Source organism: Vanellus vanellus, assembly GCF_965231255.1.
Source record: "Vanellus vanellus genome assembly, chromosome: 10".
In the NCBI taxonomy this organism is placed as follows: Eukaryota; Metazoa; Chordata; class Aves; order Charadriiformes; family Charadriidae; genus Vanellus; species Vanellus vanellus.
In genome coordinates, this window is record NC_138915.1 from 4,565,452 (window position 1) to 4,626,399 (window position 60,948).

General features: G+C 40.7%; 2 protein-coding genes and 1 long non-coding RNA gene across 5 annotated transcripts; 2 read left to right on the plus strand and 1 right to left on the minus strand.

The window, feature by feature from the left end:
- Window positions 1–10,899: 10,899 nt before the first annotated feature.
- On the plus strand, window positions 10,900–52,822 carry ACSL4 (acyl-CoA synthetase long chain family member 4). Of its 3 annotated transcripts, XM_082488498.1 has the most exons (17): window positions 10,901–11,383; window positions 22,984–23,044; window positions 32,956–33,003; window positions 36,488–36,727; window positions 37,028–37,205; window positions 38,980–39,089; window positions 39,181–39,319; window positions 40,760–40,910; window positions 42,084–42,207; window positions 42,998–43,069; window positions 46,225–46,364; window positions 46,839–47,011; window positions 47,211–47,285; window positions 47,501–47,692; window positions 48,240–48,354; window positions 49,084–49,241; window positions 51,125–52,822. In XM_082488498.1, the coding sequence occupies exons 4-17, from the start codon at window positions 36,500–36,502 to the stop codon at window positions 51,280–51,282; spliced, it is 2,013 nt and encodes a 670-aa protein (XP_082344624.1). In that variant the 5' UTR covers window positions 10,901–11,383; window positions 22,984–23,044; window positions 32,956–33,003; window positions 36,488–36,499; the 3' UTR covers window positions 51,283–52,822. The 3 variants fall into 3 exon arrangements, with proteins under 3 accessions (XP_082344625.1, XP_082344624.1, XP_082344623.1); XM_082488499.1 differs by lacking the exon at window positions 42,998–43,069 and having other exon boundaries at window positions 10,900–11,383; XM_082488497.1 differs by lacking the exons at window positions 10,901–11,383; window positions 22,984–23,044; window positions 32,956–33,003 and having other exon boundaries at window positions 36,485–36,727.
- LOC309676048 lies at window positions 26,982–51,317 on the minus strand. The gene is made up of 3 exons (XR_014269559.1): window positions 51,247–51,317; window positions 45,824–45,900; window positions 26,982–27,011 (listed from the first exon to the last, which is right to left on the minus strand). It is a non-coding gene; the product is annotated as an uncharacterized lncRNA (long non-coding RNA).
- A 6,157-nt stretch (window positions 52,823–58,979) lies between the features above and the next one.
- Window positions 58,980–59,344, plus strand: KCNE5 (potassium voltage-gated channel subfamily E regulatory subunit 5; the record flags this gene model as incomplete). Its single annotated transcript, XM_082488443.1, has 1 exon — window positions 58,980–59,344. Exon 1 carries the CDS (start codon window positions 58,988–58,990, stop codon window positions 59,342–59,344), a length of 357 nt encoding a protein of 118 aa, XP_082344569.1. The 5' UTR covers window positions 58,980–58,987.
- Window positions 59,345–60,948: the final 1,604 nt, after the last annotated feature.

Here is a 60,948-nt window from a genome sequence, read left to right on the forward strand (position 1 = left end):
GGCATTACACAAAGCTTCTTTCACAAGATAACTAGAACTGACCCAAGACTTCCCTGTAAAAGCTTTATGAGGAAAAGGTATCCCGCCTTATAGCTTTTGGTTGTTTTTAACCCTGTGCATGGGCTGAAGTTCATCAGATAACTTCTGTACAACAGTATAAACAGCTACATATGACTTAGCTCGTTAAAGGCCTGAGAGTGGTTTTAAACTTGAGATCAGTTTGCTTTTCTGAAAAGAATTTGATATTGGGTCAAAATTTCAGGTATACAGGATTTGCATGTGCAGAGTCACATGGGAACCTGGTTTATCGTGGAAATGTTGAATAATGTTGAACGATCTTTTATAGTAGCTGCGCAAGTTGTGCAATGAGAGGTCAGCCATTATTAAACAAGGAATTCATGGAAGAAAGAGAGATAAGAATTAAAATCTATTTAAAAAAACAGTTAGGCTTCAGTAGATCTGCTGTTCAGAGGAGTAATTGTTTATTCTGCACATTTCAGCAATATTTCAGTCTATGGGCTTTCTCTCCTGTGGTCAGCCATTTCTGGGAAAGGAAGTGAATGTCAGTGTAACATTGAATAAGGATGTAGCTTTTAATTCTCTACTCTTCAGCAGCATTATGTCAAATGCTCAAGCTGAAGTTTCACACTTCCTAATTGTGGTACAAAAGTCAGAGATGTTTCAATATCTCTACATTCTCTGTACCTCATGGGCTAATACTAAGAAGCATATCGATAAAAAAGATGGTACCTGGAATTACAAGGTATTGCAGGCACTGTTGTGAAAATATACAGTTAAACGCTTGGCTGCCATCAGTACTGCTGTGGATAGACTGAACGAAGACATTAAGAGAAGAGCAAAACTCAGTAGCTCAGTTTATTCTAGTATTGTTCAGACTTGTACTGGCATGGTATGTAATTACTATCAAATCAAATGAGATAAAACCAAGTTGAAAACAGAATAGGTAACTACTGCAGTTCCATAGTGTTCAGCCATGTCAGCGATGTCACTCTGCTTTCAGTCATCAAAAATATTTCAAAGTTACCCTTCAAAATATTAGAAGCAAAGTACAATGGGAGAATTTTGGCAGTCCAGTTTATCTCATTGTATTTGTTGATTTGTTTCTACATCATACTGGGCATGATGATATTTGAATTCTTGTCTTCCTGAGTGTCTAAGGAGAAAGGCTACCTGGTCGGTCAGTTCTCCTCAGTCCACATTGTAATAAACACATTATGCATCTTTAAATTGTATTATTAACATTACCTACTTAATTTTCACATCATCTTTGAGCTACCAGTACCCCTAAATTGAAAGGATAAGCAGTTTATTTTAGTGGCAGACCTTGGAGGTGACTGATGCCAATCACTACACTCGCAGCTCATTGAAGCGTGGTGTTATTGTTGCCCGCATTCCTTTTCTCCCCCTTAATGGATAACATAACAGGGATCAAAATCTGAAAGCAATCTAGATTTGCAGTCTGTGATGAGAGGAAGTTCCATGTGGAAGTTCTCTGCTCTTTCATTTCTTTGATATTGCTTCCCAGGGGAACACGACTTGCATGATTTAACTTTTGGGAATAACCCCCCCACTTGGCTACATTAATGGGTAATTTTGAAAGTAAGGCAGCTTATCCAACACAAAGGTTCTGTGTCCCAAAGAATTAATCATTGAGTGAAAGTTTCTTCGGAGTCAAATGTGACGCCAAAATTCCAGATGAATAAAGATTGGTTTATACTAGGAAAGATAAATGAAATGTAGGTTGCAAAGTCTATCCATCATCCATACATACTACCTAAAAACTATGTCTGTATCTCACAGATCCTCCAGGTAATTTTTTCTAAAATATTTTCCATTAACATACCTGAAAATAGACTCTAGTGATTTGACATTCACATTTACTCAGCGGTAGGAGTCCAAATGCAAGTCCTTCCAGAGTATGGATGTGCTGTGTACGGTGGTGGGCTTAGACCTGTTTCCGGTGGTGCTTTCATGGGGTGAAAGCCACAAACACCTGTTCCGTTCCTTTACTTATATTTCAAGGTTTCTAATCTGAAATGACATTGCTGGACTTCCTTCTTCCCCTCTACCCATGATTGGACTCGATCTTAAAGGTCCCTTCCAACCTAGACGATTCTATTCCATGATCTCTAGCTAATGCTTGCTTTTTCTGGAGTTCATTGGAAAATAAACAAATAAACAAACAAACCCAGGGATGCTGGAATTGTGTCAGTATAAACACGTAGTTTCTTCTGTCATTGGACAATGTGACATCTTTTGTTCTGCACAGGAAGATCCCTGGGGTGGAGCTGACTAATCATGGTCTTTTCTGGTTAATTGCCGTGACAAGCTTTCTGCTTAAGGTGTTTTAACACTTCTGTAACATTTAAAATCAACTAGTTTGTGCTCCAACTGCACAAAAAGGATTGCAAAGCCTGTGGGATGTCTGGGGAGGGATAGTCTGTCCCCTCCTACCAGCCAGCGAGGTCTGCCTTGGTGAACATGGACATAAAGTACGTTCCCTGTGCCAGTACTGGAAGTTTGCAGTTAAGTTCAATGGAAGCAGATTGCAGGCTGGGTTCATAAAGAAAAAGAAATAGAGCAAATTACTTTGTAAGGGAGTGTGTTCAGATATAAAACACACTATGATAGAAGAGATAAAAAGGGGAAAGAGTGAAATTATGTTCTATTGTATGCTTTGGAAGTCTCGAAATTATAGCATTTACTCTTTAATATGAGAAATTTGCTACTAAGAAGGAATGAATTTACTACACCAGCCCAAGACAGATGTAGCTGGTATTTTGGGAGTTCAAAGCTCACCATAACATACAAAAATCCAGTGTGAAAACATGTCTTAGAAATAGATCTGCTTTGTTTTAAGCAACCCTTTAAATTCTGAGAACTAGCGCATAGTCCTCTGCTTCATACTGTGCACTTGCGATTTTCAGAGCTTGCTGAACAACCTCTGCAGGGAGAACTAACCAACACTTAAACTGTGAAGAGAGGAAAGGTGCTACCACTGCTGTGCTCCGTTGTCCTAAACTACGACTTTTGCTACTCTGGACTTTTCTCCTGAAGAGTTACTGTAAGTACTGATCAATAATGCTTAAAGAAAAAATAGCCATAGTGCTGTTTGTAGCTTTTATAATCAGGAGATAAGCAAGGCAAAGCTTGCGAAGAGTAACATCTTGTTAGGCCCAGTGATATAGTTGGAAGAAGTAATGAAAATAATATTCTAAGACTTCTAAGAGATGGAATTGCTCAGGCTGTTTGTCTAGGGAATATAATGTACCTTTTGTAACCCTGCCTGTTTTTGCACTACCTTCTAAATTTCTCAAGCTGCTACAAGTCTTTTATTTGAAGATGCTTCTATTGTATATTAATGAAGTTAAATTATCTAGGCAACATAAGCTAAAGCTGAAACTCCCCCCAGGCATCATCTTTCTTAACTATCATTGTCCTGTAAGAAAATAGGTCTGTAAGTGATACTATTCATCTGAACAAAAAAGAAACTGTTATTGTGGTATTTGTCAGCTGTGTGTAATACTGATACCTGAGCTGTGGAGCCAGATATCAGTACAGATAATGTGATGGTGTCTACTTTCAGGCAGTTTTGAATTCTGAGTACAAGACCAGCAAGAGCAGAGAACACCTCAGAGTGCAGCCATTCCCAACCCAATTCCAGTGTCTGCCAATATTTGGAACTAGGTTTTACCCACAAGCATTTACTTCTTCTGTGACTACTACAACAATAACAATTATTTTTGCAAACAATTTGCATACATAGTGTCACATGAATAAACTAAATAATTGTCTCCAGGAATCAACTTGTGATAGAACTACTGACAGAAATGAAAGCATAGTCATTAGAAGTATTGTGTAAATGAAGCATATTCTAGTAATATTTCTTGCATATATGATGTTAATAGTAAACCCAAGAAACAACATGTAGAATTAGATAGCAGCTACTGATAGGACAAACTGATTGGGTAAGTACAATTCTCTTTTAACAGCAAAAGGGAAGTCAGTGTCACAAGTGAGCATACTTTAAGCAGTCACGGTGTTGTTAACTTCACAGTGTTAAAGATTGAAGTTCATCTGCACTCTTCATTAAAAGTGCTTTTACTCTACAGATCTGAGTGCTGAGTCAAATCCTTGATCTCATGGGAAGTGCTTTTTAAGGTAAGAATTCAGATATCTTTTTGAAAGGCACTGTGTTAAGGTGTTCTTCTCATCTTTCTATGTCATTTCTGTTTTTTTTCATGGATAGACATTTTGTGTACCACAAATGTTTATGAATGGAAACAGATCAATGTAGACTCAAAGATTTTGACAATTAAGTTACTATGCAAAGGAAATATTAACTTATTGACTGAAAAATGTTACTAAGAAGGTAGGAACTTGTTACTCTGGCATCTTTGTCCATGTAAGCAAGAGCCTGTATAGACATATCTGGATGGGAGACATAAAAGTGTATGTGGAGAGTGTTTTGTGGGTGACTTCCAAAGGGTTGAGAAAGGTGACCAAGAAAAAAAGATCATACCCATTTATTACATTGTTCAGTGTAATATGCGAAATTGCTGAGGAGGGTCTCTACCATTACTGCAAACTGTCCATAAATAACATTTTAAAAGGCTCTTCTCCTGGAATCTGTGTTCTTTTTTCAATGGTCCACAGTGCTATGGAGGCGATTCTGTTGGACTGATGGGAAACAGTGCAGTGATCAATCAGCCTCTGAAAAAGAGGCTGTGCTAGAAAAAAACAAGATACGACTGAAAGTTTTGCTGCAAAGACAGAATGAAAATATTATCATTTAAATTCCAGCAAAATCCTGACATTCTGACAAGCTGGGTAAATGAGATTCGTATAGGTACTCCATCTTGTAAATCGTGACAGAAAGACTGTCTTGAAGCACTCCCTTACAAGTTCAGGAACAAGCTGAAGCAGAACTGCTGGAGCATGTCAGGGCAGACTGGCAGCTTGTAATTTAGACAGGATGTGTAGAATATTTTAAGACTGGAAGGCTACCTACTTGCTTTAAAGCATATATAATACTTCTGTCCTTGGGCTGGAGTTTTGTGTTGTGACGCCATAATTTCACCTTCTGGGCACAGCGATCTCTGAAAGAAAAGGAAAGTATATCTGATGAAAGCGAGATCAGTTTGTACTGATTCTTATAGGGACAATCATAAAAACAGATACTCCAAAAGTTGTTTACAGTTTGTTTAAAAAAACTACACAAGGGAGTCCACAATAACAAGACGACTTTGGAAGACTTGCATAAGTAGATTGCCAGTTTATCACCAAATAATTTTCAGAAATTTCTCTTAGATGTGATTTTACATTAATAAGTACAGAAAAGAGCTCATAGTCTGTCAGTGTTAAGGACTACGAGTTGATTTATGATCTTTGCTTTAAGGAATGAAACATCAATAAACAAAGAAACATGCCATTTAATCATTGTGTAATAGTTACATTGATACATACGAAGCCAGTTATTCTAAAATAAGTAAGTATTTCTTCGTGTACCAAAACATGTTTTGAACATAAGATTATGTCTGTCCTTCATGCAAATCTACTGATGTATATTTGCCCCCAAAACTTAGAGGAATGACTACAAACAGATAAGTAATAAGTTGAGTCATTCTAATCTTACCAACATTACAAATTTCGAGGAGTACATGAGAACTATTTGTATGGGAGTACAACAGAGGATATTGTTTGTACTTGCCTGTTACTTATTCCTCGGAAATGCACTTGAAGTCACAGCCAGCCCACAGGCGTACATGACTAGGACTTGTGTTATTTTTTTAACTGAGTATCATATTTTTACAAAAATTGAGCTCAGATGACAAATTGGAACAAAGTTATGGTGAACAAGTAAATTTTTTTGCTATCCAGGTTCTAAATAAAAAACATTATTGTGGAAAGAAATATTGACGAGGTTGGCCTTGCTGTTTCTGTCAAGACACACTTCTGCCATGGCCTATGTAAATAGAAAAACTATTGAGGTCAAGGTCCTCACTGAATTTTAGTCTTTGCTCTAATGAATTCCCCAAATGGTTTCGTACTAAATTAGGGCACCATAGTGTTTAAAATGTTATGATCTAATGGGCTCTTCATAGTAAGCCTGGCCTGTTATTGCTGTGATTGTGCACTTTAGACTGGATCTTGTGAAAAATTAAGAAAACATTCATTTTTATGGCATTTTATTTTCTTTCTTTTGAATGTCTCTAGGCAGCACTAGAACATATTTCACTACGTGAGAACTACTCAAAGTTCTCCGTGTAATGGCTGTTCAAAGTTCCCTCTAAAGTCCAGAAAATAATTTTTAGGTACTTTGTTTTGTACAGTGATCTAATGATGGTACAGTTGCATATGTTCTACTAATAAGACACATAACTGTTTGCACCAACAAAATTAAATTTGGAGTGGCAAATCTTTCCCTAGGTTTATTGTGGTATACATCAAAAATATCTCTGTCAATACTGCTTTCCGTTCTTAAAATGTATATTCTTCAGTCAGAAAAACCATGTCCATAGACCATCCTATTTAGGATCTTATACTCCAAAGCTCTGCTGCTGATGGGGCTTTTCAGTTTTGTCACAGAATGTACAGAAAGACAACACTGAAACTGCATTCTCCTCTGACTTTATGTAGTGTGCCAACCTACCGTGTCAATGGTAGTGTCTATGAAGGGCTGATTTGACCCAAGATCATAAAAGAAGTAGGTGCCCACTTGCATGAAATAATCAAAATCCAAGCCCAAAAATGTGACTATCTGTGCTATCATAGCTATGGTATTTTGAAGCCTACCGGGCTGTACATAATGACATGTAGGGCAGCCCCCTAGGTCTGATGAATTAATTGAGTATATCACAGTCTCTGAAATGCTGCAGATATTTAGGTGTTACGGGGTATAATAGGTGTCTGGGTAATGCTACCGTAGGTCGTCTCTCTTGCTGCCTAAGCAGGCAGAAAGTTACTGTCAGGCATTACCTCTGGAAAAGAAAGTCGTTCTAAACCCTGCACAGATCTGAGCAGGTAATGAGTGTGATGTTTTTACAGAATACAAATGTTATGTCTGCAAGCAGGTACACGTTTCTGATTCATGCATGGAATATAGTTTAAAACAAAGATTTAATCACATAATGCAAGTATATGTTCAACACTTGCACACTGCTATACATAATGACTCAAAATAAGAAGTCATATCTATGTAGATCAGGGTACCAAAACTGATTAAAGGTTTTTAGTTCAGAAGACCTATCAAACTTTCTCTCTACCTTCCCCCTGCTCCTTCCCCAAAAGGCCCAGTATGTTGGCTGTAGATATTAGATGTGGTAGAGATTTATTCTTTGTCTAAAATACAGAAATTGGTAATTTTATGGCAACATTATGAACAGATTTGCAGATAATTTTCCAATCAGGTTTCATGTATAAGAGTAAGAAGGGAATGGAACTAGCTTGAACAAAAAGCATCAAAGCACAAAACAATTCCCCATTTGGAAGTGGGCCCCTTCTCTTACAACACTGCCTTTTAGTCAATGGGCCATCCCTCAATTCCCCCCTGCTTGAAATTCCTCCTTAAAATGCACTTCTTTGGAGAGATCAATAATCCTTTGTGTCACCAAACGTGTATGACTGACCGCTATGTTGGTTTTGTTGTGCTTTCTTTTAAAACCTTCCAGTCGGTTTAAAAAGATCTAGAGGGAACAAAAGTATGTTACTCCTGATGAGCAGAGTTACTGTGGAGCTCTAACGTGCTTCAGCTTTTTTGTTTTTTGATGTGCTCTAAGTTTATTGAGAACTAGCAGAAATACAATTTAAAAAAGGGAACGTATTAAAATTTTACCAGCCTGAGACCAAAACTGAGGCAACTTTTTTTTTTGGAGAGGGTTTGCTACAAAATGGCGAAGTTTGTGTAGGGCTGTTTTCTATTGTTTTGATTCTAACTGTACACTTTGTGAAGAAACAGGATTGCATCAAAGAAATAGTTGATTTCACCAGTTACTGCTCCTAATATAAATAAACAACCCACAAGGCTCCAAATATTGACTGACTTAGATCGAAAGTGCTAACATTATGCAATCCCTTCGCTGATACCAGGAATGAGGTGAGAAGCTGTTGACTATTAGCCAAGCTTGCCCTGAGTCACGGGTGAAAAACGGAGCCCTTCGAGATTGGCTTTGGTCTCACCTCAACATACCTTTCTCTTGCTTCTTTTTGACCTGCGTGATCAGGATGAAACTTAGTGTTGGTACAGAACAACTGCAGTGTCTGGGAAGTTCTGTTATACTGATCACATTCCACAGGGATCACTGCTGGGTTTTTTCTTACTGGAAAGATACAAAGCAGTTGCAACACGAGAGAAAACGAGAATCCTTTCAGTCAGATTTGGTTTTAACGATAGTGTGACACTGTTATATAAAGGCAGATTTAATTTTTGTTTGTGGACTCCTAAAATGTTTGCAAAGGCGTTTCTGAGCTCTTGTAGTGAATATAAGCTTCCTGACAATAGCCTTGCTTTTCTTATCTACCTGTTTGAAGCCTTAGAAAGTATTCCAGTTATCCTCAGGGTATTGCTAGTTAACCGTAGCTTTATTTATAGAGAGCAAATAAATCTGTTTCTTCTTTGCTTTCAAAAAAGAATGTTTGAAGGTTTTCAAAGAACTAGTTTAAACAGAACTATTTATTATGAAAAATAAAAGAGCAGTTGCTACATCAGTAAATCCTGTGTAATTCAGTTAGGCATTTACATACCTGGAGCTACAGGAAAGGTTTTCCATAGTGCTGTTTCTAAAGCCTCCACAGAACAAGGTACATTTGACTCTTCTCTTGGATACCCTCTCTGTTAGCAAGTTTAATTTGAGGACTCATTATTGTAAGTACAACCTGACAGTTTTTTTTTTTTCCTTAGATTGTAATTAACCAAAATCTGTTTCCAGTTTTGCTGAAATGGTTAATTTGACTTAGATATTCATCCTTCTGAAACAAACAAAGCATTTTGTCGAGCAACCCCGACATCACCACTGACCCTGGATGCCATTCCATGGTGCCTGGCTTGGGGACATGAGTGGACAAGCCCTGCAGGCACCAGGATTCTCCACTGAGCTTCTTGCTACGGCACGCAAGGCCAGCTTGTCCAGGGCAATGAAGAGGTTGAGGAGGAGGTCCCATGGCTTGGTGAGGGCTCCAGTAGGGAAGGCATTAAGGAAGAGGTGAGGGAAGAGTTGCACTCAGCAGGATTACACAACTTGGAGCACTTCAAATCTGTGTGGGAGCAAGAACACGCAGTCTGAGGTCGAGAGATGGAAGCTCCAACTTAAATTTGTTTGAGGTACTATGAAACTGCACCTGGAAAACATTAGACTCGTCAGCCTAGAGGAGAGATGAATGAGGTAGTGGTGCAAGGAATCTGTGATACAAATCTATAAAACGAGGAGTGGCATTAACAAGGAGTGAAGAGAGAATGATAATTCAAGGTTAATTAACACAAAAGTCAAGGGACATCGAATGGAAATACCAGACAGAAGGCTCAAAGCATACAGAAGTGATTTTCACACAGCAAGCAGTTAAACTGTGGAACTACATCAAACTGGAGATGCCAGAAGCTTATATGGATTAAGAAAGCAATTGGATTTTTCTTCCATTAATTTGTCTATCAAGAGCAGAAATAGACTACTTTTAGCTAAAAGTCTCTGAGCTGCAGTATTTGTTATCTTCCCAGGAGATGACCAGCCGCTGTTGGAAACAGCATACTGTGCTAACTCGGTCTCTGTTCGGACCCGCTGTGGCCATTCCAGTGCTCCAGCGGGCTTCTACGCAAGACATACTTCCTTACTCAGTAGCAGGACACACTGCACTAAATCCCAGCTCAGTTAATTCAAAACTTAAGACTACAGGAAGTATAAAGTAGTTGGAACAAATTACAAATAAATTCTCTTACACATTTACTGTTTATGAGAAAGATTTAGAAAATAGGCTAATGTGTCAGTGTTTTAGTTGGAAGAAAGATTTGTAGCAAATTTGTTTGCTCAACCTCTCCTGAATAAAGGGAGGTTGGATCAAAAAAATATTCGGTCTGCATAAAACAGATGTGCCTTTGGGCATCTTGCACAATCCAGGCCCTCTCATTAGTGGTGATTTGACATTAAGCAAAACAATGGGGTCTGAAGCAAATTAGAACAAAGTGAGAGTAATATGGGACCGTGCTAGAATTCATATAGCCCAAGCAAAGGAAAAACCACACAGTGATTCAGTTCGGCCTCCATCCGAGGAACTGATGTGCTTTTTGGTTCTCCAAGGATGAGAACTATTAAATATAACATCCACATTGCATATTCAGTTGTTGCCAGGAAATTGTTGCTGCCTCCAAGGTGTTGTCTTCTATAGGAACAAACTCTTGTTACCAAACATAGCCATGGCTTGTTTTCTAATTTTGCTTTTTTTTCACACACTGTCCCACTCCATATGGGGCGGGGGAGGATTGTGCTGGACTTCTGCTCAGCATAGACGGAGCATGAAATATTTCCTCTCCTTTTACACGTTGTTAAGTGGCGATGTGCCTCGCTAGAAGTTAAGTTATTTTGTGCTAGCTCTCTTCGGAAGAAGCCTCAGACTCCAAACCACGTAAAACCATCTGCCGAACTCTTGCATGAATCATCGGGATATTTGTGGCCTCTGGCTTTTTGAGCCGCGCTGTGAGTAATCCCGGTCGCTCTCGTCAGTGCTGCTGATGAAACCCCATCTCCCGTGTTCTGAGTAAAGCGCGGGGGGGGGGGGGGGTCTCCCACCGGCCCTGGTGGGCTCGGGGGCGGTCAGGAGCCACGGCTGGGCGACAAACCTCCGCGCTGCCTCGCCCAGCCGGAGCGGTTGGCACCGGCGGCACCGTAGCTTCCCCGTCGGGCCTGCGAGGAGCGGCTGGGCCGGGGCTGGCGGTGGTTCCCGCCGTGTGCCCGTAGGGTCCGACCGTCCCACGGAAAACGAACTGTACCCGGCGGAAAACGACCCACAGGGGCGGTGTAGCGGTGCGGGGTGGCGGCGCGGCACAGCTCTGCCCGGAGCAGACCGGCAGCCCGCCTCCCTCGGACCGAGGGGACACCCCCTGACCGCCGAGCACCAGCCAAGGGCCGCCGCCGCCGCCCGTCCCCGCCTCCCCCCGCCCAGGGACCCCCGCCCGCCCCGCCGCGAGCCCGCCCCTGCCCCTTCCTCCGCGGCGGCGCGTCACGGCGGCGGCGGCGGGAGGATTGGACGGCGGAGCCGGCGCCCTCCCCCTCCCTTCACCCCCCGCTCCGCGCTCTCAGCCATTTTAGCAGCCGGTGGAGCCGCCGGCCCCGTTCTCCGCCGGCAGCGCCGGGACGAGACGGTGGGGCGAGGAGAGGTGAGTGCGGCCTGGGGAGGGTCCCCTCAGGCAGCGTCTGGGACGAGGTGAGGGGCGGGAGGGTCGCCGCCGGGGATGGGACGGCGGCTGCTGTCCCGCCGGGTCAGCTGAGGGAAGGAGCGAGGGGTTACGCGGGGTGAGGTTCCTCCCAGCTTCCCCGAAGCGGCGGGCATGGCTCCTGGGAGGGCTGGGCTCGGCACCCCGGGGGCGGGAGGGGAGCGCGGTAGGCCCCGGGCAGGAGATGGCCCCGGCCCCGGCCCGGGAGCAGGTGGGGGGCGGCGGGAAGGCTGAGGTGGCGGGCGGCGGGAAGGCTGCCTGAAGCGCGGAGCGGGCCGGCTATCGGCAATAAACCCGCCCAGGAGCGTCCTGCCGGGGCTCCCTCTGTCAGCGGCCCCCCCGGGGCGCCGCTGCCGTCCCCCGTCCTCTCCTCGGCCGCCCCGCGCCCCTGCTGTCGGCCGGCAGCGGGCTCCTCGCCGGCCCAGCTCGCCCATCGCGGCGGAGGCAGCCGGCTCCGCTCCTCGCTGGTGCCTCAGCGGCATCCCTGCCCCGCTCCTCCCGCCTTCCCGGGCAGCCCGGCGGCGTTGGCGGGCCCGCCCGGTACGGCGACAGCGCCGTCTCCTCCCTCGGAGCCCCCCCCCCGCCCCCCGGCGGAGATGCGGCGGAGGAGGTTGGGCTCAGGGTATGGGCTGATGCTGATGTAGCACACGCAGAAGCGTGGGGAAGTGTGATTCATCGCCCGGCGCCACGCACAGGGCATGTTTTTCTGTTTCACGTCAGGAGAGCACCTGTTCAGGCAAAGCAAGAAACCGGTTGAATGTTTTTGTTGTCCTCTTGAGATAAGTTTCACCGTGCGGCGTTTTAAAGTACGCTTCGTGGATTTGTAAAGCTTATTTGCAAAGCCAGTGTGTGTGCAGGGCACGGCTCCCCAGGCCAGGAGCGCGGCCGGCGTGGGCCGAGGACAGGGGCTCTACTGACCACCGCTCATCCAGCGCGGCCGCTCTGCCTCCCGCCTTAATGGAATAATTATAGCGACTTTTGAACTATTCTGTACCATAACCCCTTTTTTCCTAACGTAATTGTTTCATATTTGATTCTGTTTTTCAGTGCTCAGTAAATACAGGTGGGGGTTATGGAGAAATTTGGTGTAAATTAAGGATTGTTTCATGTAAAGTAAATGGACAGCTGTAGTCCCTGATGGCTGTAAAAGATGATTGTCAGGTTAAAGATAGTATCTGTCCTTACTCGATTGCTCTTTTCATCTTGGGCTGCTGTAGCATAAAAATGCGAATATGACATGCTATTATAGACAAACTTGTATTTATAGCCTTGTCAATTTAAAGTGCAAAAGTTAGCAAATAAAGCTGCAAATAGCAAGTAGAAACATATGATCTTTTTTCTTTTAATTAAGTTCTGCTTTTTGAGTCTTTGGGATTTGTCATCTCAGAATAACTGCAATAATTAAAGACATGGATTTTTTTTCCCTAAGATGTGAATATCTTAGATTTTAAACAAATAAATCCCCAAACCAATCTTTTCTTCCAAACCAGAGACAGAATTAGCAATGTTCCACAGTTTCAGAAAGATTATTTGGCTTCATTTTTTTTCTTCTGCTCTTCATGCATTACAAAGTTCGTGGTTTAATACAGTTCTGCAGAAGCCTTGAATATTTCCACATAAAAGTTATTTTAAAAAATATTTAATGTACTTTTAACTTGCCTCTCATTTCTTTGTATTTGCCAGTTCCCCTTCGTTGTTGTCTTAAACTACAGAACTGTATAAACTTGAAACAGAAAAGACAATTTCCTCCCACAAGAATCCCACTGTGGTAAGGTTTTCATGATGTGTTAATTATTTGGGTATTTCCATCTCATGAAACTTTACTCATGTATTACCTGTAACACTATCTGTAACCTATACTGTGCAAACAAGTGACAGTGTTGCCTGGTGTCTGCCGATTGAATAATCTAACATTTATCATCAGCTGTAAATTTTCAGCATAATAAATGACCTGTGTTCAGTGGATGACACCTCCTTCTAACATGAGGATTATGCTTCAGCCCTTTTATAAGACTAGAGAAACCAGCCTTGAACAAATCACTAAGGCAAGACATTAGATAAAAATATATTTCAAGTGACGTTAAGATACGTATCTAGTAAAATAGATGCAGCCTATTACACTGTTTTAGATGAAGTTAATACCCAAATATTGAACAGTAGCCTGAGTCAAGTAAACATGCAAAATCTATTGAAGTTAATGATTAATAAATAGACTTAGGTAGTTAACATGACAAATGAATGAGTGCTTGTTTGTAATAAAACTGTTCTTAATAAGGACCTACCTAAGCCAAAAAAGAGTTGGAGTTAATTATTAAGGGAAATCTTCATTGTATGTGCAACTAAGCATGTGGTCACTGTGCTTCAGGACATTTATTTTGCCAGGAAAGAACGAAGTTTATGGAAGGAGGGAAGCAATTTTGTGAGAAACAAGAAATTAATTTACAGTTTTGTTCCATTTATTCATATGTTGGAACCTTGTTTAGATGGTGCGATGTCTTCCACCCTTTTTGTGGATGGCACATCTCAAAAATTGGCTGTGCTGTTTCATTTTTCTGGCATTCTATGGCAGCTGGAGGGCGACTGCTTTGGTGTTCATCACTTCAAAGTTCTCTCCTCTTCTCCCTGTAACTGGGATTAAATGATAACTGGGATAGCCGATTGCTGTCACATTTCTATTTGGAAGGTGCTTAGTGGGATAGGCTAGCTGTACGGAAGGGCCCAAGGGAAATGTCAAGAGAGTATTTCTCCTCTGCTAGTAGAGCTATGCTTTACAGCGCATAGGAATTATTAGTACTTTGCTACTGCTTTTCTTTTGTTTCCTTGTTTTTTCTGGTTGGGGGTAGGGAAGGGAAATCAGGATTGTCCATAATCTGCTGACACTTAGTAACTGTATGTTTCTTCAAAATCTTGAACTCGGTAGATAGGCACATAAAAACAAAAGATGAACACAGCACTAGTTATTTCTTCTGTGGCTGCTCACTCAGAGTAACTTGTATCTCGCTGAAAGTAAAGCACACGCTGGAAGTGGTGTGACAGGTTTCTGCAATGATCTGTGGTGGATGTGAAGCCTGCCAGGGCCCTCTCTCACAGGTTGCTCTTTGTGGTCCGAGTGGTGGATGGGGAGAACATTGCCTTAATCCTGGATATGCTGGAGCTGCGAAAAGTCTTTGCTTGTTTTATATGAACGTGAACTAAAAGACGCTGTATGGAATCTGGCTTGTGCTTGCAAAGACGAAGACGTCTGGCCAGTTGCCAGAATTGTTTGGGAGATGTGGTTTCAGTTTGCTTTTCTGCAGGAGGTACCTAGTGCAGTCCCCATCGAGCTGCTTGGCTGAGATCAACAAAAATAATTGAACAGAACTGAATAAACTACAGTAGATCTGCTTTCCCTGCCCCACTTCTTAGGGCTATCAGTTCCTACCTAATACTTCATATAAAGTGTACTTGTAATCAAGATACGGCTTTAATCATGCGCCAGATGTGCATAACATTATTTACTTGACCGAGTGCATGATACAGAGGTTAGGAATGAGTGGTGGGGGTGGAAATTCCTTACGCTGCTGCTGTTGCCCTACATAGGATGCCTTTCTACTATTCAGGCTACCGTGCTACTTTTGACTTGTGCTGCCATAGCTTGTGGTACCTTTTGAGTCAGGACTAAGCATGGTGTTGGCTTGAACTTGATCTTCTGCAGAGCTTAAGTATGAGGAGCATGTGTGAGCAAGGCATGTTGGTACAATTGGCTGTAGAGTTATTTTACATTTTAAGATGATCCCAAATATAGTAGAAAACTCAGAAGGCACATTGAACCATTTTTCAGTAAGGAAATAAATAGCACAGGCAGTCTTGGGAAACAGAGGAGCAGAACAAGTAAGGAAAGGTGATTGTGGGCATGGGGCTGGGAGGGGTGGGAAATGTTTTCCTTTAGCCAACATGTTGCCAGAATGTGAATTTGTATAATGGGTGATTTTTAAAGTTTGTGTATGTGAGTTGCTTATGATAGAAGTGAGGTTGGAGATGATGCTACCACATCAAAAAGTCAGCATGCATTTTTATTTGCTTTGCTTTTGGCTTAATAGCTGTGTAACCTGAAGGACATGAGGAATTGTTTCCCTTTCTTTGCTTCAGATAGAGCTAAGCACTTGGACTTTCCATTGAAATCAAGGAGTACTTTTCACCTCAGTTAAGTGTTTTGTAAGGAACCCTAGAGATTGAGAAAATGCCTTTTTTTTACCCCCTGTATTTAAATTTTGCATGGTTTTTGTGGTACAGTTAGCGCCAAATAGATGGATATTGTGCAGCTGGGAGTTCACTGGGATTCAAGGTGAGGTATCTTTATCTCCAAGGTAGAGATAAAGTGATCCACCAATTATCACAGATTTAAGAGTCTTGGATTTAAAGTGATCCAAGGTGGATCTTTGGTTATAACTTTAAATCCGAGACTCTTATATCTATTATACTTGAATACCATAGTTGTTCAGTAAGGACAAAACTAATGAACTGGAATTTCCTTCAATGTATATTGATGTGACTATTGATCCCTAGAGTACATTACTGCTTCATCAGTCGAGCATCTTTTCCTAAAAAGCATACTTGTAACTTGCCTATTAGGCAACAGATTGATATTTCTTTTTTAATTCTTTATTATAAATTCATGGCTCTGTCAATAGCAGCTGTTAAGTGTCAAAAACCAGAGCAGAGTACCTTCATGCACATCTGTTTTACGTTAAACTGTGTGATGATGCTGTGGCTCATCTCATAATTTTTGCTCATCACTTTTGTTAGAGTGCAGGGAAAATGCTCGTATTTCCATACCTTGGTAATCGGGAATTTTTCATAGCATAGGTGCATAATGGCAGTTACAATATTAATGTATATATCAACTAAAAGAAAATCTAGGTATGCTTGAAAGCCTGTGAAATTAGAAACAAGCTGACATGGCAAGGACAGATTTAAAGTAGCACATTACATTCCCATACTTGTACTCTTAAAATTTGCACTAATTAAAGAGACTTTTAAATTACTATTTTAATAACTCTGAAGTGGTATTGTTTTAGCTCTCCTTACTATAGACAATATTGTAATACCATGACAGTTACAGAAATGCTTGTGTTCAGAGGATTTCTTTACATTTATTATAAATTTAAACAATTCTTTATAATTTATTTTTTAAATGTTAATGGCATGTTTAGCCTACCTCATTGTACTTTTGTTCTACTATAAGCATGGCCAACAAGTAAAAATTTTTTCTTAACATCTTGCTAATGGTTGTGTTTTGCAAGTTACTTGTTAGATCTCTACAGCAGACCTGTTTAGGTTTTTTTAGCTATTTTATGATACTGTGCAACCCATTTTAAAGTGAAATTAGTATTAGTACAGTGTACTCTGATCCTTGCTCTACTTAGCTAGGTGCTTTACCTAACTGTGTAGCATTTTAAATTTAAATAACGCTTAATAAACCTGACTTACATTCTAGGGGACAGAACAGAAGATTCATGTAACAATAAAGGATGGATATTTTTTTTTCTAAACCACTGTTCTAGACATCATAAGATACAGGACGCATTCTGAACCGCACCTTCACTGAGGTTTTCCTCTGTGTGTGCAGTTACTCAGTTTCAACTATAGTTACTACAGTTAGATGTCTAGTTTGTAAAACTGCTTGTTTGTGTGTTTGCTTGTCTAACTTTAGAAAAGTAACTTGAGCAGTAACAGCCCCTTTAGCTAAGATTCTTACTGAGTATTGTTCTTCCACGGCAGTCCACGAGCACGCTGCGTGTGCAAGGCTGGGCTCTCTGTGAGCAGTGATGCCCCTTTACACACCAGTGTGGGGTTTCACATCTCTGGGCTGCTGCGGTTGGGGTTATCGGGGACTGAGCACTCAAAAACACCTTCAATTCCATGCGGAAATTTTTGACTCTTAAACAACACAACTCAAAAGAAGTGTCAAGCATGCATATGCTGCTGCTTATTTCTTAACATATTTCCTCCGGTTCCCAAGTAGTTGTATTTTTGGCCATGCCTCTGCCCACCAGACCTTTGGACTTCTGTAACTGTTGCATCCCTTTTACACTTTCTACTTGGCTCCATTGTCAGAAATGGAGAGTAGCCCATAAAATAATTGAATAACTGTCCTCCTTGGTAAGTGATCCTTAAGGCTTTTTAAGGCCCTTGTTTGCACAAATCCTGCTCATAGGAATAGCAAAATATTAGCATAGAGAGGAAATGAATAAATTATAATATTAAATATGTGATACTGCAAAGAGAAATTTTGTTCAGTGTCGGAAGTTGTTAAAGCGTGTTTGGTTTGTATTTCCCAATTCAGTGTCTTGGAAAAGAAATATAAAACAAATAAATGGTTTCTGCAGAGCACACGTGTGCCCTAAGGCACTTCTTTCGTGGCTGTCAGAACATCTTTGTTACACAGTAAGAACGGACTTAACACTTGTGTTTGGTTTTCTTTATCAGCCTGCTAGTGCAAGTGAATTTTTCTTACTATCCTCAGTAGCACAAATGCTTCTACAGATAGAAACACTGCAGTACTGATAGATCCAATAGCTCAACATGAGCCAGCAGTGTGCGATCGCAGCCCAGAAGGCCAACCGTATTCTGGGCTGCATCAGAAGTGTGGCCAGCAGGTCAAAGGAGGTGATTCTGCCCCTCTACTCCACTCTCATGAGACCCCACCTGGAGTACTGCATCCAGCTCTGGAGTCCCCAACATAAGAAGGACGTGGACCTGCTGGAGTGTGTCCAGAGGAGAGCCACGAGGATGATCCGAGGGCTGGAGCACCTCTCCTATGAGGAGAGGCTGAAAGAGTTGGGGCTGTTCAGCCTGGAGAAGAGAAGGCTCTGGGGAGATCTTATTGCGGCCTTCCAGTACCTAAAGGGGGCCTTACAGGAGAGCTGGGGAAGGGGTTTTTACTAGGGCATGTAGCAATAGGATGAGGGGGAATAGCTTTAAACTAGAAGAGGGCAGGTTCAGATTGAATATTAGGAAGAAGTTTTTCATTTTAAGGGTGGTAAGGCACTGGAACAGGTTGCCCAGAGAGGTTGTTGAGGCCCCATCCCTGGAGGTGTTCAAGGCCAGGCTGGACGTGGCCTTGGGCAACCTGGTCTAGTGGGAGGTGTCCCTGCCTATGGCAGGGGGGTTGGAACTCGATGATCTTCAGGGTCCTTTCCAACCTAAACTATTCTATGATGATTCTATGATTATTTTCCAGCATGCCCATTTCTTGCGGTGGAACCCGAAGGCCCCTGGCTGTAGACAGCCGTGTGGCCGAGGGGCTGACTGTACGATGAGTGCGGGCAGCTCCTAGCAAGAGCCTGCCTTCAGCAGCAGAGAGAGCCTGCTAGTCTGCATCAGTCATATCTCTACTCTCCACAGCATCAAGTGGATGTGCCTATTGATTCCTGTCCTCAAATTTTTATATTTGCCACTCTGCTATAACGTATGAACTACAATTCTTGGTTCAGGATAACATGTACTGATGAGCCTGAAACTAAAGTCAACCTCTTGCTGGTCTGTGAAAGAGAAAATTAAAGGTATGCTGTGTTTCTGGAAACTGAGCAACTTAGTGGCTCATACTACATCCCGCTTACTGGGGTCAATAGCAAACTTCATAGATAACAGTATGTGCTAAAATAAGAACTTTCCCAAAATAAAAGATTGTTTATTTTTGTGTTTATGTAATGATTGCTCATCTGGTTAAAAGTCCGATATATTTTAAATAAGTTACTGTTTTGTACGTTTTATTATGTGCGTTTCTGTACACTAGGAGCCACCCATACGACTTGAACCAAAAAGTCTACTAAGAAAGTTGTGTTTAGAGAAACATTAGGCTGCAACTAGTGAGTATTCATCTAATGCTCTGCACTGTGGGGTTCTCGCACTCGGTGAAATACGAAGAGCGCTCGCTATCTGTCAAGTTAGGCTACAGATAAGCAGGTACTACAAAATGTTCCATTAACTTCACACAATGTTGCAGTTCACAATTCTGCACCTATTCGTGGCAGATTATGTGGCACATTCAGCTGCCACACAGCTTTCCACGTTGCAACTTTCACATTTAAACGAGTGCTGCCATCAGTGTCCTGTTGAGTTTGCAGGGCCAGGTGAAGCTAGTGGTAAGAGTACAAGGAGCCTGTGCTTGATACTTGCTGGTAAGAGAATGCAAGTATCTTGTTGGGGAAGAAAAATAAAATAGCAAATTGATGTAACTGGTCAGATTTACTGAAACACTTCACATTACCTAAGCGATCTGTCAGGTACTTTGTTTCTTCTCTAGTAGTTATACGTGCAGTCATCTTTGAAAAGATCTTACTATGTTCAGTTTACCTAAAGTACATGATAAGTAGAATACACAGCGAGTCATTCTCAACAAATATTTTGTCCTGGAAGCTAGAGGAGTTGAGCAGCCTGTAAAACATCACTACTTCAAATATGCCAGTGAAGTTTGAGGAGCTGGAAACTGCATATTGCTGCATGCTGAATGTTGGCTAGGAGCAAAAGCCCAAAAATTTATGAATGAGAGCATTGGTTTCATAGCTTAAACTGTCAACTCAGTAGTCAGCTGCTGTTTCCTGTACTATACAGCCACTTTGGATTAGGAAGATTACTGGCTCCTGACCTTCAATAAATATCAAATTATGCATATTAAAGTATTTTGGAATATATAAAATTAATCTGTAATAAAATTTTTAAAAGACATTTCAGTGTTTGGGAATGAGGTTTGGGGGTGTTTGGCTTTCAACAAAGATAAAAGTAGGTTAGTTGTCATGCTACAGCTTCTGGTTGTTTTTTTTGTTGTTGTTGGGTTTTGTTCCCCCTCCCCCTTCCCCTAATCCTGTACTTCCATGAACACACTAAGCTTGCGAAAGCTGCAGTCAGCACTCACTCACTCTGGCTCTTGGCAAAAAGGAGGGGACAGACTGGGACAGCAAAAAAATGGGTGGAGGCTGCTTCTTCCAGCAATAGCTCCATTTTATGCTTGTAGGTCTGTTTTATGTTAAAGTTCTTGCAAAGCTGCAGCGTAAAGGTGCAAGTAATTCTGTGTCATCTGACCTGAAAACCAAGGTTACTGCTTCCTCCCTTGTGCTGGCACTTGTGTGCTGAATAGGGAGTGGCGTCAGGCAACTGGCTCGACTTAAAGGTTATGTAGAATTGGCTGCCCACAAAATTTGCAGCCCAAGGGAACAGTCAGAAAGGGATCATCACAGTCCAGACTTAGATTGAGTTAGCTGCCATGAACTTGAACAGTCAGATAGCCAGCAGGCTTGTTGCACTGGTCTCATTTCTCTGTTGAAGTCTCTACTACACTGAGGTTATGGTTATGTCAATTCAATAAAGTAATTTGCTCAAGTTGTGTTATATTTGCTTTAAGTACTAACCTCTCTTCTGTTGTTAGTATGGCACTTTTTGTTTTTGTGGGTTTTTTTGTGCAATGAAAACATACATGCTGAAAGGATCTCAATGCTATATAGGGAAGGTGTAGTTTCACAACGATATTTTCTATAGCTGTGAATGTTAGAGAAGAGTTGAGGCAGTAAATCTGCAGCTAGTGGTAATGTCAAATAACAGCAAAGGGATCTAGCAATAGAAAAGAAAAATGAGAAAGCAGTGAGAGATGAGAGGTCCTGGTTTGTGGTGCCTGTGGGTTTTTTGCACCAGACGCAGAAGTAGGAAGCAAGGATGGAGTAGTTTCTATCTGTCCATAGTAGCCCATTAGTTTGCCATTTTGCACATTGCTTTCCATGAAGACACCTGTATGTACAGTTGATTCATACTGTATATTTACACGGTATAATTTAATAATGAATTTAAGATAGCCTTGGTTTTGTGCCCTTGTTAGAGAGATGTGTTTAATTTTCATTATGAAAATGGATTCTCTGTTTATTTCATAAGCATGCAAATAGTTTTGCATTTCTATGAGCACCTCTGAATAACTTGGTCAAAAGTGCTTTCATTTTGAAACGTATCACCACAGGGAAGAGGAACAACTGGAAGGTGAAACTAAGCTTGCTGTTCTTCAATAAAAAGCAGGGTGAGAACGTGGGAGATGGAACAGGGATCAGAGCAAGATTATGCCTTAGAAAACGGTGGAGAGATCCTGCTTGTATGAGTATGCTACTTTTTGCCATTCTGGGGTTGTCAGTACTCAGTCTGGCTTGTTTGTATACCTTATCCTTGCTGTTCAAGGTCATGTAAGAGAAGCTGTATTGGTATTTCACTGAAACGTGGTCTTTTAGGCCTTTAAATAGTGGTAATTATGCAGCGTATGTTACAGTTCCGGAAAACTGGACTGAAAATAGTGAGCAGTCTGGCAATTTTAGTCTAACATAACTGAAGATAAAAAGTTGTTCTAGCCTTGAACTGAGTTCAGGTTATTTAAATGCTCAGAGGTGGCTTGATGAATGATAATTACATACACAGAATGGTCAGCAGTAAGTGTAAGGTTCTTTCCAGATCACATTACCTAATGAAAAAGAGCAGATGGTGCCCAGGCTTGTAGTCTTTCTCGCCCCCATTCCCCAATGTAAAAATACTGCGGTTATTCAGGTATAACCTACACCCAATTAAAAAGTTATCGTTTGGAAAATAATCCTTGTTTAACCTGGGGCAAATGAGTCTGATGTGCAGTGGGGAGAGAGATGAGCAAGCAGTGGCAATCAGCAGAGGCAGAAGGGTTCATGGAGGAGGAGCAGGGCTTTGGGGAGACCTTCTCTGTGTTACCTGACTATGCAGGTCGCTGTCATTGCAGCTGGATCGTAATTGCTGGAGCATATGCATGAAAATAAGATATAAATGTAGCTTGTGTGTATGGTAATACTACTTTATACCTAAAGTATGAGATTTTTGGACCACACCAACTGCTTTAACACTTGCTTTCCTGCCTTTCTGAATTGCAGTCTGTGCCCAGACATTGGATGCAAGTGTAAAGGGGTTGTGCGATCTTATCTGAAAGGTCAGAGCGGATAAGGTTTCTGTTGGCTGTTTCTCTTCATCGGTGTTCCTCAGACAGACAAAACAGTTTATTACATGTTACCTCTTAGTTTATAAGTTTACCTTTCCTTAAAAAGCTGAAAATGAAAAATGTTTCCATAACTGGGATAGCATTAAGTAGATTTATCTTTAGGAAAGGTAAGCTTTGAAGTTGAGGCTATTAAAAGCAGTCTAATGTCATAATGCTGGTTTTAACCAAGAGTAAATTTTAAAACTTTGTCAGGCACAGAGGTTGGCAGTGTGTTACATCATTCAAACACCTGAAGACACTCAGATGAGGTGAAAATATAGCACTTGAAACTCATTACATTATCATCCTTAAGTGGTATCCCCTGACCTAAAGTAAAGTTCATGATGAACCTGTTCCACGTTTTCAAATAGCAGGTAGTATTTTGCAATTGTACAAATGGTATTGACAACAAACAGCTGACAAAGCTCATATTACAAATCTAGGAAAATGTTGGATTGAATGGTTTGTTTCGATATATTTATAACCTAAGAGCTGCCTAGAATTTTCACTATTTATTTTTTTTCTTTTTTAGATTTTTCGTGAATTTATTGACCTGCTTACCTAGAACCATTTGAATTGCAGTTGCATTAAAGGTAAAGAGTGACTTGGGTTTTTTGTGTGCTAGTAAGCAATAAGATTGACAATAACGAGGGAGTGGGCACTTCAGTAACCCGTACTAAAACCTTCCAACAGGGAGCTTTGTCCTACCATCACTATAATGATCTGTACAAATACTGATAGACTTGGTGTGCAGACCGTGTATTTTTAAGTTGAAAATGGAAACATTTGCTGATAATGGTAGCTTTTTAAGTATCACTGCATTTGTCAACCAGTTAAATTGTATCTTTTTTATTACTAACTACAAATTCCCGTTGTCATACACAGTGTCATACGAAGGATTTTTCTGTGCCTTTTTCAGAGCAAAAAAGTTCCTAAAAATAGGTTGAAAGAATGGTCAACAGCGTCAGTTTCCTCTTCGTGCTTCCTGCAAAATTTGTTAAGTCGAAGACCACTTTACTCTCTGTTTAGTCTAGTGCTGTGCAAACAGTTTCTTACTTCTGCTGTTGCTGCTGTGGCTCCTGCTTTCTTCATATCAAAGGTGATCTAGTCACCTAGATGTCAAGTCATGCCATCAGGCCACTTGAGTTTTAGCTGTGTGGTTTGCTGCAAACGGTCACGCACGCCTTTTTTATGTCTTGTGAGCCAGCAGGGCTTGAACAAATTCCTTTCAGGAAGCTCTGTGGCTGCGCTGGTGCCCGGCTGTCCTGTGCTTGTACATTTTGCCGAGGGGTAGGATGTTTTAGCACAGGCACAATCATGGGATAATGACGATATCGCTACACACCTCCTTGGCCAGAGCTGCCTGGCTCTGTGCTGCCTCTGCTTCCAGCTCAGGCTCTGAGCATGTGATATTGTGACCCAATCCTCTAAGCATGTCCTCTGCTGTTTTGCAAAAGCTACTTGGATATTTTGGACTAAGAACATCAAAAGCTGCCTGCCTCTGAAATTGTACACCTTAAACAAGCATGTTGGTGTCTGTAAAATAAGAAGTGTGATAAGTGTGCATGCACATGTACTGGGGGTTGGTAAAATTCAAAACCTCACTGCTTAGAGCTGAGTCTTTTTTTTTTTTTTTGGTCATTTTTTCAACTGCCTTTCTGTAAGAATTGTGCTAGTTTCTACCTTGTTCTCCTGTCTTAGTATGAACATTTATGTTTGGACTACTTTTGCATTGTTTTCCATTTTTGGTGGTGGTACACTACTCAAGAGACTGAACTAAATAGTGTTCAGAGCTGTTAAATCTAACTTGTATCTGCATTTTACCTTGTAGGAGAAAATGTACTGAAATTTGCTTGGTCATCTCACTTCCTCTTTGAAGTGCAGATAAAATTAAAGAACAGTTACGGTATAATCAGTCAGTAAGATTGCCTTCCCTTGGTAGAAAAGCCATCACCAGTATTATCTCCCTTGCGGATGGGTAAAATCCCCAACTTCTCTGACTAAATTGGTATACGCTGCATTAAGTTTTATTATCCATGTACAACTCATTCCCAGTCTATACCTCCAGATCTTCCTTATAAAAATTAGTACTTGAGTTGCCAAATAATGTTACTAAAAGATATGTACACGAAAGATATCTGTCTATCATAAAGTGCCATGAAAGTAGCAGAAAGCAAGTTTGCTCACAAAAAGTTTTGAGTAAAGTGAGCAAAATGTTGCAGTGTGAAGTCCTGTCTTAGGTAAATCTTTGTCTGGGATTTCCAGGTATGCATCTAGAGATGACAGGGATCCAGAAGTGAATCTAGATACCTTTGCCTAGCAAGTGATAGGATAGGTTCACCATGAACTAAGCAAGAGACTGCGCTAAAATTTTGCATTAAGACTACAATAAAATTCAGTTGCTTAAAAATACACAAGACATCATCACTTTTTCAGTGGAAAATACTGTGATTGTACAAAAGATTAAAATACGCTTGCTCCTAATGCTCCTAATTTTTATTGACTCTCAAACCATTTTCCTCTGCAGTTTAACTAGTTACTCAATGAAAAATACAGATGATTCATGCTTGAAATCTCAGGGGCCAGCATCTCAAGTGACCGTGGGTGGGAACAGTTTTCTTAATCTTGTATTTTTTAAGTGCGCACCGAGTCATCTGTATATTGGAACATCTGCGAGGATGGAATTTCTTCAAATTGCAAACAAGAAAGCCTAATTCTTTTGCTTAGTCACAAAAAAGGGAGAAATTTGCATTTGGATGTGAGCTCCCAAGAGAAAAGGGAAAGTGTATTTCCCAACTCCTTTGAAAAACCCATTAAAATTTTGGAAAAATCCCTCCCTGGCCCCCAGTACACTTTTTGGTAGGCAAAAGTCTGCTAATGCAGTATACCAGGAGGAACATTTACTTCTCTCCTCCTGTGCCAGCCCCCCCCCCCCCCCTTTTTTTTTTAGGTATGTAATTAATTTCACTACTTAAATTATGACCAGTGTCAGAAGAAAGCAACCTAACACCACTGATGAGAGATGCCAGAGTTTTTGAAAAGCAATAATGGTAAATATAAAATTGGTGGCAGAGTTTCTTGTCAAAATGAAATCTTTTGTCAGGTTTTTTTCAAGTAATACAGCATTATATTTAGAACTTTAGTCTGTTAAATTACAGAACAGTTGCTGTTGGGAAGATGTTTAAAAAGCAGTGGGCAATTTGTCAGGGTAACTACAGTAAAAGGGGAGAAGCTGTTGTAGTCCATTGTTGTGTCTGGGTTTGGATAGAAGGCAGGAGGTTAATATTACCGGACTCTCAGTAGAGCATTAGGCAGGATTATGATGATCTCTGGCATTACATCGCATGTTTGGCTTCCAGACTGGACTTGTGTTTGTGCACTTTAACATTTTACTGTTTGAGTTGCTCCTTTCACAAAAAGGTTATTACAGAGCAATGCCGCTAGATTTCAGGAAATTTATAAATAAAGGAAGTAGCTTTTAATGACTGGCTCGCCTGTGCTTGTGTTACTAAGCTTTGGTCAGATGAATCTATTAGCTGAATCCTATTTAAAAAAGAATGGTTCCATGTTTACCTTCTTCTAACTTTTGTTTTAATGTAGTAATAGACTCATGTTACTATTTTATTTTGTATTGGGAAATGCCATTTTACTTTTAAGTATTTCGAATGCGTCATCACAAGAGTACATACAATTCCTCCGAGGTCATGCTGTACAGATGTTTGGTAAGATGCCAGATTTGAGGCCAGGAAAGAAGTGTTAATATTTAATCTATGCAGGTAGGGTAATGTCATTAATGATTTTTTTTGCCTTGTTGAGTAAAACATCATTAACAGTTGCCCAGCCCTAATACCATAACTCGATCAGCATCTGAACTTGAATGCATGCGCTCCAGCAATCGGTGAAGCAGTTGTACCCAACAGGCATAAGCGTAACTATATTGTCTCTGGGTAAATTTTAAAAAACTTTTACCCAGGGAGATTCTTTTCTGTAGTCCTTCATCTTTACTTGCAGAACAAAAAGCACCTGATGTCCTAATTTCCTTACATTGTGAAAGGATGTTGTTGAAATGATTATGATAAGCCAAGGATAATAACATAAGAGGGGAGATGAGCCCCGTAATACTTAAACAATCTGTTATCCATGCATATGTTCCAAATACTGACAATAAGTTGAGAACAGATAAAAATGAATGCTCAATACAGCCAGGGAAGCACCTAGCAATTAGAAGCAAAGTATTAGTTAGAAAGTAGGAATGTAAGTTGTATATCTGCAGTACCCACCAGCACACATTCATTAATATTACAAAAATGGGAATATTACATCTGACTTTGAAGACTGCAAAACACTGTACATCAGTTATTTACTTTCCGTTTTTCCTGTGTTTTCAGGGCACAATAAGTTCTTAAATTTTCTTTTAAGAAAATGGCTTCTCTTAAGACACCCCACTTTGAGTGAATTCCTGCTGTGTCAGGCGTGCTCCAGTTAGGAGGCAGAAGCAAAATCCAGATCATCCACTCCCTGCTGAGTGAGGTGAAATGGTGGCATAGTTTAAGAAGTTACCTGAAAGAAATAACTTGTGTGAGTGTTACTAGTCCCTTTCAATGCAAAGTAAAACTGCTCGACTTCAAACACCACAGAACATTATGCCAGCTTTCAGATGTCGTTATTCCACCCAGAAAAAAATGGAGGGAACAGCTTCAAGTTCAGTGTGGTCTCACTTGTGCTTTTGCAATGTTTTACTTCTCCCTTTTCTAGCTGAAATGTCCTTTTTTTGGCCTGTAATCAGTATCTTTAATCACATTTTCAAGTTAGAATCGCCCTTAAAAATGAAAATTTTAAATGTAATCTGCTTATAAAAATTAGGTTTAAATGCTTCTTTGTAGTTATGTATTATGCTAGAGACTGCACAAATGATACAGACCTATACAGAATAGTCTGGATGTTCAGTACTCTTATTATTATTATTTTACTTTATTTTTGTTTAATCTGCTTCATTTGTAATGCTTAAAAATACAACAAAGATAAAGAGGGGAATCTCCAGTCTGTAGTTTCAAACATGTAGTACAGGTAAATGCAAAGATCTTGTCTTGTAATATGCTCCAAAACAATAGGTGTGATAACAGGCTTTGGAGTTTATCTGAAGTTGCTTAAAATAAGAGAATGTTTTTAGAAAGCTTGAACTTATCAAGTCTGTACTCAAAGGAAGCATGATTTTCATGGGGGGAAACATGCACCAAAACCTGTATGAAATCAATGAAATGTATGAAACTGGTTTTAGTATAAATTGTATTTATTAGGGGATTATGTGATTTGGGGTATCAAGTTTCTCAAGGACAGTGTTTGCGGGCACAAAAAATGTTGTGGAAGATGTGGCAAATTGGGCTTTATATTTATAGGGCTTAAACTGATTTGATCTTCTAGACTGTATAATTCAGCAACCTTAGGAGAGGCCACTACTTTGGTATTTTTGCAAAGCAGTTTAATACTGAGTAAGAAACAGAAGATTAAAAGATGGGGATAACTTAAATCTCACTAGTTGGATCATCAGAGCCCTGCAAGTCACAGCCTTTCCGTTGCAAAATGGTTGCGTAGCCGAACACAGAACTAGTCAGTCTATCCATTTTGCATTACATACGGGAAGAAAGAGATTATCAGGTCTTATTGGACTGTTTACATAGCTTTTGCTGGAGAACTTCCACGGCCACATATCCTCTAAAATTTGTCCTCGATCATGCTGCTTGCCTTTGCGTGTGCTTGTTTTTACAAGTGGGGTGGAAACAGTACAATTGCTTATCTCCACTGTTGACACGTTGGAGCAAGAGTAACATTTGCCATAAGGCCTGATGAGATGGGGGGGGTATATGCGGAGGGGATCAGGCTGAAGTAAATACTTCCCTATTAGTATAGAATAGGCATTTTCCTTTTTAATTTTTGTGCCCTCTAGTCCAAGTATATTTTGTAGGTGTTTGAGGAGTTTTGAGGCAATATCGGTATTTTTCAGTTGCAGATTTTCTCCTTTTCCATCCTCTTCTGAAATCTTGTCTGTCCGAGCCACCAGTCCTTACTATGTTCGTTAACTAAAATGCCAGTGAGACAAAAGGATGCCTCTCACTTACTTCCTTCACCACAAAAAAAGCATTGAAACAACTGGATTTGCTGTTAGAGCGACTGCGAGCATTCCTACTACCGTAGGATAAATTGGAGTGACTCGAAACCTTGTGTGCCACAGGCTTTTGATGGGCTCACAGCAAAACCAGCACAGAGTGAGTACGGGCTTGTGAGAGAGCAAGCGCTGGAGTCAATGAGCTTCAGGTATTTCCAGTGCAGACTCTGGATAGAATTTAATGAGGCAAGAGTTAACAGAGGTGGACCTAGAGGAAATACTTTCCCAATTCATCGTGTTCTCAATGGGCAGTTTTGAGCTGTGGAATGCTGTGGCCTTTTATGCTTTCTGCCTTTGGGGCACACAAACAGCTCTTACCCTTTCACCAAATATTTGCTTGCCCTTATGGTACAAGATTAGGAGAGAGAGTTTCACACCAGCCTGTTAGATAATTGAGAAATACTGGGTAAGCCTGCCTGGTCTGGCTTCCATTACAATAGTTGTTGCAGCAATAGATGTATGACACTTGACACTTACAAACTGATTTATTTTTTCCTGATGGACATTAAGTTCTGAGGTAGTAAAACAGAAGTAGTGACTATAAAGGACAACAATATTTTTCTTGAAACCAAATATAAATCTCATATTTGCTTAGTAGCTAAGTAAAACATTGTATTAACTACTTTGTTTTTTTAAGCAGCAGTAAGAGAAACAAGATTTCCTAATACTACTTGTGGTTTTGCTATTTCAAACAGAATGTATATATTTAAACAGGGACCCTCGACTTACATCAGGATCCACTATACCTGACTTCCCCTCTCCCTGTTTGTGGGTACTAATATTTATGCTGCACAGACGTAGTAAGAGCTCTCGAAAGTTCTCAGGCTTTGAGCTGCTATTGCATTGGTAGAGCACAGAAGTATGTCTGAAACCTGCTGGCGTTTGATTAGATTACCTCTGGAGTGTTCATTGCTTTGACATACAAAATTGTGTAAGAGGAAAATATATAGAAATCTGCCTGTGAGAAAGGAACTTTTTTTTCTACCATGAGTAACTTGCTTAATATGGGCAGAGTTTGTTTTCATAAAACACTGACATCATGTAAAAACTGAATAATTTCCCTTAGTTTTTCTTCTTTCAACCTTTCTAACCCCCAAAAAAGTTGTAATTACCCACAAGATTCTTCTAACTTTTATTGCTATTTAATCACAGTCTTCTCATCTGTAGAAATGTTCTCTCGTTCTTGTGTGTGACAGGTATAAATTTGGAAAAAGCAAAATTTGTAGAGAGAGCGCCTTGTAGTATGCACTCATTTGTTTATTGCATTTAAGCTTGCTGCATTTTCCTGGCAATGTGATATTTCTCAGTCTTTCAGTAATTTCGTTTTGAAATCCTAGGCTTTTTCAGTTCTAGTACTGGAACAAATCCAGGACTACTAGATAATGATTAAATTCCTTTCCAAAAACTGACTGTAACTAATAACCCATGTACTTATTCAGGTCAACTCACATTTTTTTCACTGTGCAGAACCACCTTTCCACTTAACAAATTATGAATGCTTACGTGTTTTCCAGAATGTTTAAATCTGCCTGAACGCTAGAGAAATTCTGGAAATAGTTGTTACTTATTCATGCTGGATTGTTTTGGAAGACTTCAGAACTTCCTGAAAGGAGTCAGTGCTGAGTATTTACGCTAAAGCCAAAATTGTGTCTCCATTTGAAGCTGGCGAGAGCTCGGTTGCAGGGGAACCAGGGCTTCCTCCGGTGTTGGTTTTAAACTAAACAGGTTGTCTTCACAAACTAGAATTCTATCCTTTTCCTGTCTAATGTCACCTTTTGTACTAGAAGACCTTCCTTCAATGAGAAAAGGTTTTAAAAGTTGCAATTAATGTTTGAAGTAGATTGGAAAAAGAAATGTGTTACCTACTAATCACGCTATTATTACATAGTAAATTGGATCCCTGGAAGCTTTTTAACACAAGAGGAAGTACAATGAACACTGGTATTCATATACTTTCAATATTAAACCGTTACAGTATTTTGGACTTGGGCTAATTAAGGCCTTTCCTAGCGAAGATAATGATTTGCTGCCTTATTAAAATTAAACTGCATAGGATAAAATTTCTAGCCACAGATACTTCTTTAGGTTTTGAGTTCCACCTAGAAATTCTAGTTGTGTGTGCAAATGCTGGATAAGTTGATTCTGTTCTGCTCTAGTAGTTAAATGCAGAGAAGATTAAGGCACTTCCTCCTCTGCAAATAGTCGCTTCCAGAAGTATAAACCCTCTCCATGTTCTCCCCACACGCACACTCTTGCTCTTATTTGGTCTCATAAGCTTTTCCACACACACACTCTTGCTCTTATTTAGTCTCATAAGCTTTTGTGATTATTTAAAAGTTATTTTTCTATGTAAAAAAAAAAAAAAAAAAAGTTGCTACTTGTTTCTTAGATTTTCAGTTAAATTAATGAACAATTGCAAAGAGAGGAGTTTCTCTTCTGTGCCAAAACCTGTGCTCTGATTTCAGACTTTGTTCTGTGGCCCTGGCTGCAGGATGAGACTAGAGCGTTGGCTATTATCTGTCTCTGGAGCTTTTAATTGAGGATATTAAAGTCCGATTATACTCAAAGAACATCTCTTCCATCTGTGGCAGTCTGTAAAATACAGTGCCAGTGCTTGTATGAGCATTCGCATCGGTTATTTATTTTCTATAGTGAGCTTGAACTATGGGATTTTTGTAAACACCCAGCATATAAGAGTAATAAGGAAAATATTACCTCACGAGTGATGTTTCCAATACAAACACTGTAACATATCATTGCAAACGATAAATGAACTCTAGTCTAGCGAGTTACCGTTTCAAAATTGCTAGACGCTTATTCACCTGAGGGAAATCCCTGGGAGATGCTGAAAACGCAGCTGTCTAGGAGAGAAACTACATCTAGGTTGGGTTGGGCTTTTTCTTAGACTGCAGGCATGCCTGGTACACACGGATTGCTGTCGCTGGGAACGCGCGTTTCCTGCACCAAGAACTGGAAGCTCTGCTGTCTCCAAAACAGATAGATAAGCGTCTAAATAGGCTAGTTACTTTGCACAATTAAGAGAAATAATGAACTTTGTAAGTCAACATAAAATATTGCAGAATCTAAATATGCTAGTGTTAACATAAGTTTTACTTTGATACAATGAAATTTTTCATGTGAGTGCTATGTTTTCTTTTATTTGTGAGGAAAGAGGAAGTTTATAGAGAACATAACTGTTATACGTTACTAATATGTAGTTGTCTTGCCTTGAAGGTATCCTTGATCGTGCAGTGATGAGAACATTGCATCTCCTCTCTCTTAAAGTCTAATTGAACTTAAATAGGGGAATGAAGGCATAAGGTGTAATTTGAATAGCTAAGTTTGGCTTCTAACCAAATGGAATTGGTATGGATGTACTTTCGCAAGTTTAGTATGTCGCTTTGTAATGCATTATATGGAAAATATGATAAATCCTTATTTGGCATGAGTTTGGGATGGTCCTGTTATGGATCAAAATCTTATACAGCCACAAGCAAGTGCCAGTAACACTAAGGGCATTATTATGCCTCTTATTTATTTCATATTTCAAGAGAAAATGTTTGTAGGAGAATGTTGTAAGGGATGTTTAACACAATTTCAGTCTGTAAAAACTGGTACCTTGTTTGAAATCTTAGACTTATGGGAAAGGCTAATAAAATGTAAGCAGCTTAAACATCAGTTAAAAGCTTTCTGTATATAAAACCAAGTAGTCCAGGAGACCGATTATGCAGTAGACTTTTTGAAGGGATATCTGTATAGTTGCATATAGGCATCATTTTTTCCGCTGGTCATGGAACCAGTGAAGCCTCGCTGCCCACATAACTGTGCTTTTGTTCCGTATGCTCTTCTCTTACCTCAGTACCCAAACTCTATTTCATGTTCCTTATGACTCTTTTGGGCATTGTATGCTACGGATAGTCCTGAGTTACTGTTTCTAGTGATACTCATCCATCAGGAATGATAAAGGTCTTGTTGCTTCTGCCCTGAGACAGAAGAACGGACTGTATGGAATCTGAAAGTCTGTTTCTTGCCTTTTTTAAAAAAATTACTTTAAGCTTTTGTTCATAGCTTTATTCAGAACATGTTTAAACAGGAGGGGTTCCCACAAAAATTAAACTACTTTTGGGTATCTTCATCTTTATCCGTACTCTGTAAGTTTACAAGCTTAGTCTTTTCCAACACTGCTCCCCTCTTGTAATGGATAGCTTGTGCCACCTTTGTCTAAATTCATAGGCTGTTCTTCTTCAGAAGCATTAGGGCAGAAATTCTAAAGATTCCTCCTTCCTGCAAGGCAAAAAAACTCCCAACCTCTAATATTATTTTTTTTCTGTTTTAATATAGATCTAATCAACACTAAAAAAAACCTCAGTCATCGCTGTGAGAACCCTTGTAAGTATACCTCTGTGTGTGTCAGTTTGTATATGAGTATGTTCAAAGGAAAAAGCCAAGTTTGTCTTTTTGGGACTTACTAAGTCTGATTTCTGTTAAGAATTACACCTCATTTTTTGTCAAGATAGAAACACTTTAAAATACCACAATTGTGTACAAGTTAGTTGTTACCTGTTTTTATAAACACTTTTTAAAGTATTTCAAACATCTGAAATTTCAGAATTAAAGAAATGCAACCTTTAACTTTTGCTAATGTGTACAGTAACACAACTGGCAGCGAGTTAAAAGTGTTTTCAACAGGGTGCCAGTTTTAGGACAAAACAATCATTCTTTCCCATTAAGGCCTTTTTATCATTACTTGATTATTTCAGGCAGTATTTTAAACATTTTAATGAGGTTTTTAGCATGTTAGAAAGTTGTTCCAGTAAACCGCAAAGGTTCTTAAGTTAGTGTTTAACACTGAGTTGGGTTTTGTTGCTTAGCTTGAAGATCGTCTCGCGTTCCGTGCATGTACAAAGATTTATTAGATGACATTAGTAGGATGTAAGTTTTCAAACACAGTCCTCTTTTCACAGTCTTACATTCATTCTGCAACCCAGTTCAGTTTTAAAGACCTCGTATTGATAATCAGTAATAAAGTGTGAATTGGATATTGTGAAATACCCATTTAAATCATGAGGGTACTGTTATGACTCATTGTGTTGTTTGCACCTCATCAGTGCTTAGATGACAAGAGGAGCAGGTGCCCATCATTCTACATATGGTAAAACCAGGGGCAGCTCTTACCCTAAAGATTTCAGTTCAATTCACTGTTGCTCAGATGCAATAAGAAAGAGTGGAATATAGCAGTGGAAAGATGAGATAATTGCAATAAGTATATATTAATAGATACCATTAGTCAATATAGATTTAATTAGAAAGTAGTGAGCAAATCAATGTGTGAAAATACAATATTCAGTTCTTTGTTGTAGTAACATGTACACAGAAAATACTCTGAAAATTTTGTGGTTGTTCAGTGTTGTACAAGCTGCTAAATAGCTTAAATATAATTTATAAAATTAATGTACAGGAGATTAAATTGAATGGAAAAGTTAGTAAATGTCTTTTTATAGCATCGGCCAGTCTGGAACACTGGCTAAAGAATTTAAGTAAATATGAGCCCATTCCTCTCCTCCCATTTTAAATTAGTTCGTTCTTGATTATTAGCGAGTAGGTTTTTACCGGTAGGACTACTTATGAAAAAGCTACTACTCAGCCAGAATAAAAGCTATGGTACTGTCTCATCGTATTACGTTGTCTGCATTAGTCCAACAAGTCTGACTTTTATCCAAGTCATTGTGTCTGGTCATAGGCTTTTTGCTGGAAGGTGAAGAGCAGTGAGAGTTCTCCATGGGGTTTATTTTAATGTGTAGCATTGTGTCTAATCATGGGCATGCACTGAGGTTTTCTGACTGCAGTCTTAGCGCTATGGCTGGCTTTTGTTTTAAATACAAGCTCAACTCTTGCTTTCGGAGCACTGAATTAACTGGAATGAAAATATCATACAAGATTTGTAATATAAACCAGTAAACCTTCATTTTCGAGAACTGGAGCTTAGGGAAGTAGAACGATACCTCTTCTGGTGAGGTTTCGCTGTATGCTGAGCAGTTGATGATGATGTTAACTAAAGCAGAATAAGCGGAAGCATTTTGAAAAGAATGTAGCATTCACTTTTTATAAAAAGAAATATGCAGAATACTCTTTTTTCTGAACACGTTTGAGCTCAGTACATTTTACTGTCACTCAATCGTAATATATTCTATAGGTTTAATTTAAAAAATTAATGGGGTGTTAAATTAAATTAACTAAAACGTTAGTTTAAGTATCTGCAGATCTCTTAATCTTACATTACATTAAATGCTGTTGATATTGGCTACAACGCAACTGCAGATATTGAAATTCTTATTAAAATCCCCAACAACCTGTTAATAGATTTTTTCTTATGTTGGTAGTAACAGTTGTCTCGTTTAACCTGAAATGTTAATTGTAGCCTCCCTCATCGCCTGAGGGTGGCAAAGATGTTAATAAAGGTACACTTTGAGGTGTGCCCACGTTCTTTTAATTCTCAATAGAGCCCTGAAAGTTTCCCTATTCTCATCAGTTCTGTTGAGCAGCTTCTGTCCACGAAAGACCGGGCTTTGCAATAAGCTGCTCCGCACCACTCGCTCCCCTGTGTGTCCGAGGTACTGCTCTTTTGTTGGTGCACCTTTTGTTTTTCCTGCTGTGTGCACCGTTCATGCCGTGTTTGCATGCTGTGTTTGCGTGCCATCCAGGTGAAGATAAGAACCCGTACCTTTTGCCTGCCAGTGCGGGCCGGTTACAGACCACTGGGCTAGCCGCAGCTGTGGTTTGCTATGATGCCTTTGTTTTTCTCCCTCTCACCTGCGGTCTTTATTCAGGCCCAGTTCTCGTGCAGACAAAATCTTGCCAAACTGTGCTTTATTTTAAATTGGATTAAATTGGTCAAATTGGATTCCATTTTCCATACCTGGAATGCATTGAAGTAGTTTTTGGAGGAGGAAAAGCAAATCTATGTAAACCCTTTCCAAGAGTCTGACGTTCACAGTTAAAAAGTAATAGATTAAAACTTCAGTTGCTGGGGCAAAGTTAATAAAGCAGTTTTGGAATATATAGTGTTTAGATTACAACATGTAGACTTTTGAGGACTCTATATCAAGATACACTTTAATCTGAATATAAATTGATAATATTCTGAAAAGCAGTAAAGAAATCTACTGTATCTTTTCTCTGTAGTACAAATATTTAGGGGGAAAACAACTGTTGACCTTTCCTATTATTATGCAACTGTAGCATTACTCAAGTAGTTTAAACACAATATTATGATGTGAAGGACACACTGCATCTCAACAGCCCTGAACTATTCAAACAGAGATAGTGGGGAAAAGCCTTTGAAAAGTAAATATTTGTGGATGCAACAAACAAGTATGGAAAAGATTGATCCTCTTTCGTCTTCAGAGCAGTAGGCTGCTGTATTGTGCAGTGTACATGCCTCTTAAATCAGTTACTTCAGTCTCCTTTGTCTTGATGCGTTTGAAGTAAACTCTTAGAAGGACTAAAACTAATGGATTGACTGTAATATTACTAATTTGATTCTTTTTTCTTTTTTTTTTCCTGCTCTCTGCTTGGCTCTGGTCTTCACCCACAGGTGTCCACTGTTGGCTCTCAAAGGTTACTAAAATTCTAGCAGCTGCTCTGAAACAGAACTACCTAAGCTTGACTTACTGTTGCTTCTTCCTACACCATACTGCACTGCTGCTTTGCTCTTGCCTGCTTCGGAACACAATAAGAGAGTTTGCTTTTTTAAATACCTGCAATGAAACTTAGGCTAGAAGGATATGCCATTCTCTTGCTGCCTGTGTACTTGTTAATATCTGTGTACAGTATGCTTGTATTTATTCCATGGTATTTTCTTACCAATGCTAAGAAGAAAAAGGCTATGGCAAAACGTTTAAAAGCTAAACCCATCTCGGACAAACCTGGAAGCCCCTACCGGTCTGTCACTCATCTTGACTCACTAGCAAACATAAACATTCCTGGAGCAGACACATTGGACAAGCTGTTTGACCATGCTTTAGCAAAGTTTGGGAAGAAGGACTGTCTTGGGACCAGAGAAATACTGAGTGAAGAAAATGAAATGCAACCAAATGGAAAAGTGTTCAAAAAGGTAAAACTTACAATTTTTTACTTAATTCTGATTTGGGTTTGACCTGCTTTGCATCTTGCCTCAACAGTGCAGGTCTCCTTAGAGGTCTTCCTTAGTCATCCTCTTATGGTATAAAACATCTATTTTATAGTAGTTAAAGAATAACAGAATACAAGATGCACTATTTATTCTACTTCAAGAAACATGAAAACGATTTTTTGTTTCTTTTAATGAATGGCAGTGTGTGTGCTTACAGTGTTATGGCGGTAGAGCTGTACCAACACCTTCTTGTTATCACAATTATTTTTTTTCCCTCACCAGTTAATTTTAGGAACTTACAGATGGTTATCCTATGAAGAAGTAAATGAGAAAGTGAATCGCTTGGGGAGTGGATTGACTGCCCTGGGATTAACCCCAAAGAGCACCGTTGTCATATTCTGTGAGACCCGAGCAGAATGGATGATTGCAGCTCTCACCTGCTTCAAGTACAACTTCCCTCGTGAGTGCTGAACTTGTTTACATGTACTTTAGAACCATTTCTCAGCACTGGTTTGGCTGTTAAGTGTTTTGAATCCGCCAATCCTGTCATTGATGGTGTAAGAATTTCATAAACTTTCTCTGCCTACGGTCTTACTCCTAGAAGTTTCCAGTCTATTCTGTGCATTGCAGAGATCCCTAAAATTAACTTGCTCGTACTTATGAGACTGTTTTTTCTGATTTTATTGTAGTAATGTTCTAGATGTTAGAATGACAGAACAGTATGGTGGTTATTCAGTTTTTTTTTTTTAAAATACTCTGAAGATGTCAGTAGTTGCGTTTCTCCCCCCAAAATGTGGAATGTGTTTATAGTATTTTCTGTCTGTATCCTGACTTATGCATGTGAAACAAGAAATGGTTATTGGAAGAGAGAGGAATGATACAGTAATCAAAATCATACGCTAGTCTGAGGGGGGGGTTGGTGACATTTTCAGCTGTTTGAGTTCATTACAATTATGTATATGGGTTTTTTCTTTTTTTTTTTAATTTTTATTTAAGCTGTCAAAAATCTGTAATCTGACGTAATGAATCCAAACTTCTGGGTGAAGTGGCAAAGGTTACTATGCGCTCACATGCCCAGCCTGCATACAACACACGATGACCCATTATTTTCACTGCCGCCTTACACTCTTGCTTGCACTAGGCTGCCTCTTTCTTGCAGTATTCATAATAGCTGACTGTGCGAGGAGAAGGTTGCACACTAGAGTATGCAGAGAGGCTGTTAAAGGGTAATAATGGAAGAGCTGATGTTGCTATTGAAGTAGGAGAGGATGGTTAATTTGGTCTTGATGTTCACGCTTTGAGAGGCAGGAAGAATCAGCTATATAACATTACTCTCTTTTTGTCCCTTCCACTTCAACCCTATTTCACAGGAATATTAAATTCCTTTAATGGCCTTTGGAGGTTAGAGTTTGAGATAGCAGACAATACTACAGGAAGGTATTTTTTTCCAATAGAGAGGTGATAGAAAGAGTGAACTCCTCGGTGCCTGTGAGGTAGCCAGTCAGGGTTAAAAATAATCTAGCAATGTGAAAAACAGTCTGATTTTCTGCCTTGCCCCCATCAATAATTTCATGGGAGCAAGCAAAGTAGCTGACGCTGCTGGAAAAGCTGCCTGTAGAAGTGCATAGCTTTAAGCTGTGACTGGTGCCCTGTGACGTTTAGAGCGTCACCTCTCCCCCCGCGTTCTGGCTGCAGAGAGGTCAGGGGCAGGACGCATGTTCTCAGTTGCTTACTGCGTGATTGCTTAGGGCATTAGTGCTGGGTTTTAGTGGATCTCTTTCTTTTGATGATTTCTCTTCTCCTGTAGAACAGACAATTTCAGTTGGAAAGGACCTACAACAATCATCTAGTCCAACTGCCTGACCAATTCAGGGCTCAGCAAAAGTTAAGGCATGTTGTTAAGGGCATTGTCCAAACGCCTCTCAAACACTGACAGGCCTGGGGCATCGACCACCTCTCTAGGAAGCCTGTTCCAGTGTTTGACCACCCTGTCAGTAAAGAAATGCTTCCTATACAACTGTCCTCCTCGTTTGAGGCGTCTCTTGTGGCATAAAATTCTGATGTGGAAAGATTCAAAGCTGGTTTGTTTCCAAATTAGAAAATTCCCCATTGAGCTAATTTTATGCCCCCACCGGCTCCTCCCACAGTGCTTTCCAGTGAGCTACAACAAGAGTTTCTGTATTTAGTATTACTTTAACGTTTCTTTCCTGTTCTCCCTCCCCTCGCTGTATCAGTTGTTACGTTGTATGCCACCCTGGGTGAAGAGGCAGTAACCTATGGTCTCAATGAGTGTGGAGCATCATATCTGGTCACCAGCGTAGAACTTCTCGAGAGCAAGCTTAAGGTAATTTGGTACTAGCTTCACCTGCTTACAAGCAACCCTGTAATAATTTTACAGTGCAGTCAGCGCTAAAAATGTCATTTCTCTTTTATAGACTGCATTGCCACAGGTCTCCTGTCTTAAACATATAATTTATGTGGACAAGAAGACTATCAATAAATCGGAATACCCTGAAAATGTGGAGATTCATAGCATGCAGACAGTAGAAGAGCTGGGAGCCAAACCAGAAAACTGTAAGTGAATCACTTCACAGAGAATTAAGCAAGCAATGTTAACAGTGAAATCAGACCCAGGTTAAGAGGGACGCGTAGCAGAAAAAACCCCACCCATGCAGGTCTCTAACACAAAGGCAGTGGCAGATTGCCAGTTCATCCTCTGGCTTCTTTAATAAACAGAATATTTGTTTGATCTCTATTTATTGTCCTGCACCTTTGTTCAAGTGTCAGGTATTTCAGGATAAAACTTGTATTTTTAACTTCTAAACCATAACCAGAATAATTTAATTTTAAGACTCCACCTTTGTTTTAGGAAGTGAAATAGAATCCAGTGCAGCGTTCCATTTTCTGCTACTTTTACCTTTTATTCATCTTACGTTCACTATTTTTCCTAAGAAAAGAGGATAAAGCACTTGAGGGTTTTTTGTTTGTTTGTTTTTTTAACCAGTCTGTAGCTGAAAAGCACACTGGGCTAGAGGAATGGACGTTAACATCCCTTGCTGCATTCAGCAGCCAGGAGTGACTGTAAACATCTCCTGTAAGGAAGGAAAAACCAACCCTGATCATCTCTTTTCCTTAACTCAGCAGTCTGTGCTTTGCCAGATCTCCTTTGTCTCGGATAAAAGAGGAGATAAACTAGCAAAGGAGCTTTTTGCAGGGGAAGCACATGTTAATTACAACTGCTTATCTTTGATCAGTTTAAGGTACAGATACAAACCAGCAGTTATCTTGAGGGGTGGTGTTCTGTGGCTTTTTTTCCATAAAAACCCTGCTTCCCTTGCAGGCACTTTGGCTCCATCTATAGCTGTGAAAGCCATGAAAGCTAATAACTTTCATCGTAAGAATAAATGCCAAGGAATTAAAACAAAAATCAAAAGTCAAGCAGTGTAAGCTTACTGCTTCTCAAAAAAAAAAAAAAAAAAAAAAAACCAAACAAAAAAAAAAACCAACACCACACCAAAACAGGAAAAAAAAATAGTCGTCAGCTCTACAACCCTACAACCTTGGCTTTGGAAGAGCCACTGACAGAAACGCTGACTTGCAGCTTTTTAGGGTGTTGGGTTTTTTGTGCTTTTGTGTTCGTTTCTTTTTTGTCCTCAACCTGTTGTTTCTCTCCAGTACTGTATTTCTCCCCTTCGCTGCCCTTGGCAGGTTTACTTGGTCTTCCAAAGGCTTTTTCTATGAAGCTTTCAGTCACCTATAAGACATAATGGCAAAAGTATCACCCCAATTGCGTAGATGCCCAAATACTTGTCTTTCCTTTCAAAATCTGCCTTCCCTCACTTCCCCTCTCCATCACTGACTTCTGCATCCACCACTGAGCAGCACGTTGTGCTTACCTTTGCTGGAGCACCTGTTTCACACTGGCTACAGACGTTTTCACGTTGATTAATTACAGAAATAACAATTTAGAAAGCAGGTAAGAATCAATAACGATTTTCCTCCTGTATTTTGTAGCAAGCATTCTGCCAAGCAGACCTGTTCCTACAGACTTGGCTTTAGTAATGTACACCAGTGGCTCTACCGGGAGACCTAAAGGAGTGATGATGATGCATAAAAACTTAATAGCTGGAATGACAGGACAGTGCGAGAGAATACCTGGACTGGGGTAAGAAACACTGAGTTGTCATGTGCATGGAGAGCTAGAACCTCCAAAAGTACACAAGTTTATAGAAAGTCTGTTGTTGGCATCGGGTGTTAGCAAGTTTCTTCATTTTATTGTGAGTCCACTAATCTTTAATTTATAAGAAATACCTTGTGTTTGTGAACTTACCCTGTCGTTTGAAAAGGACGCCCTTCTAGCTCGTCTCACATGCTGTTCCTACTTTTTTTTTTATTATTACCCTTACCTTTAGGTCTGTGATGAATTTTTGTGCTCTTGTGCATCAGAAGATGCCACCAGATAAGGAGACTTCTCATCTAGTCACACTTGAGAAAAATTTTTTAGATGTTTTCAGACAGCTAGAATGACTTTAGGAAGTCTGTCGGAGCCTACCGCTTCCATTGATCTAGAGACACCACTGCTGGATAGATAACGCACATGCTGCAGAATCTGCTCAAGTATACTTTACTAAATGAGCAGAGAAGTAATAAATTGTGCATTGATGATAGTAAAACCAACTGCAAATTCTCTGACATTAATATTTTGAGGATGTCTTTCATGAATGTGGGTGTGTTTTCATGAATATGTGTTCATGAAGTGTTTAATAGCTGAAATAAGATACCTTGCTGAACTCCTTTTGTGATAGGATATAAAACCAGTTCTGACATGATGCTGAAAGCTTCTGGTAAGTTACAGCTCTGAGTTTCTTGCTGAGAACTCTCTTAAGAAATTATTTCCTGAAATAAGCCTCAGTGCTTCAGTGATCAGCTCGCTCTCTGCTAAACTGTTTTAGAAGGAGATGCTACGATGACTGTCAAGAACTTGTAAATCATTAGTAATTATTTTAAAATACAGTGATTTCATCCTTAATTTCATACCTGGGACGACAACTCCCACAAAGAGAGGCAATAGCAGTGCAGCACTAAGGAATCTTTGAGTTTTCTAGAAAACAAGGCAAATCCTGTAATTGATACTGATTTCAGTAAGGCAGGATTTTCCTCGTTTCGTTTATAAACTGTGGTTTGAAACCACACCCTTCTTGCATGCAGAAGAATAAGCCTCACTTGTGTGATCCAAGTCTTTCAAAAAGTAATATCTAAGCACACAATGAAACTGTCATACAGTATTTTCAGGCCACTTGTGCATCATTGTTAATTAGATAACCCTCTCCTTTCCTAGGCCCAAGGATACTTACATCGGTTATTTGCCTCTGGCCCATGTATTAGAATTGACAGCAGAAATTTCTTGCATCACGTACGGCTGCAGGATTGGCTATTCCTCTCCGCTCACACTGTCGGATCAGGTGAGGAGCATGGGGAAAGCAAAACCAAACTTCAGCTTTGGCAGTCTGCATTCTCCTGGCTTAGTGACCCTCTTTCATTAAAGAAATGCTGATGTATATGGCACGCTTCAGAAATGTAATTTTTTTTCTCAGAAAATGATGCAAATTAACAATGAACTATAGCAGCAGGTCATACCATATAAATTTTATTAAAACCTTTACTTATATGATACTTAGGAAGTCTAAAAGAAAACCTAATAAACATGTATAGCATTATCCAGTGGATATCAGGATAAGAACAGCTATTAATGGATTAGCTGAACATAAGACTGTTTGAAGTGATTTAAAGTTTTTGGTCTCACTTTATCAGTTCTTTATCCAGTTATTGTAGATCTATTTAGCCCTTTGCTTTCTTCCATTTAACAATGAAGATAAATAAGAGCAAATTAAGCTGGGAAAGAACGCTTCCTTAGGTTTTGCTAGTATAGAAATTGCATTAGGCAAAAGAAAATCCTGGAGGAAGATGGAGGAGAAAGCAAGTGCTGGAGGGAGGAATTAAGAGAAAGATATACAAGGTGGATTTAACCAGGTTGGGCTTGTAAAACATCTAGTATTTTGGTTGGAATTGTTGTTAATAGTTGCTTTTTCCATCACAATGGGAAAACAAATTTACGCAGGAAACGTTTTTCAGAGGGACAGGGGAAGAGATTTAAAGAAATTACATGCTGATATATCTCCCTATTTTTTAGTCCTTTTCTACAGAGCTGCTTAGTTTTCAGCTTCATAAATTGACATTTTTTCCTTATTACAGTCAAGTAAAATTAAGAAGGGAAGCAAAGGAGACTGTACTGTACTTAAGCCTACACTGATGGCAGCTGTGCCTGTAAGTATGCAGAAGCAGATATGTTTAGCAAAAAAATGATGCTTTCTATCTTGTTCGTGCTAGAAAAATCCATTTACTAACATTCTTTCTCTTCATGTGTGAGTAACTGTCACTAATAGGGAAAAAAGCAGAATATAGAAATTCCAGTTGTCACTGCTTGAACCGAGTACTGATGCTGCAGAATATATGTGCATTACAGCCAAGACCCTTTTTGATCCAAAACTGTAGATGTGTCGTAACAGTTACAAGTGATGTTTTACTGGGCTACTGATACAACAGTAGAATACAGAAAGTCTTTGACATTCAGAGTCTGAAACTCCTTTTTGCACAGGGAGAAAGCAGGTGGCTTTGGCAAAGATGGAGACTTTAAAATACGGGCATTTGGCCGAGTTACAGAACTGACCAAGTTAAGCTGTGCTGCCGTAGTTGTTGGGTGCTCAATCACAGCTGCACGTCTCCAAGGGAACACTTAGGTTAAGTGTTTCCTCATGGCTTCCTCTTACAAGAAAAAATGATCGGGAGACTATAACTCCTGTTGCTTCTGTAGCTTAACGTTGGTCTTTGGGTGACCAGACTACTGCATTCCACAAGGTCTTAGTGCTACCCAAAAAATACACAAATGTTTGCATCTTTCTAATGCAAAAAACCTTCCTCGTACATCCTGGAATCACATGTGCCCCTTACGATCATCTCACACCTGTGGCTCATAAGACTGGTAGCACCAGCTTTTGCCACATGGCGGTGGGTGAGTACAAGGATTTAGTCTCATTTAAGAATAGTGAGTTTGGGTAGGATTTGGTTGTTCTGCAGCATCTTTTGGGAATAGCCAAGAGATTACTCGCTTGCATTTTTTGTTTTATAAAATATTAATCATATATATATAGGCTTGGTCTTTTTCGTAACCAAGTGAAAATTAATATGTCTGAAAACCCCAGCTTTTTGGAAAGTAGCAATTTAAATTTATTTCCTGGGGAAAATTCAAGTGCTAGACTACTGTCAAAAATGGTGTAAATTTTAAATATGGACATAATCCCTTTTGGAAGGAATATATTTCATGCATGTGGGAAAAAAAAAAAAAATTCCACACAGACAGTTTCACATGAATTAAATGCAGAACAGAGATAGTGCTGAACCCCACCAAAATGTCTTGATTCTACACAATATTAAAAAGAAGTCAGCAGAGAAAAATGAAAATTGAAACTGATGATCTGTTTTCCGTTGATAGCATACAGGATCTAGAGTTCAACAATCTACAGCAAAGAAGGAAAAACCTTCAGAAAGCCCTAGGGGGAACAGCACTTACATAACATCATCTAATACTTCTCTCCCTAGAACTATTGTCTTTTTTTATCGTCAAAACATTATAACATTACCGTATAACATTAGAACGTATAAGGAGTGAAATGGAAAATAATTCTAACAGAATCCAGAGACACAAATATTTCTAAATATTTGATTCAATCAGAACATTGTAATAACAGTTAATGGTTCCTCTCAGCCTTTGTAATTCTGAATACCTTGTCATGCCTCTGTAGTCTTTCCAAAAAGCTACAATTAATTCTGCTTTAAGATATTTGGCTTTTGGAAATATTAGATGATGTTCTGTGGGTAAACTGGGCTGAAAATAACATACAGTTTTTCTGAAATTCTAGTTTGTCTAAATCCCAATCACGAAGACTTAAAGGAACTACTCGAAAACACTAATGAGAGTTTCTAACAGGACTTTAATATTTTGATCTCTGATATTTCAAAGTACATCATTTTCATAGCTTTCTTTTCAGTTTTAAATTTGATTTTTGTTAAAAAGCACAAATAATTCAAAGCGTTGTGATCTGTGACAAACCAGAAGCAGCCAATCCTTAAACTTCTGTTAAAAACTTCACCAGTCTGAACACTATTAAGTTCTGTGTATCTTAGTGATCTTAAGCTTATTATTTTAATGGAAATTAATTTCTCATCTGTGACAGAATCCCAGACTGGTCAGGGTTGGAAGGGCCCTCTGGAGCTCCCCCAGTGCCACCCCCCGCCAGAGCAGGGGCACCTCCAGCAGTGGCACAGGACGGCGTCCAGGCGGGTTTGAAATGGCTCCAGAGGGGGACGCTCCCCGCCCCCCTCTCTGGGCAGCCTCTGCCAGTGCTCTGCCACCCACACAGGAGAGAAGTTCCTCCTCAGGTTTAGATGGAACTTCCTACGTTCAAGTTTGTGCCCGTTCCCTCTTGTCCTGTCACTGGGCACCACTGAAAAAAGACTGTTCTCATTGTAGTTTCTTTGTCAGGTAACTCGAATTACTGCAGCCACATTGCTCTGAGAGCTGAAAAACTTCCCTGGGGAAAGGAAGTGGTGAGATGCAATCTCTTAGCTCGTCCCCTTGTGCTTGCCAAATTGCTGCGGATAAAGTGCAGCATCAGGACTCCTAAGCACCATAAATGTTGCATGGCACATACCAGCCTTCAGCAAAGAGATTTAGCTAAACTTGAAATCAAAATTCTAAATCAGTTCGTCACATTTTAAGTACAGGTTAAGGTGTTCTCAATAACGTGAGCAATGTAACATAGCAATTGCTATTACACTATGGCGTGTTACCCAAGACTTGTGGCTGATGGAGACAACATCTTCAGAACAAGGGGCAGAAAGTATTTTAAAACCAGATCTGAGGTTTAGAAAGCCGTTTGTAGACACGCGAGGGGTGCTATGAATTACTGCAATATGCCTGAAGGCCCACGATGGTTACTCAATTACTTGCCCTTGACTTACCTGTCTGCCCAGTTCAGGGCAAGTTTTCTAACAGAAGGTTCATGCTACAGCGCGGGGGTTCTTCCTCTCTAGTGATACTGGTGAGAGGAATAAAAAAAGCAAATGGGGAAAAGTAAGGTTAAGTCACTAATTTTCTACTGCATTTTTGATATTTTATTCCACCCATTGCAAATAGCTCCAAGCTGTGATGGTCTATAAATTGACTAACTGATCACACATTAAAAGCATTAGAGCTCAGCATTGCCTAACCAATGATGCAGACATTTTCACTCTTACTGTATTACCCATTTTAAAGGAAGAATTGGGGGGGGGGGTTATCTTATTTTTAACATGGAATTTAATTTACACGTGCTAGTCTATGCTATGTGGTAATTTTCCTTGCTTTTTTTAACACTTTGTAGGAAATAATGGACAGAATTTATAAAAATGTCATGAGTAAAGTTCAAGAGATGAACTATATTCAGAGAACTCTGTTCAAGATAGCCTATGACTACAAATTGGAACAAATCAAGAGGGGGTACGACGCACCTCTGTGCAATGTGTAAGTATAATTCACAGTCCAAGTGTACCTTTTTCCTTGTGATTTGTTAAGACAGTCTAAAAGAAGAATCATCTAAGCTATCCGACATCAGACAGTTCTCATCCAACATGCAAGTATCATCTAATGACTAACGGAAATAATTTAAGTTCTTACTGGAAACGGATAAGATATTTAATGGTAGGAATGACTAATCTTCAGAACAGATGACTTGTTAGTTTTCATTGGATTGCCTTTTTTTTAAGTAATAAAATTGGAATGTTTGTTTAGTTAAGTTACAGGAATTCTGCCATCTTCAATTGTTACACAAGAGGTAATGGGTTTTGGTTATCCCTGCTGTCCACTACAATCTGTGAATGATGAAGTTGATTTTTAAGGTGTTCCAGATAGGAAGGAAGAAAGTTTGTGTCTCTTTCTTTTTATAGAAGTGAGCTGAGTGAATGATTTTTAGTGGTTTTTTTTTTTCCTTCTTTCAAGGCTACTGTTTAAAAAAGTAAAAGCACTACTGGGAGGGAACGTCCGTATGATGCTTTCTGGAGGAGCACCACTCTCGCCTCAAACACAAAGATTCATGAACATCTGTTTTTGCTGTCCTGTTGGTCAAGGCTATGGACTAACAGAAACATGTGGAGCTGGAACAATTACAGAAGGTAGTTAAAATGCTTCTGGAAATACGGAATTTGAGATACAGATATATATGAGGGTTTGTGGGATTTCTGGAAAGTCAAAATAGCTGTAGTTCTTAACTGCAATAAAGTAACTTGAGATAAGCTACCGCTTTATTTATGGTTTGAGTTTATACTTCAAATGACAAAAAATCTCAGTATTCTTCCTTGTTCTCTCCCTAAGTTGCCGATTACAGCACTGGCAGAGTTGGAGCTCCTCTTATTTGTTGTGAAATAAAATTGAGAGACTGGCAAGAAGGTGAGAGTATTCGATGTTTTGATTTCAGAGTAATTAACCACTGCTGGTGGTTCTTTGCCTATGTGCTTAGCGAGGTGTAGCACATGAAGTAATTGTTCTTTATCTTTTGTAATAGTCATCAAATAATTTGCTTGCATTAACTTCAAAGTTTCAAAGTATTTTCTTAGCAGCAGAAGATATGTTAAATAATTACGTGGGTGTTTCCTTGATTTCAGGGGGCTATACCAATAAAGACAAACCTAATCCTAGAGGAGAAATTGTCATTGGTGGTCCTAATGTCTCAATGGGATATTTTAAAAATGAAGAGAAGACAACAGAAGAGTTCTCCATTGATGAGGATGGTCAGAGATGGTTCTGTACGGGAGATATAGGAGAATTTCATCCGGATGGGTGTCTGCAGATCATAGGTTGGCCCCAATTTTTGATATCTTAATCTGTTACGGGATCTTGACTAAACATAAACATAAGCGTGCTATTAATCCTGTTGGCTTTGCCAGGGCTAATCTACTTAAGGTTACCTGCTTGCAGAATCACAGTGTAAAACACATTCCCAAAAGTCCTCACAGCTGTAGGGAAACTTTGGAAGTGATGTGGTTTCCTGTGACATTATCACTATCTAAATTTAGCACATGGACTTTAAAGAATAAATGTAAGATTAATTTCTGGTATTAATTACAAAGCTTTTAAAATCAAAGTCCCCATTGCTTTCATACAAGTTGTGTGACAAGGAGTGTAGTGCCATATAAACTTTTTTACAGAAGCCTTTATAAAGCTGGCAGACATGCTATTAGCTGCTTTCAAATTTTAATAAGATGCTTTAGTTCATGTTTATTAAGAATCTTGCATAGAATTGCACAAAATACATATATAGTGGCTTTGCAGATGAGTCTATGGAAATGCAAAAGTTTGAATGGAACATGCTTTTTTATTTTTTCCTTCCCCCTCGACTCCTAGACCGTAAGAAAGACTTGGTAAAGCTACAAGCAGGAGAATACGTATCTTTGGGCAAAGTAGAGGCAGCACTGAAGAACTGTCCATTGATTGACAATATCTGTGCTTATGCCAAAAGGTAAGAGTGGTATTAATTTAGAAACTCCATTTAGGGTAAACATAAAATATAGGCTCTGACTCACTTCTCTGACGATATACTATAGTTTTCCGTGGTTTCCATTGAACAAATCCCCCCTACCAGAGTGCCAGTTATAAACAGCATCTCTGAAGCAGCACAGGTGCCCAGATTCCATAAAGCCTAAAGAAATTACCTATCTTTTTCTGTTGGCATTTCTCCTACCCTAATACACTCCAGTTCCATCCCACCCCTTCCCCAAACAGATACCATTCTATTTAGCCTGTGTCTGGGCTTTCTGTCAGAATACCAGAGAAAAGGGGATCAGGTGCAAAGTGTCCAGATTAAAAGCTCTCCACTGGGTTTTAGAAATAGTCCCGGTCTCTCCTCTCCCTCCCCTCAATTGAACATGCCACGTGAAGGGAAACTGAGGAGAACTAGCTAAACACTGGATGTAGCTGGGAAGCTAAACTGGGATGTGCACTCGTGAAATTACAGCAAAGCACGATACTGATCAAACCTAACGTTGTAAAACAACTTAGAATAGCTTTGATAAGTCATTAGTTGTGAAGGTTTAACGTACAAGAAGGATTCTATACAGGGGAATAACTATAGTTCAAAAAGCACCATGGATCTGCGTATCTAACATCAAGTAAGCATTTTTAGACCCTGAAATGGAAGTCTTAACTGTTTGGATCTTTTTTCCTTCCTTCTCTTGCCATCCTGTGGTAGCGACCAGTCTTACGTGATCAGTTTTGTGGTTCCGAACCAGAAGAGGCTGACAGCGTTAGCTGAGCAGAAAGGCATCAGTGGAACCTGGGTAGATATTTGTAACAATCCTACAATGGAAGCTGAAATACTGCGAGAGATTAAAGAAGTGGCAAACAAGAGTAAGTAAAGCGGCATTTTGTGCCAGCCAATCTCGTGGTGCTTATCCAGCAAAAACTTTCAGTTATCCTCACTAACTGCTTTACCTTCTTCCTATTGCCTCTGTATCTGCCAAAACTTAATAGCTTAATCAAAGGCAAAGACCACATCAAACTGTTGCCTATTATCCCTGGAATTGACATACATTTTGGTTGTGTTAACTACTTTATCTTCTTTTATTTTCTAAAAAGCTGAGATTGTTTTCAGCTAAATTCTAGAGACGTGTTGCTTGTCTAATACAGTTAAAGTAAGGTCCAAAAGAGTTGTCGATTTTAAAGGAAAGTTACAAGACATTTGCTGGTAAGAAAACTAGTTAAGCAATAGTTTTCAAAGCTTTTTTCCCTATGCAACGTTGTCCCCTACAGCTTTGAACAACCACGATCCTCGTGGCGTAATAGCTTAGAAGCCTGCTGTTCCTTGCTGTGGTACTGAATGAGCAAAAGCCTTAGCAATCCTTTATGGAGCCAAAAAATTAACAAACTAACCAGGAAAAAAAGTCTCTAAAGCATTTGGCACCTCATACAAGGAAGCAGTAAAACTGGACTTAAGAACACGCGAAGCACTGCCGTGGAGAGGAGAATCTGCCTTTTGAAACTGAGAAAACTAGAATGAAAGGCAGTATGAAGTCTTGCCTTTAAGAAAAAGTAAATCAATCCATAGGTCTCAGACTTGGCTTTAAACGCTTTAATCTGTGTTTTTTCAATCATGAACTAGACAAGTTACTATCCATATAGCTTTGTTTATTCAAAATCTTTGCTTACACATTCTTTCTACCTTCTAGATAGTAATCTGCCATTGAGATACAACTGATTCATTTGAAACTTTTTTCCAAAACTATTTTAAAAGAGAGAATTCTCATTTTTAGCAGAACGCACCTCTATCATGAGCAGGCATACATCTACATAAGATGAAAGAGTATATTGCAATACCAGTTTGAAGTTAAAGAAGGGGAGAGCTCCTGGGGACAGCCGTACAGCCAGAAGTCCCAACTGTCCTACTTTTGCTGCCACCCAGAGGCTGCGCTGCCACCAGTGGCCCTAGAAATTCAGATACAAGTCAACGGATGTAGGAGCCTATTATAGGCAGATGTGCAGGACCTGATAGCAAAGTCCATCAAGTATTGCACACATGCAGCAGCTCCCAGCCCTGTTCCCGATGTCCCTGCCCTTCTCCCGACGCAGTTACCTGCCTCCCCCCCTTGCTTGCCCCCCTACGGCCTATTGCCTGGGCAAGAGAGAGGCAGCTCCGGCTGCAGTGAGGCGGCACATGTGCCAAGCCGCTGCTTCCAGCTGAAGGGAAAATAAGTGACTAATGTAACAAAAATACAGATAAGTCCCTTTATTTTGAACTCTAAAACTCTTAGGAAGGAAAAATTTGGGAAAGAATCATTCAACCATGGAAAGTATAGAAATACTTGATTATAATTTAAATATGAGTCTGAGTTAATCTAGTTAATTACCACATTCCGACAATACAGATGCAACTCTAGATTTCAGCATATCCTCTCGCGACAGTAGTCTCAGCTCTTCAGGCTACGCGCTCCTTTTTTTTTTGCAAGCTTTAGACTTTACACTCTCTCATCCAATACAAGCTGTAAGTACAGTGTGTTATTAGAATATCTGCACAGTAACCAGCAGTCAGCACTGGTACAAAATTAAATTTGCTTTCTGCAAGGTTACTTCAGTAAGTAGGTGCTTCATTAAGTAGGACACCATATTATACAAGCTACAGGGTGCTTACCTTAGATTTTTTTTTTTTTTTTTTTTTTTTTTTTAGGTAGCATGAATTAGTATTTCATTTGGCTATGTAATCATAGTCATGCTTTTGTTTCCTCTTGTCCCTGCAGTGAAATTAGAAAGGTTTGAAATACCCATCAAAGTACGGTTAAGCCCTGAACCGTGGACCCCGGAGACTGGGTTAGTAACAGATGCTTTCAAGCTGAAAAGGAAAGAACTGAAAAACCATTACCTCACTGACATCGAAAGAATGTATGGAGGCAAATAAACAAGCTGGGTTGACCAGACGGTTGTGCAGATGGTTCCTTCTCATGCCTCAGTTTTGGATGTCTGTGTATACTGTAGATGTCACACATTCAGAAAATACACCAAATGGATGAATGTTTCCATGATCTCTATCGAGTACAAAAGAGAATATCTTAGAGTCCAAATTCTTAATTACTAGCAGATTAGACACTGATGGTCTTCATAGAGTCTCATGTGATCATCTTCAGTTTTGAGACAGGCATCATTATGTGAAGCAGTATGACCAGGTAACTTTATGATTACTGTGTCTCTAGCATCTTCAGACTGTTCCAACTACTCTTTAATTCATTCTGAATTCTGACCTATATTTCAAAGAGGAAAATTAATGTAGCTGTGATGATTCTTCTGTCATAGTAAGATACTTAACGACAGAGGGGAAAAAAAAGTGTATTTAAAGTCTACCTTTCTCCATTTAAAAACAAGATGACAACATTAGTCAAGAACTTGCTAGAGATCACTAATAACACACTGCTTGAGAATGGACGGATTCTTCTGCACATCAGTTAGTATCTCGATTATTTACAGTGCCTAAAAAAGAATATAAAGTACACTTACTGAAATAAAGGTGAACTGAAAAGCTTTCTAAAAACAAGTTATTTGACATTTCATATTTTAATTCAAGCAGAGCTTTCCCCTGGGACAGCATAAAAAGAAAACAAAGCCTTGCACTGCTACAGGAGGTACTGATGAGACATCACCACCTGAATGCAGAATGCAAAACATGCATCTTGACTGGCAAACAACACTGAAATTGATTTTAGGTTTTGTAGGTTTGGTTTTTTTTTTTTTTGGAGAGGTGGTTGGTGGTTTTGTTTTTAAGGCACTAATCCTCTAGACCTTCACATACATGTGAGCGATGATACAGGTTACCTGTATGTAATTTAGAGGATCAAGGTCTAATTGTCTGTATTTGTGTTATGGAAAGGTATTTCCGTTCACCTTTTAAATATGGTAAGCATAACAAGGCAACCAGAAACTAACAGTAGTTTCCCCGCGTAGTCTTGTTTTACTTACGGAAAAGTAGCCTGTGGCCAGGGAATCTTTGTTTTAGGGAACTTGTAAAAAGGGACAAATCACTCTTTACAGAAATTCATTATAAAAATGTTCTCTTATTAACTGGAAGTCATAGATGTGAAGAAGTGGGAAGATACAATTTAATTATAGTTCATCATTTTGTGTGCAGAATCCTGTACTGTGTCTTCTTCTGAATTGTAACTGAGCTCCCGCATCCCCGCTAGCTCTTCACACTTGAACCATAAATGCTGTAAAAAGTGGAGGCTCTTGATACTGTTCTACTTTGCACTTTCTTAATCGTTTTATATATGTTGCTTACATTTTGTACAGCTGTGGCCCTCAACTGCTATATATTACAAGTTCATTTTAAAGTATTTATAGATTTCTATTCATAATATTTGTGTTGTGTATATGATGGTTAAAAAGAAAAATTATTTGGTATTGTCACTGTACAGAAAGTAAAAGACTTTGTATGATGCTTCTCTTGACCACACTAGCTTGCTGTTTCAGGGCAAGTTTTTCCTCTATCGCATGTACGTGTATTTTTCTTTTTTCCAGTTTAAACATATTTTGACAAAAATAAATCATGGCATATGCTCATTAACTAAACTGCCCCTTCTCCTTGGGACCAACTACAAGCTTCCCCATGCCTAACTCTCCCTGGCCAGTGCACAACACTGCCAGCTCAGCTTCCAAGAACCCTGAGGGGAAAGGGAAAAAGAAAATGTATGTGGTGTATAAAGATGACTGTACGTAGTTGTGCATGGAACTACAGCAGTTGCTGAAAAGAACAAGGAAATAGCTTTTCTAAAAGAGAAAATTATTTTTTTAAGACATACGCGGTTGGTTGATGACAACAGGAAATGCTTCCCATATCAGTGACAGTTTTCAAGTGACTCGGTCCTGGAGCCCCATTACCAATTTTTCCATGTTTAAAATTTGGTGACTGTTGAATAGCCTGTAGTCAGCCTGTTCGCAGCACAACAGTTACAGATACCTAAGAAAGTTCCTTGCACTTGAGTCTGTCAGCAGGTTGTATGATTTTTTTAATTTTTTTTTAAGCCATGAATGTATTTATATGAAATGTATTTTACCTAGACTGCAGGTATCTTCTGTGTCTGGCTTGACCGAGGATTGCTATTTTCAATATGTATATATACATACACAATGGTAACATTTCAAAAGTGGAATACAATTTAAATGGTTCAACAAGTTTGTGTTCTGAAAGGTCTGTATTCATTGCACAAGTTGTCTGTACTGTCCAGCGCCTCACGGTCTCTGAAACTGAACGTACTGTAGAAGAACTTCTCAAAAGCAGCAGCGAGTACGTGCTGCAGATGTTGGAAACAGCCCAGAGTGGGCCTAGAAAGTGGCCTTTCTTTTAAGAAACAAATGTGGATGTGCTGCAAAAGACAATTTGATACATGTCATCTTCTCAAGTATTTTTGGAGAAGGGGAAGGGTTACATCAGGCTGCCTTCAAGTATGGGGATTATTTGCAAAGATGATACTTGCACTTCGGTAAGAACTTTATCCTTATTTTTAATGAATGCTAAGCCTTTTTGTGACAGAGCTTGTTGGAGAGATAAGAAACAGAGAATGAGGAAGAATGTCATTCTCGCCATTAAAAATAAGGAGCTAGGATGCAGATGAAGTGACCATATGTGGCTTCAAAACCATTATGTGGCAGTTACAGATGACATCCTGTGCTTGACCGAAAGGACATACAATACGGGGCTGAAGTGTGAGGGAGCAGTTCATGTACTAAACATGAAGGTTTCAGAAAGCTTAAAGTAGCTGCAACTTTAAATTAAAGTTATCCTCCTGAGTCTGAGAAACGAGTTCAAAAAGAAACAAAATCCAGTTCGGGCATGTCTGATACAAGATTGTATTTAGACCCTCTGCTTCAAAAACCAGGGGCTGGCTAGAGAGAGCCAGAGTGCCAGTACAGTAACGGTGGGACTGGGAAGCTTGGTCTAGGAAGGAAGGAAGAGGAACGGCACATGACAAGGGATGATTAACCTTCAGTTACATACGATGTGACCCCAACAAAGGCATAAAAAAGCTGCCACCAATGGAAGAGGAGGAACAGAGAGCAAGTTCACACTAAGTCATATTTATGATTAGACATTTTAAAAGAAACACAGAACTTTAAAACAATTCCTTACTAAACACTGAACTAGCGTTGCTCAAGATCTCTGCCACCGAAAGTCTGCAGAGCCTCAGAGCCAACGAGGGTTAAACAAACGCCTTCCAGGAGCAGCTTTGGCACAGAACGTGGGGTGGGGGCTGGAAGAGGAGACCTGGTTCCTCCACCGAATGCAGCAGTAACGCTGCAGGTAACAGTAAGGCGTCATTAAATGACTTGCAAGGAAAAAAAGGATAAACAGAGAAAGTAGTGAATTATTCCCTTAGGAGTAGTTGAGGCGGCGTTTAAGCAACCCAATGCAATTGTAGTGCCCGTTACAACATCGGAGAACTTTGAGCATAACATGGTGCAGAGAGCTGCCCACCTGGTGAGCCAATACCTTGAACTGCCCCTCCCATCAAACACTGTCCGGCTCTATGAGGAACAGGACACGAGTGGAGAACGCAGGTCGCTAATTTTGAGTCAAAAAACAAAAAAAAAACCACACACCACAAACCCAAATCCACCACATCCCTGAATGATAGTTTCAAACAACTACATTGTATTCTGATTATAAATTAGTGATGTTCTACAGTTGCATGTAATGCAAGAAATAAATTCTTATTATGTATTTGGCTTTGGTGTGGGATTTTTGGGGGTTGGTTGTTTTGTTTCTTTTTTCCTGAGCATGCCTAATGGCTAAGTTCTATTTACATGAGGGTAAATCAATTTCCCTTTTGGAGGCTAACATTCAAACATTAGAATCTTAAAAATAACAAATATTGTGCTGCTTTTGCATAAGATGCCACAAAGGTCATTTACAAAACGCAATCAGTAAAACTTGCAGTCACTGCTTATGTGGCATTCTGAGTGATGCACACAGAGTACAACTCAGATATTCTACAGTAGCGTGAACTTACCTGGATTAATAAACTCAGTGCTGCTGCAAAATAGATTATTGATTGTTGGGCTTTGGGGTTTTTTAACATGATAGGATTACCGTAGGGTCAGCCAGGGAGGAACAGGGCTGACTGTGCTAAACACACATTTGTTGTCATTTTCACGTAATGAAATTTGAATGAGTCCTGACAGAAACGGGGCGGTGATTGTGCTATTGCTTTGCTACTGGAAGCCGTAATATCCAGAATCTTGCTACACCTTTATTGGGGAGAGACATCTTTCGAAGAAAATCAGACCCATTCTATATTGACAAAGTGTTTTAACAAAGCTGATTATCACAGGTAATTTGCCCAAAACTATCTTTAGTTGGAAGTGTGTAGTCTTGACATTAGACCAATGCTAATTAAATTAGACAACCAGAGCTCTGGGCACAGTGTCTGATCCTCAGCGCCCTCACCTGTGCTTTTAAAGAAAGAAAAAAAAAAGTCGTCTGTTGTATTTTTCACTTATTCTCCCATTTTGAAACACCCATAACCTGGTTAATGATGAACAGAGACACCAGAAGTCACTATGTGTTTGTTCCAGATGCTTATTGCCACATTCACCCTCACCTGTCTTCTAGTGCAACCACCACCTGTACACTGTCCCCATTATTGCTGAAAATCCAGACCCTGAGCATGAATACCTATCGCTAAGACACCACCTCCTATCATTCAAAAGCTAAAGAAAAATGATGTCATATAAGTTTTACTCTTAAAACACAGATAAGGAAGTTGTGGGGGAAGTCATTTAGCACGTCTTGATTTGCAACAGCATTAGACCACTAAGAGGCCTAGTGTATAGTTGAGCCGATTTAAAATTAAAATTAGCCCTACTGTGACTTCAGGTAGTGTCCACATATTGTTCCTGCACTTAACAAACGCCCCAGCCCTGGGAGGCGTTCCTCGGGTCTTTGTTTGTTTTAAACAACGCAGTATCTAACCTAAACCTTTCCTGTTGGATGTAGATCAGCTTATGGTGCTCCCCCAGGGAGCGAACACGAAGAATGGATCGCTGTTCTCCGTAGCCGCCTGCCCTGCTTTACTTTCTGCCTTTCAAGTCCAAGCAGACCCAGCCCCTCCCCATCGGCCCGTTTTTATAAAATTTAATCCGGGTCATTTAACCAGGGCCACGCCGTCCCTACCTTCAAAATACCACAGCAGCCCCACCTGCCCTGTACAGCTGAGGGTAATTACCTCCCAAAGCCTGTACCTTCACTGCTGTCCAGAACATATTTGCCTCTCATGTAATAGCGTCTCTCTCACCTTGTGACTTTTTTTTCCTTGTTATTTTTAAAGCCTGGATCGCTGCTCTGAACACTCGCAGTAGCACAATAATGACATGGCTGTGAGGGGCGGAAACGCACAGGTGGTGGCAGTGACTTCTTATGGAGCACTACAAACAAACGCTACACCACAACCCAAGCTGAATTTCTAACACATCAGTCTGACTCGGTTTTAACCTACACACAGCCCACTCTACGCATTTACTGGCAAGCAGAGCCCTTACTTTCAGAGGAAAGATACCAAGAAAATAATTCACGCCAACAAAAAACATACTGTAGAAAAGCAACTAAAAACCTGGCACTGTGTGAAGAAAAACCCATCAGACTGGTTTTTGGCTCTCTTGAGATTCTAAATGGATACTCAGCCCTTCTAACTATGATCTAGAGCTATGATCTGTTGTATTTTCTATTTTATTTCTGTTGTTGAGCCACCAATACGCTTTCAGTGGGTCACCCATAGCTAATGAAAAAGCGAGGTGCCTGAAACACATCTCAGCCCAAACCTTTGCTTAAGGGAGACATAATTTTGTAAAAGGACTCGTAAGAGAAAACCCCCACCCACACGCACAGCAGAAACGTGTCTGACTGATGCGGCAGCAGACTCTGCCTCGGACCCTATAGCTTGTAAATTCCAGGGGGGCAAGTGGAGATTGTAACTGTCCTTAAACTAGAGGGTTTCTCAGTTACATTTTGCTGATGGAGAAAAAAGAAATAGTGCATTGCAACTCTTGGGGGGAATAGATTATTGCAGAAACATCCCATTTCACTAGTGTTTTTTTTCTAGAGCAACATAAAGACTAAAAGAGAAGCATTAGGGAAACCCAGCTGCTATTCTTTCAAAGCCTCACCCAGCAGGACTGCACTCCCCCGACGCTGTTTACAGAGAAAAGCCCAAGACAACTCCCTACCAACTTGCCTTTCCAGCTGCCCTTACGGATAAGCACTCATTTTGGTCTGCTGTTAAAACACATCCTTTTCCCTGAAAGCAATTGGAGGAAAATGGGACAGAATGCAATGATCAGCCCACCTCACCTCCCGGAAACAGACAAAGAAACTGCATAATGCAGAAATAACTCTAAACACTGGTGAGAGCGTCACTCTGTAACACATACAACTATCACATTCAACTCTAAGCGCGATGACAACTGAATTCAAGATGTTACCAGATTAACAACGCGGGAGCAGGGAAAAATCAGAGGCCCTCAGAACACTCATAGGATTTACCAAAAAAACGTAACTATGGGCACAGAGCTTGAGGGGGGTATGGGGAGACGACACAGTTAAGATAACTTGCCTGTCTGCTGCAGCCTCAGTCCCCCTCCAGCACAGACATACTGGGAAGAACCCAGAAACCAACCTGCTAATGTTCACTCCCCTCCAGGCCTTTCTGCTTATTTCTGCTCAAGGAACAGATCCTTTTCAGCTGTTTTAATCATTCTAATTAATTCTGCCTCTGGGTGTTTGACCACCACAGCTGCTGCTGCTCAGGCTCCTGTGCCCCACCACCTTTCCTTGCTTTCCTCCGCTCCATGAGCCTGATCAGGGCCTTCCGCGCTGATCCGCTGCAGTTCTGTCCCCGCGGTGTGGGGCGACAGCTCTTGTCCCCCCCAGCTCTGCCCGGCTGCCTCGGCAGGCTCTGGGAACACGGGCTCTGCCACGAAGGACTGGTAACGGCCAAAGCTCAAACACCTCAAACCAGCTCCTTCCCGGCTTTCTTTTGGTGGACCTGCGTTTTCCCAAGCATTTACTTTCACGGAAGATCTTGCTTCTGTACTGGAGGGAGCCGGCAAAGGCACCTCAGTTCGTCCCGTTCTCCGAGAGAAAGGGAGATTTTTCTCAGTTCTCCCCCTGACCCCTCTGGGAGGGAGAGGGTGCCCGGCTGGTGCCCAGCGGGGCTCAGCACCCTCGCCCGGGCCGGACGCGCTCCCAGGGGCGCAGCCAGGAGGGCTCAGCAGCTGCGTGCCACACCTCTGCTTTTCTTTCAGCTGCACCTTTCAAACAGCATTAGATTATTTTATCCCTTCTCGCGCCGGAGGGCGCGTCCGGATGAAATTTGGCCCTGTGAGGAAGTGGAATTTGCCATCAGCGGGCTCTTTCCTCCCCCCGCGGCGGTGGCAGCGGCGCAGGCTGGGGTTCCCTGCCCGCAGGAGGCCGCCGTGGCCGCCGCCCCCCGAGCAGCGGGCTCAGCCCCTCGCCGAAGCCGTCCGGTCTGAGCTCCGGGCGTGATGATCGCGACAGGCGCAGGGGGCGGGCGCCGCCTTCCGCCCCTCCGCCCCTCCGCCCGGGCAGCGGGAGCCGCGCCATGAACTGCAGCGACCCGGGACTGGGGCTGGAACCGGGAGCGGGAGCGGGGCCGGGGCGGCTGCGGGCGCTGCTCGGGGCGCTGCTGCGGGAGCTGCGCGGCGGCGGCGGCAACGCCAGCGCGGCCGGGGCCGGGGCCGGGCCCGGGCCGGGGGGCGACGGGTCGCTGTACATTCTGCTCATCATGATCTTCTACGGCTGCCTGGCCGGGGGGCTCATCCTGGCCTACACCCGCTCGCGGAAGCTGGAGTCCAAGCACGACCCCTACCACCTCTACATCGAGCGGGACTGGGGCCGCGGCGCGCCGGGACAGGCGGCCGAGGAGGGCGGCCCCGCCGAGGGACAGCGGCTGCTGTGAGGCAGCGGCCCCGGACCGCCGGACGGACGGGAGGGAGAGTCCGGGGGGCTCCCGGGGCGGCCCTGCCCTGCCCTGCCTCCCCCCCCCCCCCCCCGAGGACCCCGGACGGCGACGGGCTGCGGCGGGACTGCGGCGGGACGGCGCGCGGACCCCCCGGGGGCGTGAGGCGGCGCAGCGCCGGGGGCTCTCGCTGCGGCTGCCCTTCACCGCTCCGGAGCGACCGGTATCGCTTTTCTACAATAAACACCCGCACCGCGTACGTACAGAGACCTCTCTCATCAGTCATCTTTAGATCTTAGCTTAACGAACATTTTTCTTCTTGAAAATCTGTGTCTGTTCCACCTTGCTGTCCCACCACAGTGCTATTGCTGCGGGCAGCGGTTCACGTAATTAAAAGCCGCTCCATTATTGCTGTATTATGCCTACTTCGATCACTTCAGAGCACTGACAGTCACGCCAGGTACAATGGATAGGAAGGGCCAGGGCTCGTTCCGTTAAAGCAAGAGTGTTCTGGCTTATGTGGAAGCATTTATCAAAACAAAAAGAGCTTAGAAACTGAAGTTGCTCCGATGAGGAAAAAGCATCAGCGCCTCATCTTGGCAGTGCGGCTTCGCCGATGCACCGTAACTTTTAAAGCCGTCAATAAGATCCTTCCGCACACAGAGATGCAGAATTCCAAGAATACCTTTGTACAAGTTAAACCTTAAGATTCAAACAACACACAGCGTATGCTTTCTACAACAAAACCTCAGCAGGCAAAGGTGCTTTCAGATGTTGTAGCCATGTTAATAGTCACCGTTTCTTGGTTTGCGTTTAGGGTGGGTTTTTTGCCAGATAAAGATTAATGAACAATTCCAAGGAACAAGTACGTTCGCTAGGAATGCTGCGCTACACAATGCAAATTACTATTTGGATTTCATCCAAACCACACTGCAGGAAAAAGAAGTTTTGACATTAACTCCAAAGGAGGAGAGATTTTTATGTTATAGACTTATATTTCTTATATAACGCTCATGCATATTTTTTCCAACAGCAAAGCTGTCTTCTTATATTTGGCAACTACTGCATCTTGCTATCGCTAGTATAACTTTGTGGGAAATCACTGCGAACTGGAAACCCAAAGTTATTAGTTTAACAAAAAAACTGCCACTCCTCTCAAGGACTTTTTATCAAGTCAACTTTGTCACTATAGAAAACTTCTGCAATATCCACAGACCAAATTACAAAGTAGCATTAGATATCCAACAGTACATTGTGAATACCGAGACGTTTTAATAACTAAAAAGTACGGGGTGCGGAAAAAATTCAAGCTCCAGAAACAACTTCAATGAGAGTACATGCAATGGTACTATATGCCATCATTGTATCAGTAGATGTATCTGAAATCTTTAGCTCAGCAAAGAAAATGCAGTAGTCAGCATTGTGTGGGAAAAAGGGTGTCAAAGAAACCAACAAACTGCCAATATTCTCAAAATCCCCTATCAAGCAGTTAGACGACAGTAAAAATTCCAGTCAGCTACCTCCATCTGCAAGGATTCAGACAGCATCTCCAGAAGATGCAAGTGCTAACTTCAACCTGGACTTTTTGAAGAGCCATAAGCAAT

Excerpts from the sequence above, each read along its gene's own strand:
- ACSL4 (XM_082488498.1), top strand. The coding sequence starts at position 36,500 with ATGGCAAAACGTTTAAAAGCTAAACCCATCTCGGACAAACCTGGAAGC. Across the intron at positions 42,208-42,997 it reads CGCTCACACTGTCGGATCAG|TCAAGTAAAATTAAGAAGGG; the intron begins GTGAGGAGCATG and ends TCCTTATTACAG. Across the intron at positions 47,012-47,210 it reads AGCTGGAACAATTACAGAAG|TTGCCGATTACAGCACTGGC; the intron begins GTAGTTAAAATG and ends TCTCTCCCTAAG.